General features: G+C 39.0%; 1 long non-coding RNA gene across 1 annotated transcript; it reads left to right on the top strand.

The window, feature by feature from the left end:
• Positions 1–8,549: 8,549 nt before the first annotated feature.
• LOC129438682 (uncharacterized) lies at positions 8,550–51,250 on the top strand. Its single transcript, XR_012367941.1, has 4 exons — positions 8,550–8,909; positions 8,993–9,101; positions 12,839–12,979; positions 50,394–51,250. It is a non-coding gene; the product is annotated as an uncharacterized lncRNA (long non-coding RNA).
• Positions 51,251–60,948: the final 9,698 nt, after the last annotated feature.

Here is a 60,948-nt window from a genome sequence, read left to right as displayed (position 1 = left end):
TGTGTTATTTTTAACACAAAACGACACATAATGTGTTAAGTAGCATAACACAAAATGAACACAGAGTGTGACTCTTTTTGGTTTTATTACGGCAATGGGTAGTCCATACAGTTTTATTAAATGTTTCCTGAGGTGAAGCGATTGGGTTTTTGTAAGGAAACATTAAAAGAGTGCCAATACAAAAGCTGCTAAACAAAGATATAAACAATATCGCCAAATCCTCTCGGTGCATATTATACGCTCATTCATCAAACAATATTATGTCAAATATGTTTAATCCCACCCTCAGGCTATTCAGAAATACAGTTTTTTAGGCAGAATCCATTAAAATTAACAAGAAATCATGCCAGACGCACTTAGGCCCTGTTTACACGAGAACGCTCGAGGGTGAAAACGTAAAAATATTTTATCAGATGTGCCTTTCGTTTACACAGCGACAGTGTATTTGGGGCTTAAAAACGCAAAAAAGTGAAACCACCCTCCAGAGTGGAAATCTTAAATATGCTCTACTGTCTGCTAGTTCCCGTCTAAAGGGTAAAAACGCAAAAGTCTGCTCATGGTGGCTCTCATCGCGAACGCATTTAAGTCACAGACATGTGTCAGTTTAGGAAAATAAAAACAAACATGTTGGATTATTCCCATACGTCGGACCTTCATTATTCCCATACGTGGACTTGGTGTTGTTGTGTGTCAGTGCTTCACATTGCCACCTGGAGTGCATACTAAATTGAATATCACATACGTGATAATGCAACTATAAATGCAATTATAAAACTGAAAGAGTCTAGCAGAACGAATGAAGTCATATACACCTATTGCTTAGGGCTGAGTAAAATATGGACTCATTTTTTTAAAATATATATATATATATATATATATTTGGGGGGGCATTTTTGTCTTTATTGATAGACAGTAGTTTAAGAGACGACAGGAAAGTAGAGGGTGGAGAGAGGGGTATGGGATCAGCAAAGGACCTTGAGCCGGGATTCGAACTCGGGTAACCGGAAGTGCATTTGCACCATATGTCAGAGCGCTGCCCACTACACCATCGGCTCCGACAAAATATGGCCTCATTTTCATTTTGGAGCGAACTAACCCTTTAACCATGATTTAACTAAAAATATGAACAAAAATGCATACTATAGTTACATTATAGTTAAACCATGGTGTTGCTAAAGTAACCATTGTTTAACCATTGCCCAATTCACACAGCACTTTGGTCCCAGAAAATATCCGTGAACACAAAAACATCCCGTAAATGTTCTGGGATCGCTTCTGTAAAGGAGACCTAGCAACATTTACGGAAAACATTCTGTGTGAACAAGATGTAGAAACAATGATGTCGCAACAAGAAGTTTTGGTTCAGCTCTTTGACACAGGGATTTAAACGCAAATCTAGGGATGGGACGATTACCGGTTTCACGATTAACCATGATAAAATGTCCTGACCGCAAGTATTATCGTTTAAAATTGAATTATCATTACAACTGTGTTTGATTACTGTGATTTTGAAAACTTGCTGTAAATCCTGTCCAGCCAGAATCAGTTTGACGCAGGCGTGCATATGCAACATAATTTTTTGCACAAGAAGGCATTTAAGGGATAATGTATTGTATTCATTCCCTTATTAGACAGATTTATTTATTTTTTACCACAGAAATAATTTCAGGGACATGAAATATTAAATTGTGACTTTCAAAAATAAAACAAAAATGTTTTAAGTGTATAAGTTCTTTTTGAACATTTCCAACTCATTTTAACAAAACCATGATAATATTGATAATCGTAATAACTTTGGTCACTATAATCATGATGATATGAAATTGTCATACCGTCCCATCCCTACGCAAATCAAAAACTCATTCACACAACACTTTGGTCCCAGAAAATACCCATAAAATTGGCATACAAGCTTCAGTGTGAACATAAACACGTCCCATACATTTTCTGGGATCGCTCCTGGAAAGAGGACCTAGTAACATTGCCGTAAGATACCCGGAAAGCCCTTTGTATGAAACAATGCCGTAAGGGGCGTGCCGTAGTGAGGACGTGCATGTCATCGCAACAAGAAGTTATGGTTCAGCTTTTTAAAACGAGGGATTTACATGCATATTAACATTCACGATAAGAAATGTCTGCAAACTGTACTGAAGGGAGCTTGTCACTATACATGCTGAAGCTGAGATCATTCACCAGCATAAAAGAACATCGCATCACATGCTCCTTATAATCTTGTTGTAAACAAAAATGCATGTGCGTGGTTTCTCGAGAGGAAATTAGCAACTTTAGTTTGCACACACAGATTCCAGAAATTCAGTGTGAATGAACCAACAATCTAACAATCCCACTTTCCATCTATTTTCCGTAATCTATGTGTGAAAACGGCTCATGATTTTACAAATGGTAATCAATTTGCCAAAAACCTTGGTGACTAGACTTTTACTACAATAAAACCACGATTAATTTTAATAAGGTAATTTTCATTTTATGTGGCATTGGACCGTGCCCCAGGTTTAAAGCCCCCCAAAAATTTAAATGACAATTCTGTATCCTGTTTCCTACGTTGGTAAATTTCTGGACTTAAAAAGACAATTCAGTTTGAATTCAGCTCTGAACGGCACACGATCATAATACAGACAGTATGAGATCTGGGATGCAGCCACGGACAGAGAGCTATCATCTGGTCCTGATTTGTAACGTTTGCCGACTTCTGTATTAAAGCATGTAGGGACGGATTCTTACACAGCTGTTAACACCCACAAACACACGCACACACACACTCATACATACACACACATATACACACACAGTGACAGGTCCAGGTGGATTTTATTGCTCTGTGGGAATCAGTTCCTACCGCGGTCCACTTGTTGAGCTAATAAGGAATTACTGTGTGTGTGTGCGCACTGCATTACAGCTTGTTTTATAGTGTGTGTGGAACAGATTTTAATCACTAACAGATATTTCCCATAAAACTCTGTGTCTTTGTTTCTGCTACTTTTTCTCCGTCACTGTGTTCTCAGGCCCGGCGCTCATTATAAGGTCATAGGCTGATCGGCTCGTCAATCACAGGCTCATTAGTGCAGTTTAATGACGGTGTGACCCGCCCACCCGCCTCTGGGAGTCCAACAGGGGAAGTAAAGGGGCCCGAGGGCAAACGTCTGTATTGTTTCTCCTCTTGGGTCTCCCCCTCTCAGAGGAGTCAATGGAGCTTCAGTGATTGTGTGTCAGCGGTCAGAGGTACAGCATTAAAGGTCTCAGTATAGAGGCCCTGAACACACACATACATGCATACACCGCATGAATACACACACACACACCCACATGTACATGCACACAAACACACATTTAAAAAATATTAGCCCTGAACATGCACACATTTGTACAGGCAATACACCAAATACACACAAAATAGCTGAATATAACCGTGATAAATGTTTTTTTGCAGTTGATACTCCTAATGTATGTGTATTTTCCAATAGTCACATATATCTTCTTGTTTAATATTTGCATGGATTACTACTTATTTACTGTACAGCTGCTTTGCAACAATGCAAAATTGTGAAAATTGTCTAACACGTTCACACACATGTAAATAAAGTGAATAAATCCTGCGTAGTTGTTAGGGCTCGGTATCAATTCAGATGTTCCAGATCGATTCGATTTCGATTCACAAGCTATATCAGGTCGATTCAAATTTTTTATTTCGATTCTCAGGACGATTTTTATACTCGATTCTCGATTCAACTCAATGAATATGAATTTAATACAAATACTATATTTATAAAAAAGAACAGTGAACATAAGTTTACAAGGCTAATTAAAGGCGGAGTCCACGATGTTTGAAAAACTCTTTGGAAAAGGAGACGGCCCGACTACCAATACACACTTATAGCCAATCAGCAGTAAGGAGCGTGTCTACTAACCGACATCCTTGCCGGGTTGCGTATGTGTGGGCCGGGTCTATCAACAGAAGGTCCAGATTCTATTGGGGTAGTGGCGTGTTTGTTTAGGTGATTTCAAATATCAACATTGGCTTTCAAACATCGTGGACTCCGCCTTTAATAAAAATAAATTAAGAGCCACAAACCTGTATATTAGGGGGTTGCACACCGGCCATGCAGCTCAGCGTCACGTCACGTGGGGGTATCGTAAACCGGAAGTGCACATTAAATAGCGCGAGCTTCGTCAGATAGCGTCTACTTCAAAATGCAAAATATACGTTAGCAGCCAATGTTAATCGTTAATGATTTGGGACAAATATAATGTTTTTAATGTTAAACTATGTGAGTAGTGCTCTGTGGCGCGGCAGGGATTTAAGCAACTTCCTGAGTCGTAGCTGGGCGGCGCGGACAGGCGCCACCTGTCGGCGCCGCTGTGCGTATACTCATAGAAAGCAATGTGTTTGATTTTTTTTAGAACGGCGCGGTGCTGTGCGTCCTGTGTCCGACCCCCTTGAAACTCTTTTATTTTAGGTACACTTGGGTACATTAAAACAGAACCTCTAATTTTCAAATGCATACAAATATGTTAAATACAATAAAATTTTGATGCAAGATAAAAAATGTATAACAGTCTAGTGGAGAAGACCAGTAATTAGATTAACGTTATTCTTACGTTCAATGTTTGCGGAAATAAATATGAAAAAAAAACGATTTGTGGCCTTTGAGAATCGATTTTGAATTGACCACGTAAACAAAACTAAAAACGATTAAACGAAAAATAGATTTTTTTGCCCAGCCCTTGAACACTTGAACACTTTGAGTTACCTCGCGTGAAATTCGCGCATTCAATTCAGATGCGAATCGACTCAATTTGCCAGCTTTAGCTAGATTGTACTCTCAATATGTACATAGATAGATATTTTTTACAACTTACCAGATTGTACGACCTCCTCACTCACTTTCTTTTAAGCAAGATCCTTTTTTTATTCTTATTTCTATAAAAGTACGAAGATGTGTTGTAGACATACATTGACAATGATTTTGTCCTTCTTTCTTGTTTCGTATTTCTGCCTCAGCTCACTACGTCATAATCACGTCACTACTAGAGCAAGTTCCTGATTGGTTAAAGCGTCGCGAATATTCGCCAAAGTTCAGATTTTTCATCTTGCGTGATTCGCGCAAATCCACACAATGTCGGTAACAAATGTCTGTAACGCTTAATTTAGGACGCATGATGACTATCGTGTCTTTTCATTGACTTAACATGTAAATAACTCAAGCTTAACGCTTCTTTCGCGTCTGGTGTCAACGCACCATTAGACAGTCTCTCCAGAAAAGCACGATTATGCAATTGCATGATTTAACGCATAATCAGCCAAAGTCTGCATATTTATTTTTCAAATATGCCGCACTTTCGCAGCATAAATTGCAGATTTCTGTGCGCAAAATATGCGCAGCGGGGCTTGCATGATTTCATAAACCCCGCATTTTCGTAGCAAAAATCACATATATCTTAGCAGAAAGTTGAAAAATGTTGCATTTACTTCACACAAGCGTCATGGGAAAGTTATGAAGTGATGTGATTATGTGACGTGAACATCACTGAAAAGCTGCAAAAGATGCTAACAGTGTATGCAAGTTCCCACAGTTTTTGCAATATCCTGCATATTCCATCGCATTTTATAAGAAAATGTGCCGCAAGATCAAGGATTTTTGCCCGCAAGGCCGCAACAATCACAAAAAACCTCAGCATTTTTCTGGAAGGACTGATTAGAAATATAAGCTGAATTGAATGCACTGTCAGACAAACACCCACATTTTTAAAGCTACATTAGTGAGGACACAATGTTTTTATACAGTACTTGGACAATGATATCAACTGTACTCCTACTTTTTTACACTTTTATCTACAACTTTCATGCAAACACATGAAATAGACCGACACACACACATGCACACAACAAGGACCGTGAAACATTCTGTAAAATCTTTCAAGAATTGTGCGATACTTTGGTCATCTATCAAGGTCACGGTTTTACGTCTCGAAGTCGAGTGTGTGTGAAACTGAGCTGTTCATTCAACTTCACCCTACGCACACACACACATACAGCTAACTAATTATAATGACTTGAGCCAGTAATAGGCCTGAAACTCTGGATATGAGAGAGTTCACAGGTCAAAGACCTTCAACCCCTGACGGCCCATTCGCTTCTCCCGCAAAGGTCACAGAAGAGCATGTCTTTCCCGCTGTGAGCCGATTGGCTCCTGGGGAATTCCTCCGAACGGAGGGAGTGTAGAAACATTCCAGCACGCGGAGGAGAGAGGCCGAGTGATGGATGATACAAACAGGCGAGAGGAAAGGAAGACAAATTGTTGCGTTCCCTGCAGCATCTCTGACCTAAGAACCGCTAATCGCTGTCTACGGTTTCACGCCGCAGCTGTTGTGTTAGCAGCTAAAGGCTAACAGATCGCTGTACTCACAGCGGAAAAGTCACGCAGAACAGCTGGCTGCTGAAAAACTGTGCATGTGTTAGAAATAGATCTGAATGAGTTATTCTGTTAAACGACAAGAAATATTTAAGACTCTTTACGCTACTTTTCTAGATCACAAATGTGAACAATTTGTTCTTTGTACAGAAGGTCTGATTTCTTTTCTCCGTTGAAGCACAGAAACATTCCCAAATCATGCCATATATTCTGGGATTACGTTTATACGTCTTCTGCCAACTCTATGGTCATGGGTTTGATTCGATAAAAACAAATGGATTAAGGAAATAGTCAAATGTACAAAATGTATCTTCCATGCACTTCCAAATGTGATATGTGATAAAAGCACCTGCCAAATGTGTTTCGATGTTACGTAACTTAAAAGTTAAGCAGCTTAATAGGTTTTAGGGGTGTGCGTGTGTGTGTGCGCATATCATTCATGTTTTAGGAGAGAGAGAAACTGAGTGGAGGAATTTGCTGAGAACAGATTACCCATAATTCCTCAGGAAACTTCTGTCTGTCTCGTACAGCCATAAGAGCAAACCGATCCAAACTGAACTGTGCAACTGTTGTGCTGGTTTGGTCAGGTCACCTGAGAACTGTAAAAACACAAATGCACGTACACACACACACACACACACACACACACACACACACACACACACACACACACACACACACACACACACAAGTACACATACTTGTCAGAGTCTTTGGCTGCGTCCGAAACCGCATACTGTATAGTAGGTACTGAATTAGATGAAGTACCTACTTACTTGGCGTTAAAACAGTAGGTACTGTATAGTATGAATCCTGGTAGTATGAATGAGATTCGGACGTACTACATCCGCCATGTTGCTACATCACGTGACATACGTCGTCATCACGTCGTGTCATTTCAGCGCGAAAACAGCCGCGTGCCTCTTCTTCTTCGTTGGATAACTCCTCGTCCGGGGCATCATGGGATAGTGTAGCGTCCATCGTATGCACACTGCAAAATCTAACCGGAAGTAGTAGGTCATCCGGGTACTTTTCGCATACTGTTTTTCGAATACTATGTATTCGGACATACTACTCGCCTCGCCTACTGCTTTTCGCGTACTATATAGTATGTAGTAGGCGGTTTCGGACGCAGCATTTGTGTTCTGCTCACACAGGTTTCACCTTTGACCTTTTTTATATCTGCAAATGTTGAAGTAAAATGTAAACACAGTCATTTGGAACAGCCGTGCAGGCCACCACTGGATCACACACACCCGTACACACCCTTATCCCTACACAAATGTACACACAGACCTACACAACCACACACTGAAACACACCGGTTTTCCTCTATAATAGCATATGTGTGATTACATTAGTTGTAATTATTTATTTCTAACATATATACAAAAATCTTTATATATATATATATATATATATATATATATATATATATATATATATATATATATATATATATATATATATATATATATATATATATATTTGTTATATTTGACAGTGTCATAAGTGTATTTTTATTAAGGGGCAACATTTGTTGTACATTTTTCTCAGCAATTTGTAAAAACTTGTAAGCCTTGTCTAGCCTAACTAAATCAGTTAGGTCAAATCAATTCCTATCATCTATATTATATTGTACAAACGAATAGCTAAGTTATCTAACGTTAATAACTATATGTCAATACCACAGTTTACCTTGATTGCCTGTTTTCAGTCAGAAAATCTCCTTATCCGATACCTCAGAGAAATACCAAAGTGAGGTGAGAAGAAGAGGTCACGGGAGCTGAGCTGCTTTTTAATACATTAAAAAAGGCACCAAAATATGTATTCCTTGTAGGAAAATTGTATTTGTTGAACAACAACTTGATTAATTTATATTTGCGCTGGCTGCTGTTAGTACGACGTATGTGAACGAACATACGGGTCACTCACGTGACGATAGGGTTGTTCGACTTCATTATGTGGGCTGCGCTGCGTATGACATCACGATACCGCGAGAGCGAATGAAAATTAGTTATTTTTGCTGCGATTTCAAATCGGGCTCGCGGTACTTTGACGTCATGTGTACATCCGGTCTGTGTCAAGCTACACGACGTAGAAAAATTCTGATGAAAACACGGCTGGTGTAGTTTGTCCTGTATCTTTGCATACCCACATATAACATAACGCTTTTTTAACTGTCAAGAAGTAGTACGTACTTTATTTAATCCAGTACGGACGGTCACAGCAAGCGATTCCAGTCACAGCTATGAGCGCGCGACCGTCTATCCAAAAATCCATCCAGCACGAGAGCGCGACGCTTGGCAGGGCTTCTGTAAAAATTAACGTCATTTGAAAACGATCGCGCACTTTTTCTTAAAACAAAGCGTCACCTTGCAGTGAAAAATAATGGAAGAATAGTTACAGACAGACTGTAACTTAGAGTGGAAAACATCGCAAATATACTATCAAATACAAACAAACATTGCACACCAAGTGAGTATTTTGTTCAAAATAATTGTACTTTTGTGAAATTACCCATTGGATAAATGTTTTAATTTGTACAATTGTATTTCCAGAGAGGAAATACAGAAGGATTGTTGCTGTAACCCACTAAGCTTCATTCGATATCTACTTCCCTAAGTTAACTTACTATGTAACGTTAGTAGGTGAAAATCAGTATGCAAGGTGAGTAGTATGTCCCAATTTATAGTATTGGAAAAACAGCAACGTTAAGTGAAAAGTACCAGGATGATCTAATACTTCCAGCTAGACTTTTTAAGTGTGCATTTGATGAACACTTTTACTATGCCGTGAAGCCACAATTTTAAAAAAGTGAATAAAATAAAAATACAAATGTATTTTTCGTCATTTAATTGTTCTTGTTAAACAACACAAGTTAATTAAAGCTACAGTTGTTCTGTTTACATCGTAGGTCAAAGGACATACAGGTCACATGACAATGAAATATTGGCGGATGCAGTAGGTGTTTCTCAATGTCAAGGATACTTTCTTGGCAGGACTGATCTTTCCAAGTGACTTCCTTCAGAGGCTTGGCGAGGCTTCTTTTTAGCATTTGGAGAACACGTAAATGGAACAGGCTAGCAAGGGCATGTCATTGCGTCATTAGGTCAGTAAAAATGTGTGCTTTCGGCGCTGCGCGCATAGAATTGTGGATGATTTGAGAGCGCGAAGGCTTCACATATGCATCCTTTCCTCTATGGGATAATTCTCCAACGAAGGACTCAGTCTTTGGCTGAAATTCCGAGGATCCTCGACATTGACGTAGCATCCTCGAAATTCTGGCTTCCGAGGATCCTACCTTGACATTGAGAAACACCTAGTATGTCTGAAATGTATTCATACTGCTCCCACAAATGCTATATAATGAGCTGATAAAGTTGTTACGTACTGTCACAGCTTTACTGTGCCTTATTTTATACTGTTTACTTGTTATATTTATATTTTAGTAGGCAGTGTTTACTACGTACTCTCTAGTATGCAGTGATCGGTCACTCTGGTTTTTATTATACGATTTTTTTTAGGAGTTTATCCAAGCTGGACTCATTTAATGTCAGATTTTGGCAGTGGTAACTTAACTCATGTCATTAATTTACTCTCATTTAATTCAGTCTCAGTCTAATCACGCTGACCGTTCACAGACCACTGGCTTTAAACAAACATGTTTATTCACTTATTTTATCTGGAGGACAAGCCGATAGAAAATCAATCATATTCTTCTGTCTCTTCTCTGTCTTCTCTCACTCTTGTCTCATTCTAACTCGGTGTTTAGTCATTCGTGTATATGAAGGAAGACTTTGATTTAAGCAATGAAATCTCAGCACACAAACAGGGCTTAAGGTTTTCTCCTGGTACTGATCTACTCTGTCTGACCCATTTCCTCTGGCTAATCACTTTTGGGAAGAAATCCCAAAGCATTCAAACTTTCTCTCTCACTCTGGAATCTTTGCATAGCCTATATTGTTCCATTACTTTGTTCCATTTGTAAGTTTTATTTACATTTTCATATACAGTCAGTTTGGTTTATGTCTTGTTTGTAAGATCCCTACTGGTTTTAGCTGGTTAAGCTGGTGTAATAGGCTAGTTTTAGAAGGGTTTTTGGGCCTTTTTAGCTGGTCAGGCTGGTTAGCTGGTTTAAGATTGAAGTAGCTGGTTTAAGCTGATCCTTCCAGTCTGGCAAAGCTGGTGGGTCAGCTGGTCTCCCAGCCTGACCAGGTAAAAAAGTGGCCAAAAACAGCTTGCTTAACCAGTGAAAACTAACCAACCAGCTTAGGCTGGTTTTAGCTGGTTAAGCAAGTTGGTTTTGGACGCTTTTTAGCTGTTCTTTTTTTTACTGCTCTTTTCAGTAAGGGTACTTTTATATTATTTCTAACTCCAAATTTAGTGTTAAAGAGCTTTTAGTGTTTTTCAACTTTTGCATTATAGACACAAAGGCTTTTCCAACTCCGTTTACAAGATAACTCGATCTTAGCATTGCGTGTATGCTTTGGGGAGAAAACAATCCCAGAATGCACTGTGGCAAGCACGATAAAAATAAGGTGCTGTTAAGTCAATAAAAACCTTTATTGCATCTACATTCAACGTTGACGTATTGATTAAACAATCCTGTCTAATGAATATCTGCTGTTTCAATTTGTTAGTGTTGTGTATTAGATTAGGATGCTGTCTTTTCTTTGAATGCTGTTTTTGAAGTAAAAATGTAGTTTTCTTCATGTTAAATCATGGCAATTAGCTAGCTTTGTGCTAAATCATGCTAGCTTTGTGTTAAATCATGCTAGCATAGTGTTAGCTTTGTGTTAAACAAAGACTGTAAAAAAAGATGGACGTAGTGTTCGTGACGTCACCCATAGGTTTCTAAAGATCGTTTTTGAAGCTTAAAGTAGGCGATGCCTACCGTCGCCACCTTGGCCGCGTGTCACCGCGCATCACTCGCAGATATCCGAAAATAGGTAAAAAAGCAGGATGTGGGTGAAGCTGAGGTGACTGGTTGCTGAAACCATGCCCGCCTAGCTCGACTCTAGTGACAGCAGTTCACCATCACTTAAGTGGCCACGCCCTTAATTATGCAGAACTTTAAGGCTTAATATAATTTTAATAGATGTCATGAAGGGCAAACTTAGCTATACAGACCAAAAACACTTTTTGTACCAGTCTGTAAACATATTATTTTCTACAGTAAAGTTGGGCATTTTAACATGGAGGTCTATGGGAATTGACTCCCTTTTGGAGCCAGTCTCTAGTAGTCGGTCGATGAATTGCAGTTTAAATCACTTGCGTATTGGCTTCATCAGAGAGATCGGAAGGTTGCCCCTCGGTGTTAAATCATGCTAGCTTTATGCTAACATCATGTTAAATCATGCTAAATCATGCTAGATTTGGTAAATCATGTTAGCATCATGCTAACTTCATGTTAAATCATGCTAACATCATGCAAGCTTTTAGTGTTTTTCAACTTTTGCATTATAGACACAAAGGCTTTTCTTACTTTGTTTACAAGATATTTGACTACAGCAAAAATAAGGTGCTGTTAAGTCAATAAAAACTTTAATTTCACATTCAACGTTAACGTATTGATTAAACAATCATGTCTGATAAATATTTGCAGTTTCACCCAACATTTGTTTGTGCTTTGTATTTTTATACATATGAGATTAGCATGCTCTTTTTTCTTTGAATGCTGTTTTTGAAGTGAATTTTTTGTATTAAATCATGTTAGCTTCATGTTAACGTCATGTTAGCATTATACTAAATCATGCTAGCATAATGTTTGCTTCATGTTAAATTATGTTAGCTTCATGCTAAATCATGTTAACATCATGTTAAATCATGCTAACTTCATGTTAAATCATGCTAACATCATGCAAGCTTTTAGTGTTTTTCAATTTTTGCATTATAGACACAAAGACTTTTCTTACTTTGTTTACAAGATATTTGACTACAGCATTGCGTGTATACTTTGTGGAGAAGGCAATCCCAGAATCCACTGTGGCAAACATGATAAAAAGGTGCTGTTAAGTCAATAAAAACCTTAATTTCACATTCAACGTTAACGTATTGATTAAACAATCATGTCTAATAAATATTTGCAGTTTCACCCAGCATTTGTTTGTGCTTTGTATTTTTATGCATATTAGATTAGCATGCTGTCTTTTCTTTAAATGCTGTTTTTTAAGTAAAAATGTAGTTTTCCAGTTGTCGGTCAGAAGTTAGTTTTGTTATAATATGTTGTAATGAAGCCATTTCTTAATCAGCCTACAGTGAAGTTAATTCAAGACAGATGAATCGCAGCTGTCTGTCTGTCTGTCGGTGTTTGAGGAGAATCATTTAACAGGATTTTCATAAAGTCCAAAGCAATGAAATCTCTCTTTATTCATCTAACACACTCTCTCTCTTTTTCTTTTTAGTCTGTACCAGATCACACCATGTCATGACTGTCTGAAAAACATCACTTGTACATAACCTTTGACCCTCTGCGTCTGTGTTGATAGTCATTCCTAACAGATTCGTCTCACATTGTACTCCTCTGTTTTAAATCTCTTTGACAGGTAAGAAACACACACATTCTTTCTCATCTGTCTATGAGTCACTTGTATTTGTTTGTATAACTGATAAAACGTACAGACATCTGTTTGTGTGTGTTTGTGTCAAACGATTGATTCATGGACACACAGGTTATGCTTTGTGTATATCACCACAGGTTATTTCAGATTGTTACTGTAAACATAAACTACAGCACACAAAGACATCGTTCAGATCTGATATTAACATCTGTCTCAGGTGTCTGATCCCAGCACTACATACAGGTGTGAACTGGTTCTAAAACCGGTTTTATAGATTTGGGATGAGTCTGTTCCTTCAAACTTGTCAAATTTGTATGTAAACAGCCACATAAAACCAGCTTTAACAAATTCCTAACCACCATATCTAACCTGTCTAACAATCAGTACAGAGCATTATATTTCACTATGTTAGGCATTCACAAATATATCTAAACCTGTACATAGTGAGTATGAGACGCACATAAACCGGTCCGAGATATTTGACGTGATGTTTCGTTTGTCAGTCATCTTTCAGAGTCTCAGTATTTACACAAACACAGTCCAGTGGGAGCGTTGTGGAATCCGTCCCATAATGCACCATGAGAAAAACACAACTGAGATCTGCTGCTTTAGAGAAGCACTGAATGCTCGCGCGTGCGCGTTTTCAGAAATTGCTGGAATGTCATTGGCCAGAAAAGATGTTGGGAAGTAAATAAGTGACAGGAGCCATCTACCACGATAGTATTTTAAGACATCTGCGGCAGGCTTCTGACGTATAAAGCAATATAACATTTTTCTTTACTGTCAAAATGGTCCCAAGCGGTCACTGGAGCAGTACTGCCAAATATGACCCATTGAGGCACAAATATGTTTACATTTGGACCAATATGTACCTTCTACGCACTTATATAGGGCCCTGTGAAATCCGTTTTACTTTTTCCAAAATTCCGTTTAATTCCATGTTTTCCGTTTTAATTTTTCTGGATTCTGCTTTTAATGGATAAATTAAATTTCAGTAATCAAAAAGCATATCTTATCAACTGAAAACATTTAATGAATACAATTTAATAAAATGTAGCAACGGTTTTCATTGTAGATCCATGTTACGTCCAACTATGTTTCCTTGCGTTTCTGTAATTTGCGGATAAATGAAACATAAAACAGCATTTGAAAATGAGTTATAATGGGTTTTAAAATAACTGAATGCTAAATTTGCAGAATTCCGTGACATTCCGCATTGTACAGCAAATTCAATTTTTATGCTTGAATTTCATGATTCTATCCACATTTTCCGCATCGCAGAAATCATAGAGGCTTACTAATACTCTTTGGTACCATTATGTACATTTAAGGTACTAATATGTGACCCTAAACCACAAAACCAGTCACATGGGTATATTTGTAGCAATAGCCAACAATACATTGTGTGGGTCAAAATTATTGCTCATTAGGATATTAAGTAAAAATTATGTGCCATGAAGATATTTTGTAAATTTTCTGCGGTAAATATATCAAAACTTTATTTTTGTGAGTGGATGCAGTTGCTAAAGACTTCTTTTGGGCCCAAATATTGTCCTATCCTAACATCGATGGAAATCTTATTTATTCAACTTTCAAATTATATATACAGGGTTCCCACACCTTTGTCAACTTTAAATTCAAGGACCTTTCAAGAACTTTCCAGGTTCAATACCCTCAAATTCAAGGACTAAATGTGGGGACACATTTCAAGGGACAGCAAGGTTACATTGTGTTACCTTGATTCATTGTTACAGTTCCCTTTCGAGGGAACTCGCGCTGCATCACTGAGGTGACACTTTGGGGACGCCTCCAGGGTTAAGTGCATCTGAATGTGTATATCAATTCAACCAATGGTGTGGCTTAACGACAAAGACAGGGTGACGCGGAAGCCAGGAAGTATACTGCTTTCTGAAATATTGCCAAAGACGGCGTTACAGGGATGCAGGAAGTATGGCAAGGGAGACGCAGCGTCTCGTTCCCTTCTCAGAAAACAACAGTTACATACGTAACCCGAGACATTTTCATGTGTCAATCACAACTATGCAAACACAACTACGTTAAATAATGGCACCATCTATTCTCTTTAAGGCAAGCCAAGTTATTTGTATAGCACAATTTATACACAGAAGTCATTCAAAGTGCTTTACATAGAAATGAGAAAACAATATATAAGAAAAAAAAGTTAAAATACAAGAATTAAAATCACAATAAAAACAAAAATACATATTCCCATATCATGTAATCCCTAAACATCCCTTATTTAGAAAGTTATATTTTTGTTTAATTTCTTCATAAATTCGTCTATTTAACTTACAACCTGTCTCTTGAAAATAATGGTTGGTTATTTAACCTCTTTATTATTTTTGTATCCTATACGGTGTGTGTAAAGTAAGTTAGTATTTGTAATAATTATAGAGATGATTCTTTACACTTGTGCACACACACCTATTAAATGATCCCCTTCTATTAAACATAATCATGACCCTTGACCTCTGACTCTGTCCCCACCTTTTCCTCTCTCGCTCCACATCCTGTGGCAAAAATAATCATTTCCTTTTTGGCACTGGCTGCCCTCGTCTCATATAACCGGACTTAAAGTCTTGTCCGCAGTGCAGAACCGCCATTTACTTTGGAAACAGACTGAATGACTGACGTGTGAAACTACCAAGCACACACTAGAAATTAAAGTTAGAAGTTGATTTATCTTAAATTGATTATAAATAAATAAATAATAAATAAATGTATGTAGTATGTATGTTTTTGTCCATTGTTTTACTTACAAATGAGTAAAAAAAACTCCAGTCACCTTTGACATAAATATTTTCATCCTCGTATGATTTGAGAAGCACCAACACTATTTAGGATGCATATTATGTGAATCGTGACGCCGTCTCGGAAGTGATGACAATTCATTGCATTTATCCTGGTTAACTGAGAGCTCAGGTCAACAATGAAAGAGAAATCAAATACTTCTCTAATCTGTCTAATCTACACCATCAGACACACACACACACACACACACACACACACACATTGAGAGCAGGATGTGTGGACAATGGTCTGCTCTCGAGGGCTTCTGTATTGTCTGAGTTTAATGTGGAAACTGATCCATCTTTCCCTTCCCACACCCCACCTGAGACAGAAAGTCCGCCTGTGTTTCTGTCACAATACACTGCTTCAGTATTGCTGTTGTTGTCCATCTTTATCTCGGTGGTAATATTATTTTTTACTATGGAAGTGAATGGTGCCCCTGAACTGCTTTGTTACAAACAAGTAAATGATGACAGAATTGAATTACTCTTTATACAATTGCTGTTGCTCATACTCAGGTTTGCTAACCCCTTAAAATTAAATTTTGTTTGTAACTCAATCCGCACCATCTCTTTTTGTTAGCATTTAGATCTGTGCGATGATTAAAAGTTGTCCACTGTAGTTTCTGTGAAATTCGTCTTGGCTCCTGAGGTCGCGGTGCGCGCCATGTGCTTTCGGCTGCTTGTGTTGTTCATTAACGCGGTTTAGGTTTGATATCTTGGGTGACTTAGGTAAGAAAGTGTCTGCTTATGACATAGATGAAATGTAATCTGTGCATGTGTTGGGACGAAATGTCCATTCGAAGTTGATCGACAGAATAAACACAACACATCTGACCATTTAATCCGGTACAAATTGAGCCCAGATGTAGCGGTTGAGTAGTGTCACACACACGCTCCCATTCCCACTTTCTTTCTGGAAGATCGAGATGTTTCTGCTGCCAGTACCAAATAGAGAGTAAATGCATAACAGTAAACCCTAAAGCTGGTCTTATCTAGCTTGACACTCCAATAATCTCATAGTTTGTGGACCGCCTGCTGTTTACTGACCATATAATGCATTAAGCATACAACAACCACGAGCGCTTTCTCAGTCTGCCCAGCTGAAATCTGATTGTTTGTGTAATTTCAGGGGTGCACAGGCTTTTGGGAGTCAATCAGGAACAATAGTCATGTCATAGTCTTGAGGTCAGGTGAAGTAATTCATCTACCATTATTTACATTAAGGCTACATTTACATGACAACATAGTCATTTTTTTACACATACACAAAAAGATTGTTGTCAAAAAGATTCACATTTATACAGATCCGCAAAAAAACGACTGGCAAAGTTTTATTATGCTGTGTTTCCCACAGAATTTAGTAAGACAATGGGGGCTCAATGTACTTTTACTTTAGGGGGGTCCGGGGGGTAACCCCCCATAAGAAAACTCTGAATAACTTAATGATAAATGATGCAGTCTGGTGCATTTTAAGAAAAAATGAAGTGACTGTACCTATAAAGAATACAATAGCAAACCTTCTAGTTTTCGGTTGAAAACGTTGTGTGTACACAAAAAGATTCACATTTACACAGATCTGTCAAAATGACTGAAAACATTTTATTATGCATTGTTTCCCACAGAATTTAGAGACAATGGTGCTCAACGTAGTTTTACTTAGGGGGTCTGGGGGGCATAACCCCCACCATAAGAAAATTTAGCATAATTTAACGTTAAATGCTGCAATCTTGTGCATTTTTAAGAGCAAAATAAAGTGACTCAACCTATAAAGAATACAATAGCAAACTTTCTAGTTTTCGATTGAAACATTGTTGTGTACACAAAAAGATTGTTGTCAAAAAGATTCACATTTACACAGATCTGCGAAAACCACTACAAACGTTTTATTATGAAGTGTTTCCCAAAGAATTTAGTGAGATGGTGGGGGCTCAATGTACTTTTACTTTAGGGGGTCTGGGGGGCATAACCCCCCACCATAAGAAAATCTAGTATATTTTAAAGGTAAATGCTGCAATCTGGTGCATTTTTAAAAGCAAAATGAAGTGACTCAACCTAAAAAGAATACAATAGCACACTTTCTAGTTTTCGGTTGAAAACATTGTTGTGTACACACAAAGATTGTTGTCAAATAGATTCACATTTACACAGATCCGCGAAAACGACTTATTATGCAACTTTCTTACAGAATTTTGTGAGACAAGGGGGGGTCAGGGGGCATAACCCCCCCATAAGACAATTTAGCATATTTTAAAGGTAAATGCTGCAGTCTGGTGCATTTTAAGAGCAAAATAAAGTGACTCAATCTATAAAGAATACAATAGCAAACTTTCTAGTTTTCGGTTGAAAACATTGTTGCGTACACAAAAAAGATTGTTGTCAAAAAGATTCACATTTACACAGATCCGGGAAAACGACTGAAAACGTTTTATTATGCAGTGTTTTCCACAGAATTTTGTGAGACAATGGGGGCTCAATGTACTTTTACTTTAGGGGGCACGGGGGGGGGGGGGGGGCATAACCCCCACCATAATTTGTTGTTGTTGCATATTTTAAAGGTAAATGCTGCAATCTGGTTTATTTTTAAGAGCAAAATGAAGTGACTCAATCTATAAAGAATACAATAGCAAACTTTCTAGTTTTCGGTTGAAAACGTTGTGTACACAATAAAATTGTTGTCAAAAAGATTCACATTTACACAGATCCGTCAAAATGACTAAAAGTTTTATGATGCAGTATTTCACACAGAATTTAGAGGCAATGGTGCTCAACGTACTTTTACTTTAGGGGGTCCGGGGGGCATAACCCCCCCCACCATAAGAATTTGTGCACATTTTAAAGGTAAATGCTGCAATCTGGTGCATTCTTTTAAGAGCAAAATGAAGTGACTATACCTATAAAGAATACAATAACAAACCTTCTAGTTTTCGGTTGAAACCGTTGTGTACACAAAAAGATTGTTGTCAAAAAGATTCACATTTACACAGATCCATCAAAATGACTGAAAATGTTTTATTATGCAGTGTTTCTCACAGAATTTTGTGAGACAATGGGGGCTCAGTGTACTCTTACTTTATAGGGGGTCAGGGGGCATAACCCCCCCCCCCATAAGAAAATTGTGCATATTTTAAAGGTAAATACTGCAGTCTGGTGCATTTTTAAGAGCAAAATAAAGTGACTATACCTATAAAGAATACAATAGCAAACTTTCTAGTTTTCAGTTGAAACATTGTTGTGTACACAAAAAGATTGTTGTCAAAAAGATTCACATTTACAAAGAATAGCGAAAACGACTGAAAAAGTATCTGCTAAATACTAAATTAACTAAATGTAAAAGTTTTATTATGCATTGTTTCCCACAGAATTTAAGTGAGACAATGGGGGCTCAATGTACTTTTACTTTAGGGGTCCGGGGGGCATAAACCCCCACCGTAAGAAAATGTAGCATATTTTAAAGGTAAATACTGTAATCTGGTGCATTTTTAAGAGCAAAATGAAGTGACTATACCTATAAAGAATACAATAGCAAACTTTCTAGTTTTCGGTTGAAAACATTGTTGTGTACACAAAAAGATTGTTGTCAAAAAGATTCACATTTACACAGATCCATCAAAATGACTGAAAATGTTTTATTATGCAGTGTTTCTCACAGAATTTTGTGAGACAATGGGGGCTCAGTGTACTCTTACTTTATAGGGGGTCAGGGGGCATAACCCCCCCCCATAAGAAAATTGTGCATATTTTAAAGGTAAATACTGCAGTCTGGTGCATTTTTAAGAGCAAAATAAAGTGACTCAACCTATAAAGAATACAATAGCAAACTTTCTAGTTTTCAGTTGAAACATTGTTGTGTACACAAAAAGATTGTTGTCAAAAAGATTCACATGTGAGACAATGGGGGCTCAATGTACTTTTACTTTAGGGGTCCGGGGGGCAAAAAACCCCACCATAAGAAAATGTAGCATATTTTAAAGGTAAATACTGTAATCTGGTGCATTTTTAAGAGTAAAATGAAGTGACTATACCTATAAAGAATACAATAGCAAAGTTTCTAGTTTTCGGTTGAAAACACTGTTGTGTACACAGAAAGATTGTTGTCAAAAAGATTCACATTTACACAGATGCGTGAAAAACGACTGAAAAAGCATCTACTAAATGCTAAATTGACTAAATGTAAAAGTTTTAGTATGCATTGTTTCCCACAGAATTTTGCGAGACAGTGGGGCTCAATGTACTCTTACTTATGGTGGGGGGTTATGCCCCTCGGACCCCCCCTAAAGAAAATCTAGCATGGTTTAATGGTAAATACTGCAGTCTAGTGCATTTTTAAATGCAAAATAAAGTGACTATACCTATAAAGAATACAATAGCAAACTTTCTAGTTTTCAGTTGAAAACATTGTTGTGTACAAAAAAAGATTGTTGTCAAAAAGATTCACATTTACACAGATTCGTGAAAACGACTGATAAAGCATCTGCTAAATGCTAAATTGACTAAATGTAAAAGTTTTATGCAGTGTTTCCCACAGAATTTTGTGAGACAATGGGGGCTCAATGTACTTTTAATTTAGGGGGTCAGGGGGGCATAACCCCCCACCATAAGAAAACTTTGAATATTTTAAAGGTAAATGCTGCAATCTGGCATATTTTTAAGAGCAAAATGAAGTGACTCAATCTATAAAGAATACAATAACAAACTTTCTAGTTTTCAGTTGAAAATATTGTTGTCTATACAAAAAGATTGTTGTCAAAAAGATTCACATTTACACAGATTCACAAAACGCCTAAAAACGTTTTATTATGCAGTGTTTCCCACAGAAGTTAGTGAGACAATGGGGGCTCAATGTACTTTTACTTTAGGGGGTCCGAGGGGGCATAACCCCCCACCATAAGAAAATTAAGCATATTTTAAAGGTAAATGCTGCAATCTGGTGAATTTCTTTTAAGAGCAAAATGAAGTGACTCAACCTATAAAGAATACAATAGCAAACTTTCTAGTTTTCGATTGGAAACATTGTTGTGTAAATGGCACCTAAGACTGGATGGGCAGGTGAAGCCATGAAATATTTGCTGTTTCAGTGGAAATCGTTTTCAAATATTTTGAACTGATTTATGGACTGCACGTGTACGTGTTTGTGTAGTTAGATAGTGGAGATAAAGTAAAGGATTTGTTGTTAGTCATTTACTAGCTATATGAAGCTTGACTGATGCTTATCAGTCCAGGAAATATAAATGTGTGTGTGTACTGTGTTGTGTAGTTGTTTATGTGTGTAGAAGAGTGTGTATTAGTGAAAGACTTCTAGAATTTCTCTCATTGTTTTATTGACAGCAGCTGTTGCTTTCTCTCTCTCTCTCTCTCTCTCTTTTAGTTTCTCTCTCTCTCTCTTAGTCTCTCTCCCTTTCTCTCTATCTTTTTTAGTATCTCTCTTTCTTTCTTTCTCCCTCCCTCTCTCTCTCTCTCTCTCTCTCTCTCTCTCTCTCTCTCTCTCTCTCTCTCTCTCTCTCTCTCTCTCTCTCTATGTCTGTCTGTCTGTCTCTAGGGGTCAGTCTGAGGCCAGTGTGTAGCCCACCTGTCAGCAGGTGGTGACACACAATGACACACCTGTCCCTGCAGAAACACACACACACATATACACACACACACACACACACACACGCACACACACACACATAATAAAATGCAAAACATTTATTGAAATTTAATACATTAAACATTAAATTATGCATTTTAACATTTTAGTATTTCTTTTTCATTTTTCATATTTGCCTCATATTTCTTTTATTTAATGCATTTCATTGTTTTTCAAATAATTAATTGAAACGTGACATATTTAAAGGAACAGTATGTAAGAAATGTATATCAACTAATCATAAAATGGCCCTGATATGTCACTAGACATTAAAGCAACACTATGTGTATGTTTTTTACCTTTAAATAATGTCTCTAAAATTATTTCAGTGATAGAACAACTTTTAACTGGACAAATTGTACTGTTGCTGCAACCTGAGCAGCCTCCTAGCTGCTACCAGCACACTCTGAAAGTGTCGGTGGAGGGTAGAGCACACAGCCCCGCCCCTCCCACTGCCTGCAGAAGAGTGTCTGATACCAGGCACTGTTGCGCTTTTCAACCACAGGAGGGAGCTATAAGTCATTTTTACATGGAAACTACATAGTGTTGCTTTAAGAAATCACTTTTTTTTCAAATACTTATATCACTGAACACAGTGGTCTGGCCAGGATATTGTCATTTAAAAAGTGGAGTTGCAGCCCTCAACTGATGTTTGTGTTGTCATTTTGTGTATTGGACACTAGTGGTGTGATTGCAGTACCAGTTTTAGCCACAAGTTTTGTGATTGCAATACCAGTTTTTGCCACAATCCTACATATTGTTCCTTTAAGTTTGTCTGTTATACCCCTTTGTACAGTTGTGCTGCCAAGTGTAAAGTCTGTCAACAAAATACAAATGCATCGCACAGCAGGAGCACAGGATATTCGGTGTGTCTGCCTGTCAAACTGTCTCACTCCTTTCCTCTTCTGTCTGTCTGCCCACTTTATTTCCCCAGTGTGCATTGCTGGAATGTGTGTGTGAGTGAACAGGAAATGAGGTCACAGTGGCAGGAAGTCGAGCCCTTACTGTGATTGTGTGGAAAAGAGCTTGACTTCCTAAGCATGATAAAAAGAGAGAGAATCGAAACTCAGCCAAAAAATACTGAAATCAGACCAAGATTGGGAAGCAGGTCAAACACTAAAATAACACAAACACAAAAAAAGTCACTCGTACTCAGAAATTATATAACTTTTAATATAATATTAATAATAATGTGTTTTAAAGGAATATTCAATTTTCTTAAAAGAAAAATCCAGATAATTTACTCACCACCATGTCATCCAAAATGTTGATGTCTTTCTTTGTTCAGTCGAAAAGAAATTATGTTTTTGAGGAAAACATTGCAGGATTTTTCCCACTCTAATGGACTCCAATAGACACCAACAACCAACACCCAACTCAACACGCAACAGTTTTTCAACGGAGCTTCAAAGGACCACAAACAATCCCAAACGAGGCACAAGGGTCCCATCCAGCAAAACGATTGTCATTTTTGGCAAGAAAGGTGACGAATGTACACTTTTAAAGCACAACTTCTCGTCTAGATCTGGTCATGATGCGCCAGCTGACCCCACGCAATACGTCATGACGTCAAGAGGTCACAGAAGACGAACGCGAAACTCCGCCCCAGTGTTTACAAGTGTGTTGAAAGAGGACCGTTCTGACGTTGTTGTATGTCAACTGATACTAATTAATGTCTTTGTGTCAGTTTATTGTTTACAATGGTCCGCAAATGTGCGTTTTATATATGTAACACGTGACCTCTCTACGTCACTGCGCATTTACGTTAGGTCGCGCTGGACCGGATCTAGACGAAAAGTTGTGGTTTAAAAGAGCATATTTTTTATTTTCTTGTCAAAAATGACAATAGTTTTGGGATCGTTTATAGTCCTTTGAAACTGCATTGAAAAAACTGTAACGTGTTGAGTTAAGTGTTAATTGTTGGTGTCTATTAAAGTCCATTAAAATAAGAAAAATCCTGCAATGTTTTCCTCAAAAAACATAATTTCTTCTCGACTGAACAAAGAAAGACATCAACATTTTGGATGACATGGTGGTGAGTAAATTATCTGGATTTTTCTTTTAAGAAAATGAAATATTCGTTTAAATGTGTTAATTTCTATTCATAAGAACAATCAAATTTGCAGTAATACAATTTTTTCTGTTTTTTATATATATCAAATAATTTTCTTGTTTTTCTGTGGTTTTAATTTTGTGTTGATGTTTTTTTGCAATGAAACATTGTAAAAAAGCATGAAACAAATAAAACAAAAGAAAACGATGCATCTAGAAAGGAGAGTGTCAAAACTAGAATCAAATTTATGATTTTTAAAACTACTTGTGTACTAATTAAGCATTGTTTGTTATTGTTGCATTTGTTTAAAGTTACAGTAAACTTTAGGATTGCTGTATAATCTACAGTAGTGTTTGCGCACACACACACACACACACACACACACACACACACACACACACACACACACACACACACACACAGAGTAACACACAGTGGTCCCCTCGCTGTCTGTGAGAAGTTCTTTGCAGGCAGAAATCCGAGCCGGCATAAAAGCTTGGGAAAAAACCCCACAGCTACTAAATGGATGATTAACATGACTTAGATGCCTGGATCTGAATGTGTGTGAATGATGTGTGATTGTGTGTGTGTGATTGTGTGTGTGTCGTCTCAGTCTTGTTCACTCTGTAGTGTATGATGACAGTGTGTGTCAGTGGTGTATTATTGTGGCTCCAGGTAAGTGCGATCTCATCTGGCTGTGTTTCTTTGTGCGTCCACGCTGTCTGCTGACATCACAGTCCATTACACCTATAACTCCACTGACATCTGAACCCACCATCATCTTAATACACAGAGAGACAGACCACTGACCGCAGATTAACGCTCAAAATCAAATGATATGCTTTATTTTCGCAAGTATTGTGTGAGTTTGAATGCAGAGAAATTATGCTGCCTTAAGATACTTAAATGTGAAGGACGAACATATGGCAATCCCAAATGCATTTCGGCATGCTGGGAAAACGTTCCTGGTGCAGGATGATAAAAAGTGGGTCAATTTGTAACGATTGAACTCAACATTTGCCTACAGAGACCTGATGAAGTTTCAGCTTCAGAGATGTTGAGACACAGAACTGCTGCTTGGCCAATGAGTCGTCTGGGTCACAACATTGTGATTTCAGCCCTGAAATACCAGACAGATTTCTCAAAAAAAACAAACTGACAAATTCTGAACCGTGTGAACAGTTGAGAAGTTTTAACCTTTAGACAGATATGCAATGACTTTATGGACAATTCCACTTGGGGCACACATTTGGCCAGCAGCGGCACTGGGGCCTCATTTATAAAGCGTGCGTATGCACAGATATGATCGTAAAGTGTTCATACGCAAAAGTCCATATTTATAAAAACTTTGATGTGGAAAAGTGCTTAGCGCCACGTCAGGGTCTGAACAGACGTACACACTTTTGCTTGTCTGATTGCTGCAGGTTTTTGGAAAAGGGTTCAAACATTGACAAGCGCTCTTTTATATGTCTGTGACATTAATTAGGCATTGTTTAAAGGCAGAGATCTGAAACTGCTCAGCGACGCACAATTCAATTCAATTTTATTTATATAGCACTTTTCACAATAGTTAATTGTTTCAAAGCAGCTTTACATTAATAAATGTATGAAAAGCATAGAAAAACGAGCATAGTAATAATGTAACGTATACAGTAAAGTAGTAAGTTAAGCCAAAGGTGGCGGACTCTCCAGGGGATGAAAACCCCCCCTAGGAGAAAAACCCTCCTGGCTAGTCCAGTAAGAAAACTCCTAGGAGGGAAAAAACCCTTGACAGAGATACATATATTTATATAAATACTACGGGGTATGTGAACAGGTAAGCGAATTAAACTGGTTCCGCCGGTGGTCGCTGGTCAGGCACCAGCTGGGCATCTCGTAGAAGGACAGTCAGTAGATCAACGGTGTGATCACCTTCACGGTGTCACGGTGATCCGTGTCATGTTTTGTTTGTGTCTCCGATTACGTCACCTGGACAATTCACGGACTGATTCATCACACCTGTTCCCTGTTAAGTGCTGTGTATTTATACTGCTGTCTGTTTCTCACCTGTCGCCGGATCATTGTCATTGTCGTCGTTCCACGTCAGTTCCTGTTGTTCTCTCTATTGGATGTTCCTGTGTTGCTGTTTTACTCCTCGTGTTTTATTTCTGTTCGTTTTATATTAAATGTTATTTATTTCATGTGAACCCTGCGAGTGCGTCCTGATTCCTGTTCCCAGTCATGACAGAATGATCCGGCCAGACTGGACGCAGCGGGTTCACGGAGGGCGGCTCCCCCAGGAGTTTCGTCGAGGGGGAGTAGTGACATCGGGGTTCATTCCCCATCAGCCCCGATGTCTCTTGGGGACCACCGTGAGCGATCGCTCGCTCCTGCGAGCATGCGGGAGGAGGATCGGCCCAGGCGGTCCCCCAACGGTTGAGTCGTCGTCGACGGTCCCTCGGAGGACCACCATCCTGCTCGCAGGGGGATCCGGAACGGACCACGCCCGATCATTTCCCCGGGGTGGCTACCGAGAGAGGGTCTCCGTTTCCGCGAGGGGATGGGAGATGACTTCCGGGGGCAGCTGATCGTCGGCGATTCCCAGGAGGGGGGTAATTCGTCTGCCTCGGTTCTCGGAGCGATCGCTCCGGTTCTCCTGGCGCAGTCCGGCCTACCGTTCCTGTTGGTCTCATCCCGGCGGCTGCCGGCTTCGCCAGGGTCCCCAAGCCCTCCACCCCTCCCTTGGACTCTCGCTACCAGACTTTGTTTTTGTTTTTTGTTTATGTGAGTGTCTGGTAGCCACTCGTAGAGGGGAGGGTTATGTCACGGTGATCCGTGTCATGTTTTGTTTGTGTCTCCGATTACGTCACCTGGACAATTCACGGACTGATTCATCACACCTGTTCCCTGTTAAGTGTTGTGTATTTATACTGCTGTCTGTTTCTCACCTGTCGCCGGATCATTGTCATTGTCGTCGTTCCATGTCAGTTCCTGTTGTTCTCTCTATTGGATGTTCCTGTGTTGCTGTTTTACTCCTCGTGTTTTATTTCTGTTCGTTTTATATTAAATGTTATTTATTTCATGTGAACCCTGCGAGTGCGTCCTGATTCCTGTTCCCAGTCATGACACACGGTTGCAGGAACTGGGTCTGTTTGTCTCATTGTCCTCAGGGTCGAGGAGGAGACAGGGAGAGAGAAACAGAATTCTATTAGCGTAAGGGCTGTTCACATGTAATGCAAGTGTCATACAGTATAGTGGTTAAGTCAGCTCGGTTCCAGACAGGCTAACTATTGCGGCATAAGTATATTACCCAGTATGAGGTATGTGAGTGCTTTGTTCTAGACAAACTAACTATTGCGGAATATGTATATTTACTGTACATTTTATGTGAATGCTTTGTTAAAGAAAGAATGTCTTAAGTTTAGTTTTAAATTGATCGACTGTCTATAAATTCAAGATCATTTGCAATTTATAGATTTCGCAACTGAAAGAAAGGGGTACCCGCGTTTTCTGCGCATATGAATCACACATATGCATTTTTGATAAATGATCAAGTGTAGGATGGTTTCTATGCAGCATTTTATAAATGAGGCCCCTGATGTTGAGACTCAGAACTGCTGCTTGGCCAATGAGTCGTCTGGGTCACAACATTGTGATTTCAGCCCTGAAATACCAGACAGATTTCTCAAGAAGAAACAGACACATTTTGAGTCATGTGAAGTGTTGTGAAGTTTTAACCTTAAGATAGATATGGAATGACTTTAAGAAGGCTGGTTTAATGAAATAATGAAGTAATTAAGGAATCGTTAAAGGAATGAAAATCATTGTTTTTTTAAGGTGCACTTTAATGTGTTCATGTTTCCTTTATTCTACACCACTGTTTCCATTTTCCTAAAAACGGACAGTTAAGTTCTTGGTTCTATGAAGCCCCTCCCTCAGAAATACACAATATGCTCTGATTGGTTAGCTGGCCCAGTGTGTTGCGAATCGCTAACCACCTAGCGCACATTGTCCTTAAACGTCACGCCACTCACGAGTAGTTGCATGTGTTCCGGTGTTTTGAAAAGTATAAATTTGAAGCACCCAAAATCCTCTTCGGGACGTGTCCGGGGGAACTGGCATGGATGGCCACCCTACCATAACTATGAGCCCATTACAAAAACAAACCATGGCTTTACTACAATGGCCAACAAAACACAGAACCGTATTTAGCATGCTTGTACCTATGGTACCTATAAATGCTTTCAGGCTAAATGCTTTCAAAAGCGGCCTATAAACCTACCTTTTTAAAAGGGCCTTTGATTTACATTGTATTATGCATATATGTATATATGTGTATTCATTTTCAATTTTACTATATACCTTTTAATTTTCTCTTTGTTGATTTGTTTTAAAATTGTAGCTTGACTAAACATGTAAAGTGCGCTATAAATAAAATGTATTATTAGTATTATGGGAGCATATGATTAAACACTACAAAAAATCAAAGAATAATACACAGATTAAACAGTTACACAAACACCAACATCTGAAATGGGATTAAAAAGAACTTTGCAAGTGCTTGTAGGCATTTTTCAGATAAGTATGAATTAGCATTTAGCTAACTGGCTAGCGGAGTAGGGTGGCCATTCATGCCAGTTCCGCCGGACAGGTCCCGAACATGTTTTCTGGTTCGTTCGTTCTCCAGAAGTCGCGTTGGTCGAACGCATACATCATCAATGTTTAATATTTTGTGTTCAATTTCAGAAAAGCAAACGTTACATTTCAAGGGAAGAATGAAACTACAATGGTTGTATGTCTTAAAAGAAATAAATATTAATTTTCTAATGTATTTTAACAGAACTGTGAGAACCTCGATGACGTATGCGAATGAGCAACGTGACTTCTGGAGAACGCACCCGAAAACATGTTCGGGACGTGTCTGGTGGAACTGGTGCGAATGGCCACCCTATAGCAAAGCCAAACCGTGTTGACCTCTGTTTACATCCTTGCTACAAATATTTGTTATGTGTTTTTGGGTTTGTGATGTCACTAACCCAGGAAGAAGTCCATTTGTAGTCTATCCAGCCTTTCGTTTGTAGTTTAAAATATCTCACTTTGCGTTTTAACTTTGCAGATGTTGTTTATGCTAAAACAGCGACATTACACATTAATTGAAGTTAAAAAAGTAAAATCATAATCAAGGACCCCTTTAGGGGCGATTCACATTAGGTGTCTTGCATGCTCAAATTTGTTATTTCAAATGTAGGCGTGCGGTATGCATGGAAGCGACATGGTTGTTTTTTCCAGGTGCGTCCACAACGTATCGAGTTAAAAGCATTTCAACTTTCTAGGATGCCACCAGCGCACCTCAGATCATGAGTTTTCTGTGCGGATTTAGACGTGAAATGTGAACCGCCCCTTAAAGGAAATGTAATACAAAGTCAAACTTTTGTTTATGACAGTAAACCGGATAAGTTTAGGTTAGGTGAGCAGGCTAACATTATGCTCAACAAGATTGTATTGTTCATCTACAGTAGTTGAGCTCATAGAGAATATTGACCATTGAAGAAGACTTTGTGTTTCTGGCCACCATATGAACCCTGTTATTGGTTATCTATTATAGGAGGTATATCAGATAATACAAGCTGCGCACTTTTGTGGTTTCCTCCTGTTTATATTTGTATTAAAATTTGCCAATTTGAATAACTTACATAAGTTCAAGAATATCTGTCGACGTGTTTCCTGTGGTTGGATTGGTGATTCATTATTGCATAGCTATCTCTCTACCCGTCACTCAGGATTTGGTGAGAGTGTTTACTCTATGTGTGTGTTTGTGTGCGTGTCACGACCTCTCTTTGTTTCCCTGTCATTCTTTCAGTGGGTAGCAGAGGGTCAAAGGTCAAAAGTCAAAATGTGTGTCACCAAAGAGCACCATGGCATTTCAGAAACTATGTTTTTAGGTTTTCTGAAGAAAAAGGTCACCATTACAATGCTGAGATGTTTTGGGTGGTTTCTAGGTCTGTTTCTAGGAGCCGTCCATGAGTCTATATGATATTCCGGGTTCGGTTACAAGAAAGCCATTCAGTTTTAAGGAGGGGCTGCGGTAGCCTAGCAGTAAGAGAGTTGGGCTCGTAACCCAAAGGTCGCCAATTGAGCAAGTCACATTTTGTAATTATAAGAGTATTATTACTCACGCCGGTCATGTTACGCACCAAAGTTTGGCACTTAGGGGTTGTTTCGATAAAACAATATGTGCAATAGTCAGAAAAATATTTATCATGCTATTTGGCACTATTCAAAGATTTTGCTATGCCCTAAATTATCACTAATACGATCACTGTACCACAGTACCAATACTGTAATTTGTGCATGTTTGCCAGCAGCTATGTGTGTGTGTACAGTACACACATTTTTTCCACAACCTCCATGGAAGTTTCCACCTCCATCATAAAGGAAAAAAGTTTCCTGGGACCGGAGTGTGCTGGTTGTCATGGTGGCTAATCCCTTTCGGTCACCGTGGAAACCCACAATGGGACTGGGACAGCTGGAGCCGCGTGTATGTGTTCAGGGGCGAGCTTGTCTTTATTTGTGAAGCGTAATATCCGAGAGTCTCCCGGTGACTGAAGGAAAAGAGTCGTGTGGTGTGCGATCTGTGTGTGTGTGTTTAAACGCATCTAATCTCCTGAAGCTCATCATTTAACATGATACTAACACACATCAAAGCACTGCTGCGGGCCACACACTCTTCAGTAGCGTGACTCTGTGTCTGATTATGTCATTACATTTCCTTTCTTTCCTTTCTCTGTCTTTTTATTCATGTGATGTCATCACCTTAAGTCTTTCTTTCATGTCATCTCCGTGTCTATGTCGGGTGGTAACAGTAGATGAGGTCTCTGGTCCGCTCGTATGTTTACGAACTATAGTGTGTTTATATCTACACGCGCATGTCTTTAAACGCTCCACTGAATTTTTTTAAACCTCCTCTTCAAACTTCAATCATCATTTGCTTTTTTCCACTAAACACTAAAATACTTTGTGCGGAAAACTGTTCGCTGTTGAGCTCGACATAAACACACCATTATAGTGTCGTGTAACAAAAAACATTACATTTGTGCGATGCATTCCTGCATTTTTATTATCTGAAGTCATGCATGAGCTCGGGTAAAAACGTACCTTCCCTGAATGCAGTTGTGTTGACTTTAATCGTTTTATTGGAGTTTTTGTCCTTTCGATCTTGCCAGCCCCTGTGTTTTATTGTTCAGAAACAAGCAGTCAGATTCTTCCAAACATCTCATTGTATGTACACGACTGCCAAGAGTGAAAATGAAAGTCACGTGTGTTTAACAAGACGTATTTTTAGATACTATTTACAAGTAACATCTTAAATATTGCATTAGTCAATGTGAGCTGGTTGATAAACACGATCGCTTGTTAGAAGCCTTGAAACATGTTCCAGCAACAGCCAGAAAAACGCACACGTACACGCACATACAATCAAAAAAGCCAGAGAAACATACGTACACACATACAGTCACGACAGCCAGGGAAACACACTTTCACAAATATACACACATGCAGTCACGACAGCATGAAAACCTCACTGCTAAGGAAACTCAAGACGGCCGGAAAACACACACACACATGTAGCCTGAGGTGCGTGTGTGCCCCCACAGTGATGTCATCGCCCACTGTTGTGTAGCTTTTTTAAAGCCCGAGGGATGTTTTGGCCTAAAACTCTGTCCCGTGTGAGACTTTAAAACCGAGTAATGAAAGCAGGCCCTGAGCGCTGGCAGCGACTCTTATGAGGTACAAGAGTAACATTAGGAAAATTGTAGTTTCGTAATTTCGCTTTATGAAATAACGCGAACCATCCGTTCGCACAGTCACTTCTGTGTAAGAGAAAAGTGGGGGAAAGTCTCACAAGGTTTTGTTGGACCTGCAGAGACGGTTGCTAAAGCAAACACTGTAGTTGAAATGTGTTTGAATGATCCATTGTAGTTTAAAGTGCGCCTATTTAATTGCTTAAAACAACGTTATTTTGTGTATTTGGTATAATACAATGTGTTCGTGTAGTTTATGCATTGTTTTCAACATACGGTAGATTATTGTAGCTCCAGGTATCCTGGCTTTCTCAAATGCATTGATTTTGTACAAAACTCATCGATCTGAAAAGCGTTGTGTCCCTGATTGGCCAGCTAATCTGTACGTTGTGATTGGCCTGAATACCTCTGACGTCAGCAGGAAATGTGACGCTCCTTACCATGTTTGAAGGATTCGCTCACAATTCAATGCTAACAGGAGTTAACTTACAGGCTGGGAGGAATTAGGATAATGACGTTTTTGTCTACATCACCAATACCAGGAAGTAAACTGTTGCCTACAATCTGTGTGTTTGTTGTAGTCCAAGAAACAAGATTTACGTTTGAGACAATAAATCGCGTCATCGTTTACTTTGGGGTTTGTACCTTTTGCATATCGTTAACATGTACTAATACACCAGTCCTTCCAGAAAAAAACGCAGAGTTTTTTTGTGATTGATCTCGCTGCACGTTTTCTTAAAAAATGCGGGATATTTATGCAGTTTTATGCGATGAAATTGCGTGAATTTGCAAAAATTGCAGGAACTTGAGCTTTTCAATTATGTTCTCATTACATAATCACGTCCCTTTATAACGTTCCCATGGCAACAGGGGACATGGCTGCGCTTAAGTGAAGCAAATGCAAAATTTTTCAACTTTCTGCTAAGATATATGTGATTTTTGCTACGAAAATGCGAGGATTATGAATAGAGGTGGGGGAAAATCGATTCTTAGATGCATCGTGATCCGGGAGGTGGACGATTCTGAATCGATTCACAAATGTCAAAAATTGATTTTCTGAAAAAAAATTCTAATAAAGTAATATTGACGAAATACAAAAGGCGGAACTCTGAAGCGCGGAAGTGCAGCGCCCGGACAACCTGTAGCGTGCACATAAAAGACAGAGATCCAATCCGAAGCAATGGCTGAGCGCGAAATATGAACACCCTTTTCGTTAAAACCTGACGTGTGGAAATATTTTGGCTTCTAGGAAGTTGAAGGCGGAAATGAGCTGGACAAAAGCCACACTATTTGTAGGTTATGTCAAACAAAACTAAAATATTTCAGAAACACAACAAACAATATTACAATATTATAGAAACCATATTACACGTTTCCACTCAGAGGAGGCCTGCAAGTTCAGATACACATTTATTTTTTTTGTTGGTTCTTTGCAATGTTAAAGGATTAGTCAATTTTCTTAAAAGAAAAATCCAGATAATTTACTCGCCACCATGTCATCCAGGGTGTTGATGTCTTTGTTCAGTCGAGAGGAAGTTGTGTTTTTTGTGGAGAACATTGTAGGATTTTTCTCGTTTTAATGGACTTTAATAGAGCCCAACATTTTAATACTTAATTCAACACGTAACAGTTTTTTTCAAACGGAGTTTCAAAGGACTATAAACGATCCCAAATGAGGCATAAGGGTCTTATCTAGCAAAACGATTGTCATTTTTGACAAGAAAAATAAAAAATATGTACTTTTAAACCACAACTTTTCATCTAGGTCCGGTCCAGCGCGACCTAACGTAAATGCGTAGTGACGTAGGGAGGTCACGTGTTACATATATAAAACGCACATTTACGGACCATTTTAAATATACAATAAACTGACACAAAGACATTAATTAGTATCAGTTGACATACAACAGGAACGGACCTCTTTCAACACACTTGTAAACACTGGGGCGGAGTTTCGCGTTCGTCCTCTGTGACCTCTTGACGTCATGACGTATTGCGTGGGGTCAGCTGGCGATCACGACCGGATCTACATGACGAGAAGTTGTGCTTTAAAAGTGTATATTTTTTATTTTTCTTGTCAAAAATGACAATTTATTTTTCTTGTCAAAAATGACAATCGTTTTGCTTGATAAGACCCTTATACCTCGTTTGGGATCGTTTAGAGTCCTTTGAAACTTCGTTGAAAAAACTGTTAAGTGTTGAGTTAAGTATTAAATGTTGGGCTCTATTAAAGTCCATTAAAATTAGAGAAATCCTGCAATGTTTTCCTCAAAAACATAATTTCTTCTCGACTGAACAAAGAAAGACATCAACATTTTGAATGACATGGTGGTGAGTAAATTATCTGGATTTTTCTTTTAAGAAAATGGACTATTCCTTTAATAAAATATATTGGAAGTAAATTCTTCATGGGTCATTACTTAGTACTTTTAAAGCAAAGTATCTATAGTCAAAAACAAAAAAAGATTCAGATAATCTAAAATCGTTTTTAGCATCGCATCGCCGCCCTCTGAATCGTAATCAAATCGTGAGGTGCCTAGAGGTTCCCGCCCCTAATTATGAAATCGTGCAAGCCCCGCATAGTTTGCACACAGAAATCTGCAATTTATGCGGTGAAAGTGCGGCGTATTTTAAAAAATGTGACCCCCGCATAGATCTATGCGGACTTTGGCTGATTATGCGATCGCATAATCATGTTTTTCTGGAGGGACCGATACACACCAAAGGGAATGTAAAAACGTGTATCGGACGATAGGTGCTCTTTAAATGTGATTGAGGATTAAGTAACTGTAGTTGAAATGCATTTATGGTTTATAATCTAAAGTTGTTTGAAAGGAAACTACAATAGTACTGAACATTAAGGGTGTCTAATTTAAATATTATTGCCATGTGGTATGATATGAACATGCATTTACAATATTAAATATGATTAAATATAATTATTGTAGTTTGGATATGACTGTATTATTGTTTGGTGTGTACTTGTATCCTGAGTTACACGCGCACACACACACACACACGCACGCACGCACGCACGCACGCACACACACACACACACACACACACACACACACACACACACACACACACACACACACACACACCGGTAGTCAACCACTTACAATCCAGGAGCCTTGAGATGTTATCTGAATGTACTGTACTTAACATAACACTTACCTGAAACATGAACCTGAGAGCGAGCGAGCGATAGAGAGAGTGAGAGAGGGACGTAGAGAGTAATGCCAATGTCATGATATCATCATCATCATCTGCAGGTGAGTGAATGGAAGATTTGGGTGAAAGGTGTGTCTACCAGGTGAAACTAGAGAGGCTTTTAAAGTTTCCTGTTACCGCGGTAACTAAGCAGAAAAATAGAGCGAGACATCGACTGCTTCCTTTTATCTCTTTAAAGCAGACGGGCAGATAAGAGGGTGATGAGGGAGGGATGGACAGATGTTAAATTCACATGGCAGCGGTGAAGTTGTGTCGATCAGAGAAGACATTTACTACGGTATTTACTGTATAGATATCATAGTAAATCCACCAAAGTTACTGTGTCTTAAAGAGCACCTATTTCATTGTAGAAACAATGTTATTTTGTGTATTTGATATAATACAATGTGTTTGCATAGTTTATGGTTAAAAAACACATTATTTTTCACATACCGTACATTTTTGTAGCTCTTGTAGATATCCCGGCCTTCCTAATATATAGTTTTGATAATGATCAACAGGCAAGTAAACCATTTGGATTCTAAAATCTGGGAGACCCCAGAAGGGGGTGGGGGTTGGGGTCTGGGGGATTAGTAAAGAGTGACAATCTGCATTCGATTTTATAGAGCTAAAAATTGCTAAATTACTTCTACTTTCGGCAACCTCTCCATGCCTCCTAATATGTTTCACTTTAGGAAACCCTAACAACCCAAACAAACGTTTCTCCCACCATGTCCGATACTAAAATCAGTGCAAAATACTTTGCAAAAAGCATGGGAATTGCCGATGTCACAGTAAAAAATTAAACTCCCCTGTGTCGCTGTTGCGAAATTTGCAGGTGTATACTGCCCTACAAAGGCAAAAGACCTTAACTCCTTAGAGTGTAGAACTGAGAAAAATGACTTTAAAGTTTAGAGTTTTCATTGACTTTAGTTGTCAGTTATTTTCTTGATTTTTATTTCCTCGAAAAAACAACAAAATTGATTTAAGATACTTATCCACATATATATATATATATATATATATATACTAGAGCCCGACCGATTTATCGTTTTGCCGATTTTATCGGCCGATATGAGCATGTCGCAGATATATCTGTATCGGCGTATAAGCCGCAGATATGAAGCCGATATGAACGTTCCTTACAGAACACATTAAATGCTTTTGAAAGATGTAAGTACTTGTTTGTCCAGCAGAGTGCGCCCTATTGGTTGCTAATGGCGACTCAGGTCACTCACTGTAGTGACATCAGCCAATCCCCCACCCCCTTCACTTCAGTCAGTCTCTCAGTTCAGGTGGCGGGCGCGGCAGTCACGCGGTTTCTTCAAAACATTTTACACCTGGTATTAAGACGCGCTTTGGTCGATTGGATTATAAGCGGACGAGAGAGACACATTCCTGTTTACATTTGGTGGTTTTAATCAGTCTTTTTTGTCCACTTGCGAGTTGTTTCAAACGCAAGCGGAAGAAATGACGCGAGGCGGAGAAAGGACGCGCTTAAACTGATGCGCAGTCTGTGGGAGTACAGCTGCTTGTGCTGTTACACGCTCATTTCAAAGCAATTGATTAAATAAGCTCGCGCAACTTTACACCCTTTCTTAAATAAAAGAGGCGGAGAGCAGACGCTTTAGTTTTATAAAAGTTTAAAGTCCCGGCAGAACACTGTGGGTTCGTGTTATAAAAAAGTTGTGCAGTAGCCTACATTAAACATTAGCCTACATCAGTATGTTGTCAGTAATTCAAGCATTGTCGTCTTAACGGTAAGTTTTTAATTAATTTGTGAAGTCTATAACTTACTGCTAAGCCCAATATAACAATGACTTTATAAGTTTCCATTTTTTAAAATAAGCCCAATATAACATTATTCTGGTTAAAACGGACAATGGTTTAAGTTATATGTATTTTGTTTTGTTTGTGTTTTAAAGTTATTTATAATAAGTCAAATTTTCTGTTTTGTGCACTTATATCAGAATCATTTTGGATAATAAAGTTTATTGTTAACTTGTAAAACACACCTGCCTATATTACATATCTTTGTCACGTCATTTTAAGTGTTTGATCACCACATTTGTGGTGTGATCATAGAGTGATCATTGCAAAAAGTATTTATATATAGTATATTCTGTTAATGTATATAGTGTATTCTATGTACGGTACTGTAGTAGTATAATATACTGTAGTATATGTGTACTGTACTATAATATGCACATAATGAATATCGGCCGATATATCGTTATCGGTCTTTTTTTACTCTCTAATATCTGTATCGGCATCGGCCCCAAAAAATGCATATCGGTCGGGCTCTAATATATATATATATATATATATATATATATATATATATATATATTTTTTTTTTTTTTTTTTTTTTGCCGTAGCATTGCCTAAGCTTTCTAATGTCATTTTTAAAAGTGATGTTTGATTCAACTTCCCCTGTTTACCTGCGCAAAAATCAACAGCGCAACCGAGTTGTAGGTTACCAGGTTGCTGTCAAAAATGGGTTCAAATTTGTATGATGTGTTGATTGTGTGAGTAGGATGCATTTCATACAAGATTGGCCAACTGGACAACCTTGGAATAATATATTTGTGATTATTTATATAATGAAGTAGGACCGTTTAAAATATGTGAGTTTTCTGTGAGAAAAAACAAAACGGGAGGAGAGCGGTAGATGGGTGTGAAATACAGGAGACTCCCGGGAAAAACGGGAGTACAGGTATGAAATAAACTGTTGCCTACAATCCGTGTGTTTGTTGTTGTCCAAGAAAAGAGATTTACATTGAAAATGATAACTCGCGTCATCGTTTACTTTGGGATTTGTACCTTTATATATCGTTAAGAGGTACTAATACACACACCAAAGAGTGTGTAAAATACAATGAATACTGTGATGTGATTTTAAAACGTTAAAATCTTTTTTTTTAATCTTTGTAACGCGCTTCTTGAATGTTTAATTCAATTTTAGCGATTTTCATAATTGTTAATTGTTTCAAAGCATCTTTACATGAATAGATGTACAGGAAAACACAGAATAATCGATAAATAATATAAAAAGTAGATTACAGCTGCTAAGAATAAACCGTACAAGCGAGCGTAGTAATAATGTAACGTATACAACAAAGTGCTAAGTTAAGCCAATGTTGGCTGACTTTCCCGGGGATGAAAAAACCCCTTAGGAGAAAAAGCCTGTGGGAAAAGTCCTAGGAGGAGAAAAATCCTTTATAGGCTAAATGTTAGTATTTAGCCTAGCCCCATTTATTCCTATGGCTACAAACAAAAGTTTTATTTTGTGCATCCATACTTACTCATGTAACTAAATAGGGAAAACATGGAAGTGTTTGGTGGCTTCTAAATTCATCCCTGTTTGGAGCCATAGAAATGAATGGGACTAGGCTAAATGCTAACACTTTGATGAGGTGCTGTACAACGATTAAAAGTGCACGCATTAAAAAAATATATGTATGTATTAATTAATCTAAGTTGAGGTAAGAACATAGTAAAAATTTGAAAAACTGTGGTGTTTTCCTTTAACTACAGTTACACAGTCTGTATTCTTAATAATGTTTTAAAACTTTTTTATTTGAATATGTACATATTACGTACATGTACGTATGTATAAATGAAACTGGAATCTAAAATGACACTTTGTACTATAGATTATTGTTAGGGCAGACAGATGTTTAATCCTGCACAAATGAAAGTGAGGCTGTGATGGAGGAGTATTATACGGTAAGTTACTGTTTTAACTTCTGTCTCACTACCAACATTCTTAACATGTTTGGTCACCGGGAGTTTTAATGGAGAGACGTGTTTTCAATATTACATCAGCAGAACAGTCAACTGGACTGTATTTGAATTTTTTTATTAGTAGCCTACTTCATTCCCAGCGGCATTATTTTCATTCATAAAAAATTCGATCAATCATTCATCAGCTTCTGTTGCTCGGTGTGTTCATGATTGTGTTTAATAAACAGTGCAGTCGATTCTAATTAAGAAGAAATGTGTGTGATGAAAGTGTTGGGACAGAGTTGCCACTGCAGAATTTTAACACATGCTTGTGTATGTGTGTGTGCGTGTGTGTGTGTGCATTTGCAGCTGTTTAGTTTGGCATCTCTTCAGAGACATTAATACTGTTGCATCTTTCCTTCAGATGAGTTTCATGAGCATCAAGTTTCTGTAACACACACGCACACATTTGCTAACGTAGATAAAAACCCATTTGTACACAATTAATTACCAGGATTTTTTTAAATGTCAAAAGCATGCAAAGAACATAAAATATTATATTTAGGATTAAAGAAAATTGGCCTATTTTAGTGTCTCTATGATTTATTGGTATGTGACACAACGATTAAGTATTGCCACATAAATTCTCAAGTGCAATTTTTAGTCGTGCGTAGGTTTTATTACGTAGGCTGTACGTAGCCTGACGCGCACATTTGCCAAAATTTTAACAACGCGTCCATTCTGTGCAGACCGCGAGTGCTGTGATTGGTCCACTAGAACCCCTCCCATCAGGTAAAACAAATGTGCGTCGCATTTCTTCATAGGCATTTTTGCTTGCGACGGTAAGAACAATCTGAGTGATAACTGAAACTGCAACAAAAGTCGCTGTCTAGTTACCTCCATCACTGCTAGTCTTCTCAAATCATACACAACAAGCTGCTGCTTCTTCTTCTTTGTAGGTTTACTGGCCAAGCTGCTTCTTCTTCGGCTGCTGCGCTGCTATTGTGGGTTACAAACGTGGATACTGTCTACTAGTGGTCTGCATGTGTAATTGCATGTCAGCGCGGACAACAAAGCACAATTTGGTGCTTTTCCATTTCATAGTACCACATGGTTTGGTTTGGGTCAGGTCGGGTAGCTCACCTCACTTTGGCTTGGTTAGCTTTTCCATCGAGTTTAGTAACACTTCGGACTGGGAGGGATTATAGGCGTGTCGTTATATTTGCGCTGCCTACGCTTTGACATTATACAAGTGAGAGCGTCGTTATATATTCCCATACATTTATTTATTTCTCAGTCTGCCGACAAAATCAAAATTGATCACCACAAATTGATGTTTGCACATTGCGTTTATCACTACCTCTGTGTCACATGACAGTTTCAGCACAAACACCCGTGGCGTCGGATGACGTGCTCCGCTGAGCCTCATTTCAGTTGCATTTAAGCATTATGCAGACGTGCGCGTTGCGAATATGCTGTCACAAACGGCAAGTCTGGAAAAAACCTCGTATGGTGTTCCTGATTCTTAACCTGTGGATGTTTTTCATTACTAAAAGGGAGTTTGGGAACTTATAGCAGGGCACAGATAACAACATGTTTACTCAAGACAGCGCAAGCTAGCATGAAGGTAAAGCTAATCTTTTACATTATAGCGATGACGCTAGTAGTGACGATTCTCTCAGATCAATCAGTGATCTACAGTGTTCCCGTCACGTTTTGGTTTCAGCTCGGGTCGCTTGGAACCCCGACCGAAGTGGTACTAAAAAAGTATCGGGTACTACGTGCTGCATCCAGTGGAAAATTAAGCTGACCCGACCTGACCCAAACCAAACCGTGGGGTACTATGCAATGGAAAAGCGTCAGTTGAAAAGTGACACGTTGAGGCTACACCGTAGGACCAATAATGACGTATTCCTTTTTTTTAAACTATTTAAATAGTAAAGTATATGTATATTTTTGGCATTACTGTATGATAGTGTGATTTTTCATTCACATTACAGCATGATACTTGTGGCAATATGATACTGTGACATACCCGAATAATGGCATACTGTAAGCGGTTTTTATGTTTAACGCAAAATATTTCTTATTTATTTTGTTTTCATTTTGGAGTAAACCTGATCCTGTTCCTAACAAGTTTGGTGAGATTTACTAAATGTAACTGTCTCTTGTTAATGTAAATGTGACTCTTTCTAGACGTTTATTTCACCACCAGCTGTTACTGTATAACCCAAAACACACACACATACACATACGGGAGGCTTGATTCCAAAATACTGCGAGGAATTACATCCAATAACAGATTCTGATCATAACTGCTGAGAAATGCCATCTAAACCCCGCCTCCTTTCAAGCCCCACCCATTGTTTAACATCTGTGCTTGTAACCAAAGCTTTTCACTGATACTTGGGCAAATCTATCAAATAGTTTAATGAATGACAACTACTGTACAGCGAACAAAGATCTGAGGGCCAACACACCTCCAAGGGTTTCAAGATGGCATAAAATTAAGCACATTTTTACCTATTGCTTATTTATAACAAATATGCATTTTTAGTCAAGCCAAGCTCTGAGGGAAACCGAGGGTGTGGGGCTTCAAAAGTTGTGGACAAATTGGACAATTGTGGGGCCTTGAAGTCCAAAAGGCTGTGCTCCACCGAATATAAACAAGTCAAGATGATTTAGGCTCAACCAACAGACTCTGTTATGATTCATTGTCTGTGTTTAGACCATATGTGAGATTATATGATTTAGTGAGTTTCAGGCATGTATGTTGTCATGGCCTCTTTAGTCCGAAATGAAGGACAGACCACCAAGCATATGTAGCAAACACATACACAGCAACTTACTGAGTTTAATGGTTTAGAAAGTCAATCAGAGCGTGAAATTGATGCGATTTCGCAAAGCGCAGTAAATCCTCAGGTACACACGTCCAGATCACAAGTTTGGCAGCTTTTAAAAAATGTCATTAGGAAAAAATAAAGTTAACATACCATTTTAAGAGAATTAATAGTTTGCAGTTTACTGTATTGTAATCAGAGGCATCGGGCCCATGCACGTGCCCCCTCAGTTTTTTGAGGAAAATGGATTTTGCATGCAACCTCCAAATCAAAGAAGCAGCCATTAAAGGCGGGGTGCATGATCTCTGAAAGCCAGTGATGACATTTGATGTCACCTAAACAAACACGCTTCATTTTTTTGAAAGACCCACCCCACACATACGCAATCCAGGCAACGATGTCGGTTAGTAGACACGCCTCTTACTGCTGATTGGCTACAAGTGTGTTGTGGTAGTGGGCCTGACTCCCTTTTTTTTTTTAAATCACGCTCCCCACCTTTAATCTGTATTATGACAATACTTGTCTTTTATCTGTTTAATATTCACAATATTATAAATTCTGTAATGCATCACTTTTCAGTCCCTCCAGAAAAACGCGATTGTGCGATCAGCCAAAGTCTACATATTTATGCGGGGCTGCATTTTTTTTTAAATACGACGCACTTTCGCCCGCATTAATTACAGATTTCCACGCACAAAATATGCGGGGCTTGCATGATTTCATAATCCACGCATTTTCGTAGCAAAAAGTCACATATATATATATATATATATATATATATATATATATATATATATATATATATATATATATATATATATATATATATATATATATATTAGCAGAAAGTTGAAAAATGTTGCATTTACTTCACACAAGCACAGCCGTGTCCTCTGTTGCCATGGGAACGTTATGAAGTGACGTGATTATGTGACGTGAACATCATTGCAGCTTTTTGCAAGTTCCACAATTTTCGCAAATTCCCGCAATTCCATCGCATAAATTGCATAAATTTCCCGCATATTCCATCGCATTTTTAAAGAAAACGTGCCGCAAAATCGAGGATTTTTGCCCGCAACAATCACAAAAAAACTTTTTTCTAGAAGGACTGACTTTTCAGAGATTTCCTCTGTTTTGATAAGGTTTGATCGTGTTACATGTAACGGGGGTTCACACCAGCCGCGTTTGTGGCGTCAAATTCGCGTCTAGTTTGCCGCTTGAACGTTTTGAGTTTACTCGCTTCATTCGCGCGTGAAAGCTGCACGTGAAATTCTAGTCATCGAGGGGAGGGGCTTCTGCGACTCCGCTCACTTCCTGTAATCATGTCACTACTAGAGCAAACTCCTAATTAGTTAACACGGCACGTTTTTCCGGCAAAGTTAACATTTTTAAACTCGCGCGTTTCCAGCGGAAACACTCAATTCATGCCATTTGCGTGAACTAGACGCGTGAATAAGGCGGAATCGCATCTACCGCGCTGCGCTACACGCCTCATTCGCGCCAACGCTTCTTTACATTGACTTAACATTGAAATCACTCGCGCTTGACGCCTCTACCGCGGCTGGTCTGAATGCAGCATTATATGCAAGAAGAATTCCTATTATTCCCTGTGTAGTGTAGGATCATAAAAATTCTAGACTTTTTAAACACACATGCTAAACTGTTCGCTTTAAATGCTTATATCTTCTGTATGCAAATGTTGATTCATACCAAAATGCTTTTTTGCATATAGTTGTGTTTAACACATGAAAACGTCTCAAGTTACGTATGTAACTGTTGTTCCTTGAGAAGGGAACGAGACGCTGTGTCTCCCTTGTCATACTTCCTGCGTCCCTTTAACGCCGTCTTTGGCAATATTTCAGATAGCGATATACTTCCTGGCTCCCGCGTCACCCTGTCTTTGTTGTTAAGCCTCACCATTGGTTGAATTTGATATACACATTCAGACGCACTAACCCTTGGAGGCGTCCCCAAAGTGTCACAACAGTGACGCAGTACGAGTTCCCTTGAAAGGGAACTGTAACAATGTATCTTAAAACGTAACACGATGTAACATTGCTCTCACTTGAAATGTGTCCCCACATTTAGTCCTTGAATTTGAAGGTATTGGACCTGGACAGTCCTTGAAAGGTCCTTGAATTTGAGGTGTGGGAACGCTCCTTCTGGTGCATTTTGCTATCTGAAAAATGTAAACGTCTTCAAAAACGCTCATAACATTTCCGAAACTTTTTTTTACTTGAAGGCAAGGGGGCTCAGATTGTTAGAAATGTAAGTGGGAGTGCTACGGATAAAAAAACTGGTGCATGACGCCCCTGCTTGTATTGTATTTTACTCAACACTGTAGTCTATATAATAATAACAATGTGTGTTTATGCTATGCCTGAGAGGAGGTGATATCAGACATTATTACAGTATTTTCCCTCAGATTGTCAATGCATATGTAGACAACAGACAGACCATGAGCTTATAGCACAGAGTTCATGTAAGACACATAAGTGTCAATGCACAATCTGGGTTTAATGTGCTTCTCGAACATCTGACCAATAAAAACAACATTTAACACACATCAGGAAAGAGAGGTCACATCTGTCTCTCTCTCTCTGTGTGTGTTTTATTCATACAAAGTGTGCAGAGATCAGAATGTATAGACATGAAATGATAATGGCAAATGAGACATGAAAGGTCTTTCCTGAAACCTGTAAAACTGCTGACATAGACAACATACAGAAACATCCAACATAATAAAAATCTACAACAGCGTTGCATGTATCCTTTATGTAGAAAGCAATCCCATAATGCATTGCAAGCTCAGCAAAACAGTCCATCTAATAGTAGGTCGTTTAAAATTTGTATAAAGATGCTACAGTCGAATGCAGAGCGATTGAGAAAGAGACAGTGGAGAGGAAATATAAATCATTTATGAGTGAATTAGTTTGAGAAGTTTCTCACATACACGCAGTCACACAGTCATAGCTGAACATCTGTACTGTGTGTCATATCGAACAATACTGTTACTATTCACAATACAGCACAGCCTTGTCTCTTATTGCTTTATTGTACAGTATACCAAATCCAAACCCTATAACTCTTATAACAAACCCTACAACCCCAAACTTCATGCCAGACTTTTCTTATAAAACGTTCTGTTAAAGTAATATAAGCATATAAACGAGTTAACAAAGCGCTTTCAAACATGCATACTACACACTGTACAGTACATAGTGTGTGTGAGGTTTATTGCCAACAAAAATTACTCGGACCATCTCTCCGGTGAGACACACGGAATTCTGTTTTCTGCCAGATTCCCAGAAATAAAGAACGTGCACACACTCATTCAGGGAGTATCAAACTAAATAAGGCAGACATATATGACTGACTTTTATAGAAAGCACTGTAAAGCATTTTGTGTGACACAAAAGCACTATTAAAGTAATAAAAGATGACAGCTTTGTGTGGAAAACAGACACAAATTTCAGTCCCCGGGGGGGGAGATGCATTCTAACTTATTAACACAATTAAAGGCAGGGTGCATGATCTTCGAAAGCCAATGCTGACATTTGAAATCACCTAAACAAACACACCCCTACCCCAATAAAATCTGGACCTTCTTTTGATAGACCCGCATACGCAACACATACGCAACTCAGGCAACGATGTCAGTTAGTAGACACGCCCCTTACTGCTGATTGGCTACAAGTGTGTTTTGGTAGTCGGGCCGACTCCCTTTTCCAAAGTGTTTTTCAAAAATCATGCACTCTGCTTTTAAAGAGTTGTAATCCTCATGCTAAACAAATGCAAAGTGTCAAAAAAGCAGTTAAGGATGTGACAGAGTATTGGCCAAATCACGCCTCTTCCTTTCCTAAGTTTTGAAAAGTTTTTTTCAAACATGGGTATCCGTTACATATCAGTGACCCCATATTCCTTTTATGGGCACTTCCCCTGGAAAAGCACGCCCACATGTCAATCAGAGTGAGAAGGGCAAGGACGCTTATTAGCATTGTACCTTCGAGTAGAAGTCACAGGCATCACTTCACGCGATACCTTTTGTTTTATATCAAGACTCAACAATGGCACGAAAGAAGAAGTGTGTTTTTGGATGTAAGGAGATGAAAGCCTTGTTCAGATTTTCAAGTAAGCAGCCTTATGGAAACAAATTGATATAGTTTGTTTATCCGAGCTAGCAGTGGAGTTTTGCGTGTGTGTTTGATTAATATTGGATTTTGTTGAAATGGGGCGGTCCAAACCGGGACATCAGTTGCAGGCGGTAAGTAAAACTGCATCAAATGTATGTGTTTTGTTGCCAATCGACACGTAAGGGCATATAATGTAAACGACACAAACATGTTGTGAATCATAAGTTATCCAGAGATAGTGGCATATTGTTTTGTGTGTGTTGCTTGCTGTGACTCACTCCTCCCGCTGGACGCCTCTGGGATTTCGTACAATCCCTAGAGGTGATCTGTCTATATAACCTCATTCACACAGCACTTTGGTCCAGGAAAATATGCGTAAAATTGGCAGAGGCTTCTGTGTGAACACAAACACGTCCCGTAAATGCAAAGACATCCGTAAACAGTGTGGGGGTAAACGTCGGTCTGACGTCGTCCGTTCTAAATGCCGGTAATCTATATTTTTTGTTCACACAAAGAGCTTACCGGTAAATTACTGGTAATCTTACAACCTCTCTTACTGGTAAATTGGCAGCACTGATTTACCAGAAAGGTTCTGTTCACAAATGACCTGTTAACTGCAATTTACCAGTAAATTACCAGTAAAGAACAGTGTTGGGGAAAGTTACTTTTAAAAGTAATGCATTACAATATTAAGTTACTTCCCAAAGAATAACTATAAGCCACTCCGGAGTATAAGCCACATCATTCAAAATTGCATCAAGACGAAATAACATATATAAGTCACAGTGGACTATACGACGCGTTTATTTAGAAAAATATTTCACAAAATCCAAGCCGGAGAACAGACATTTAATCTGGAAAGGCAAGTTATTCAACTAGACAAAAGCAGACAGAACAGCAGGCTGAATAGATGTCTGTACGTTAAAGTAATATTATCAGTTATTTAAACGACAAAACCATGACATACAGAACTTACCTGGAAGGTTGAATAGACTAAATTAACCAAACAAGCCAACTAGCGTGAAGTTCGCAGACTCGTCATTCCACATTACTGAATTAATTAAATTACATAAATACAGAAACAGCATATGGCGGACTCTCGCGGCTGTAGACGGTAATGTTGTCGCTTGCCTCATAAATGTCAAAATTTATTCATACTGACTTACAAGGCGCACCTGACTATAAGACGCAGCACCAGCCAAGTTATGAAAAAAAACGCGACTTATAGACCGAAAAATACAGTAATTGCTTTACTTAGTTACTTTTCATGAAAAGAAATGCTTATGTTACTTTTAAGTGACTTTTGCGTTACTTTTTCTTCCTTGGCTGAGGCTTGATCTCTTTCAGGCATTGCACGTGTTTTTATGATCGCAAAAATGTCAAGCTCTGGCCTGACATCTCCGTTTCTGACTCAAACTGTTCCCGCTCAGGCACACAGAATGCGCAATTCTAAGTTAATATGTTCAGTTTAATTCAGTACATTATTTTATTTTTTATTTGAATTAATTAAACTGAAAAGTAACTCACATTACTTTTTAAAAAAGTAACTTAAATATTAATGTGTGCATTTATAAAGTAATGCGTTACTTTACTCGTTACTTCAGAAAAGTAATATTATTACGTAATGCGTGTTACTTGTAATGCTTTACCCCAAACACTGGTAAAGACTATTGTCACTGGTGGTGTGCACATAGCATTACAGTGCTGAAAAGTGCCCATTTATGTACAGTGTGTGATAAAGAACTATGTAAATGTTTTCATCTTTTGTGTTCCACGGCAGTAAGAAAGTTGTACATATCGACACAACGACACCAAACAACGCATGAACAATGAGCCGAAGGTATTCAAAGAGCATAAACATCTTCTGACAGCACAGGAAATATTGAAACTCTCAGACAGCCAAGATTTCCTCGCGAGAGGGGCAGGGCGGCTTAACTTCTCTGCGTTTAGTCTGGAGAAATCACCACAGAGGATACTGAGTTACAAATGTGAAATACCTTCAGCGTGTGTGCTTCATGCAGGACGAAACTTCATCTTTAATGTCCTGAAACCCGGAGAGTTTATTTTTCCCCAGGTGACTCTCTTTGTCCTCGAGCCATTAAGTTCCAAAATGACTTTAACAGTCCGAAAGTTCACGAGGAATCGTGTGTTTATGTGTTTTACGCGTAGTTTCACAAACACCAGCAGTGTGTTGTTGAAACATTATCCTTAGAAACGTGCGATAAACCATTAGGGTTCACACACCCCACATTCATATTGTTGTGTGTGAGTGTGTTTCGTGTGCGTCTGTGTATTGTAAACTTTACACACTTACTGTTTTGACATCTCACAATCTAGCAGACAAATGTATGCTGGTGTTGACTCATCAAACTCCCGTGTGTGTGTAATTTAATGTGTGTGGTTTGGTCTTTATCACTTCTCCCCCGATACAGTTACAGGGTCAGACATTCTCCCTTCCTCTCACCCCCGCCATGGTGCTAAATGTCCCCCTAAACGCCCCGTGGAGGGGTAACTCAGTCCCTGCAGGGTTCGGGGCAGCTGCTTGGTATCTGAAAGAAAAGGCGAGGGACCTGTTATCATGTTGCCATGGGCAATAAAGAGCATAAACACACATGGGAAGGTTTAAGTTTCCCTTCAGGGGCAGCACACCACTGAAAATAACAAAATCAAACATTTAACATAAACCCATGAGAGTTAAGGGTCTGTCGGTAATCCACTGCATAACCACTCCACGGGGTGGACTCAATTTACACATCTGTGTTTCCAGAGCCACAAATGTTTTTGCGGTTCGTCTGGATGTTTTCTTCTGTTTTCTTTACTTGAAGTTGACGTGAAAATGAAATAGACCAATTTGATTTAATTGTGTCTTTATTTATCACTTCTATTTTCTAATTTTACAATCATTTTGGCAGAAAAATCTGATTACATATGTGAAGTTTTAGCTCAAAATATTATATAGATAATTTATAGACGGTTTCCGCAGTAACAACATAAGCTGCTTTCGTGGTCCACACGTAATGTCCGGTAAACTCCGCTAAGAATAAATAACAACAAAGTACTTTAAACTTAGTTTATTTATATAACATGCAAAATAAACAACACGTATATTACCCAGGAAAACAAAACATTTGTTATTTTCGACGAGGTATTTGTTCAAGACTAGTCAGACCATTAAACAAACTCAAATCGGAAGTTCGGACCAGACGCGTATCGCACGTGAGTCTGATGAAACTGTCTATAATAGCACATTAAAATTTTTGGGTGCCATTTTTGTGTATGTCCCCTAAAATGCAAATGAGCTAATCTCTGCACTAAATGGCAGTGCCGTGGTTGGATAGTGCAGATTAAGGGGGCGGTATTATCACCTTCTGACATCACAAAGGGAGCAACATTTCAATGTGCTATGCTTGCAGAGAATGATTTACCAAAACTAAGTTACTGCGTTAATTTTATTCACATGGCAGTGCCGTGGTTGGATAGTGCAGATTAAGGGGCGGCATTATGCCCTTCTGACATCACAAGGGGAGCCACATTTCAATTACCTATTTTTTCACGTTTGCAGAGAATGGTTTACCAAAACTAAGTTACTGGGTTAATCACATTTTCTAGGGTGCACTAAATGGCAGCGCCGTGGTTGGATAGTGCAGATTAAGGCGGCGGTATTATCCCCTTCTGACATCACAAGGGGAGCAAAATTTCTATGAGCTATGTTTGCAGAGAATGATTTACCAAAACTAAGTTACTGGGTTAATTTTATTCACATGGCAGTGCCGTGGTTGGATAGTGCAGATTAAGGGGCAGTATTATCCCCTTCTGACATCACAGGGGGAGCCAAATTTCAATCACCTATTTTTTCACGTTTGCAGAGAATGGTTTACCAAAACTAAGTAATTGGGTTGATCTTATTCAGATTTTCTAGGTTGCACTAAATAGCAGCGCTGTGGTTGGATAGTGCAGATTAAGGGGCGGTATTATCCCCTTCTGACATCACAAGGAGAGCAAAATTTCAATTAGCTATTTTTTCCCATGCTTGCAGAGAATGGTTTTCCAAAACTAAGTTACTGGGTTGATTTTATTCACATGGCAGTGCCGTGGTTGGATAGTGCAGATTAAGGGGCAGTATTATCCCCTTCTGACATCACAAGGGGAGCCAAATTTCAATTACCTATTTTTTCACGTTTGCAGAGAGTGGTTTACCAAAACTAAGTTACTGGGTTGATCTTATTCACATTTTCTAGGTTGCACTAAATGGCAGCGCCGTGGTTGGATAGTGCAGATTAAGGGGCGGCATTATCCCCTTCTGACATCACAGGGGGAGCCAAATTTCAATTACCTATTTTTTCACGTTTGCAGAGAATGGTTTACCAAAACTAAGTTACTGGGTTAATTTTATTCACATGGCAGTGCCGTGGTTGGATAGTGCAGATTAAGGGGTGGTATTATCCCCTTCTGACATCACAGGTGGAGCCAAATTTCAATTACCTATTTTTTCACATTTGCAGTGAATGGTTTACCAAAACTAAGTTACTGGGTTGATCTTATTTACATTTTCTAGGTTGCACTAAATGGCAGCGCCGTGGTTGGATAGTGCAGATTAAGGGGCGGCATTATCCCCTTCTGACATCACAAAGGCAGACACATTTCAATTAGCTCTTTTTTTACATGCTTGCAGAGAATGGTGCCAAACTAAGTTACTGGGTTGATCTTATTCACATTTTCTAGGTTGCACTAAATGGCAGTGCTGTGGTTGTATAGTGCAGATTAAGGGGCGGTATTATCCCCTTCTGACATCACAAGGGCAGACAAATTTCAATGACCTATTTTTCACATTTGCAGAGAGTGGTTTACCAAAACTAAGTTACTAGGTTGATCTTATTCACATTTTCTAGGTTGCACTAAATGGCAGTGCCGTGGTTGGATAGTGCAGATTAAGGGGTGGCATTATCCCCTTCTGACATCACAAGGGGAGCCAAATTTCAATTATCTATTTTTTCCCATGCTTGCAGAGAATGGAAAGTTACTGGGTTGATCTTATTCACATTTTCTAGGTTGCTACAAGCACTTGGGACCCAATTATAGCACTTAAACATGGAAAAATGTTTATGATATGTCCCCTTTAAATAAATGTCTCCATGTTTACTCTCCTGTTGCAATGGATATATATTTGTGCCGTGTGTTTGTGTGTTTCTCATTACACTGAGATCTCCTCCGCAGTGATCAGATGGAGTGCCATGCGGACCTGGCAGAGAGATCAAAGCTAACACTATTACCCGATCTGTTATATGGACGTCTCAGAGTTAAAGACCACGCAGAGCGAAGCTTCTCAGCTATGCCAGGCGGCGTCTCAAGTTAACCCTACCAGTTTAAAGTGTCTTCTCCGGAGAAAGGTCGAGTCTTAAGCACTTCTATAAATACACCTGCGTATTTCAAGACAGACACACATTATGACACAGAAAAAGCACTGCAATAGGTGATTACACAATACTGTACAACCTACAGTAAACATTAACAATGAAAACTTTTCCTTGGGAAAATTAACCATGTTTTTTGGTGTATTGAGTACTATTAACAAAACCATGGTTTTACTACAGTAGCCATTAGTGATGTACTGGATTGCAGTTGATCCAATCCGTACCTCAAAAACCGTAATGTGATCCGTCACACCTCTAAGGGATGAATTTACCAGATAGACATACTAATGGAAAGATGACTGTGGTTGAATGAAGCATATAACGTGTGCCTAATTGTGCCTGTGCGTGTGTGTAAAGGGTTAAATTCCTCGCTCCTCTCGTTGGTCTAGCGCAATGGTTCTGTTTAATGTAAACACAGAGAAAGACACAAACGACAGAATGATTAATGACACGGGAGGGAGTCGAAAAAATGTGATGTGGAACAGAGGGAGAAAAGGTTATACATCACATGAAACGGACGAAAGACAAGCGGTGTTATATAGTGAATTACAATCTGTGTGTGAGAGAGTTTATTTAAACATTAAAGCATGTGAAACACACACAGTCAGGTATCGTAAACATAGACATCAGATCTTTAAAACTGAAATACACACCAGCATACATCAGTCAGAGAGAGAGAGAGAGAGAGAGAGAGAGAGAGAGAGAGAGAGAACAGCTAGGAGTGTTTAATAGAAATTTATAAGAAATTTGTTGGGTATGAAGAGGCATTTATGAATCTATTACATGATTATGAACTACTATAGTAGTATACTTTTTTACTTATTTTATTTATTATTTTACTTATTCAATTATCACATATTTACTCTAATATACTACATTTCATAATACATTTCATTTACTTAAAGCTGCAATCTGTAAATCTGTAACATTTTACAAACAGTTATTAAGCAGGTACATAAACAGTCTGTCTCCTTTACCACAATTCAATGGTAAGCTTATAATAATGATTTATATGCTGAATTGTCAAGTCAAATTTCACAGGAAATGTCTGTTGTTTCTCAGCAAATTATTAATTATTACATTCAAAGTCAAGTACTTTTTTACATCAACTTAGATTAAAGTAACAATGGGGCAGTTTCCTATAGGGCTTATCCTATACTCCCAGACCAAAATGAATTACTTCAAAAACAATTTTACTGACATATCTCAACATCAGTGCCGTGGTTTTGTGCACACCAGTATTGTTTTTTTATGGTTTGTTTGTAAAAATGATTTAAGGTGTAGTCATGGATTAATATAAACCCTGTCTGGGAAACCACCCCTAAATTTTTAAAGAGAAGTAGGGGAGAGCGCGGGCGAAAGTAAAATGCATTTTAAAAGATATTATTTTATATTATATTATTTTTATTATATTTGATTTCGATTCTGTGGTCAGTAACTCACAAGTGTGGTCTATCAGTACCAGCACTGGTCACTGCTCATCTGTGGGGCGCAAATATAAAATAAGTGTTTGGAGTGTCATGTGTGTTGCTCGTGTTTTCAAAATGTGTGTTTGTCGCGTCATGTGAGGCATGTGCATCACGTGTTTTGTCAAGGTGGGTGCCTGCTGCACACGCGTCAAAACCATTTATGATAAAAGAGACGCTCACGTTCACAAAATACACGCAAGACACTTCCTTAACAGTAAATGTGATTACACATGAGATTATGCGAGTATCTGGCAAACGCGAGCATCTCTTTTATCATAAACCCTTTAGACGCGTCTGCAGCAGGCACTTATTTTGACAAATGTGATGCACATACACGCGACGCGCCGAACACATATTTTGAAATGACGAATCACACACATGACTGGCTACATACATAACAAACTTCGCATCGTGCGCCCTCGGAAAAAGAAGTCACTGGCTCCCACTGAGTACAAGGTATTATTTTTGTACGAATGTAGAACGACTTTCACTTAAAAAAGTGAAAAAAAACTTGGTGTGTGAGTATTAGTACATGTTAAGATACAAACTCCAAAGTAAACGATGACGCGAGTTATTGTCTCCAACGCAAATCTCTTTTCTTGGACTACATCAAACACGCGGATTGTAGACAAGTTTACTTCCTGGGCCTGTTGACGTGGACACGACTGTCATTATCATAATTCCTCCCGCTTCGGAGGTTAGCATTGCATTGTGACCGAATCTTTCAAACATGGTAAGGAGCGCCACGTTTCCTAGAGACGTCAGAGGTATTCAGGCCAATCACAACTTACAGATTAGCTGGCCAATCAGGGACACAGAGCTTTGTCTGTTTCAGGAAGAGAGTGAAATCTGGACAAAAATGCACGGTATGTGGAAAATAATGTGTTTTTTAACCATAAACCACACGAACACATTGTATTATACCAAATACACAAAATAAAGTTGTTTTTTAGCAATGAAATAGGTGCTCTTTAAACATAAGTTGCACATTGTTACCTTTAACCCCATTGGTTGTGACAAATCTAATACAACAATACAAGCTAGATTTTTAGTGGTGCTTGCATTTATGCAAAGCATCACTATTACTATTCCTCAGGGATATTATTAGTGGTGCTTGCATTTATGCAAGGCATCACTATTACTATTGCTCATACTTATTATGTTGGCTTGAAAAAGCCAACATACTGTTATTCATCTTAATCTTATTATTATTCTTCTTCTGATCCCCACTTTTTCTGACTGTAACTCCTCCTAGAGCTTTCAAGCTACACCCACAAAACTTTACAAAACTTTTAAGACTGGTACGTAGATTTATGCTATGACTTTTCTAACTGATGGGACCTACCGAATTCCTAAACGGGGGGCTCAAACACCCCAAAATTTCCATTGACTTAACATTACGACCAACTTTGACGGGTCATAGCTGCGAACGAAAAATTTGTAGAAACTTGTAGCTTATCACAGTTGAAGAGGCTGGCAGGCTCTGTAAGAACATGCATCACATAGGGGTGTAAGCTGTACCCCTGGGGTGTAAGAGGCCCCCAAATTTCCCCATTGACTTATAATGGGGCAGGAAACACGCCCATATAAGGGAAATAAAAACATCCCAGAAGGAATATCTTCATTCTAGAGTGTCGTAGAGACATGGGGGTGGGCTCATTTTACTCAGGCATCCAATCAGTCTTTCAGGATCTCTCCAAAGCTATTAAGCCACGCCCCTAGCAACCATTTTGGGCACCCTAGCAACATCTCCCATAGACTGCCATTATAAAATGCCCAGATGGATATCTTTGCATCACACTGTCATAGAGACATGGGGGTGGGCTCATTTTACTCAGGCATCCAATCAGTCTCTCAGGATTCTTACAGAGTTATTAAGCCACGCCCCTAGCAACCACTTTTTAGCACCCTAGCAACATAAAATTCAAACAGTTATATCTCGGCATCCGAACATCGTAGAGACACGGGGGTTGGACCGTTTGACTTGTGGCTTGAAGGGTGATCATTATGGGATGCACATTTTCTCCCTAGCAACCAAACTTAGTACCCTAGCAACGGAATAAACAAAGCCTTATATCTCCGCTTCAGAACATCATAGAGACACGGGGGTTGGACCGTTTTACTTGTGGCTTGAAGGGTGATCATTATGGGATGCCAATTTTCTCCCTAGCAACCAAACTTAGTACCCTAGCAACGGAATAAACAAAGCCTTATATCTCCGCTTCAGAACATCTTAGAGACACGGGGGTTGGACCGTTTTACTTGTGGCTTGAAGGGTGATCATTATGGGATGCCAATTTTCTCCCTAGCAACCAAACTTAGTACCCTAGCAACGGAATAAACAAAGCCTTATATCTCCGCTTCAGAACATCATAGAGACACGGGGGTTGGACCGTTTTACTTTTGACTTGAAGTGTGATCATTATGGGATGCCAATTTTCTCCCTAGCAACCAAACTTAGTACCCTAGCAACGGAATAAACAAAGCCTTATATCTCCGCATCAGAACATCATAGAGACACGGGGGTTGGACCGTTTTACTTGTGGCTTGAAGGGTGATCATTATGGGATGCCAATTTTCTCCCTAGCAACCAAACTTAGTACCCTAGCAACGGAATAAACAAAGCCTTATATCTCCGCTTCAGAACATCTTAGAGACACGGGGGTTGGACCGTTTTACTTGTGGCTTGAAGGGTGATCATTATGGGATGCCAATTTTCTCCCTAGCAACCAAACTTAGTACCCTAGCAACGGAATAAACAAAGCCTTATATCTCTGCTTCAGAACATCATAGAGACACGAGGGTTGGACCGTTTTACTTGTGGCTTGAAGGGTGATCATTATGGGATGCCAATTTTCTCCCTAGCAACCAAACTTAGTACCCTAGCAACAGAATAAACAAAGCCTTATATCTTCGCTTCAGAACATCTTAGAGACACGGGGGTGGGACCGTTTTTCTTGTGGCTTGAAGGGTGATCATTATGGGATACCAATTTTCTCCTTAGCAACCAAACTTAGTACCCTAGCAACGGAATAAACAAAGCCTTATATCTCCGCTTCAGAACATCTTAGAGACACGGGGGTTGGACCGTTTTACTTGTGGCTTGAAGGTTAATCATTATGGGATGCCAATTTTCTCCCTAGCAACCAAACTTAGTACCCTAGCAACAGAATAAATGTTAGCTTCATGCTAATCATGTTAGCTTCATGCTAGCTTTGTGCTAATCATGCTAACATCATGCTAATCATGCTAACATCATGCTAGCTTTATGCTAATCATGCTAGCATCATGCTAGCTTCATGCTAATCATGCTTACATCATGCTAGCTTCATGCTAATCATGCTAACATCATACTTAAACATACTAACAGCCGGATAGCCTACTAAACTAAACTTCTGTCAAACCGTTTTAAACGTTCCGGCTACACTTTTTCAAGCCAACATAAAGTTTGTCCTCAAACTTTAATATCTAGTTATTATTATATCTTATTCTTATGTCTGCACACTTTTTCGGCGCGTAACTCGTCCCGCACGCTTTGCCGTAGTCCCATGAAAGCGGGCTCAAATCGACCGGTTTATTGAGGAGAGGTGTGCTATGACTTTTATAAGCGATCGGGTGCAGGATTTCCGATAGGGGGGCGAAAAACCACCCGAAAAATCCCATTGACTTAACATTGCGCCCAACTTTGACGAGTCATAGCTCAGCTCGAGGATTTTGTAGAAACATGTGGGTTACAACATTTGAAGAGGGTGGTAGGCTCTGTAAAAACATACATCACATTGGGGTGTAAGTTGTACCCCTGGGGTGTAAGAGGCACCCAAAAGTGCCCCATTGACTTATAATGGGGCAGGAAACATGCCCATATAAGGAAATAAAAAAGTTTCAGCTGGGATATCTTCGCTTTACAATGTCCTACAGACAAGTGGGTGGGCTCATTTCACTCGGGCGTCCAATCAGTCTCTCAGGATCATCTCAGAGCTATTAAGCCACGCCCCTAGCAACAATTTTGGGCACCCTAGCAACATCTCCCATAGACTGCCATTATAAAATGCCCAGATGGATATCTTTGCACCAGAGTGTCATAGAGACATGGGGGTGGGCTCATTTTACTCAGGCATCCAATCAGTCTCTCAGGATCCTTAAAGACTTACTAAGCCACGCCCCTAGCAACCACTTTTCAGCACCCTAGCAACATAAAATTCAAACAGTTATATCTCAGCATCCGAACATCGTAGAGACACGGGGGTTGGACCGTTTGACTCGTGACTCAAAGTGTAATCATTATGGGATGCCATTTTTTCCCCTAGCAACCAAATACAGTACCCTAGCAACAGAGTAAACAAAGCCTTATATCTCCGCATCAGAACATCGTAGAGACACGGGGGTTGGACCGTTTGACTCGTGACTCGGCGTGTAATCATTATGGGATGCCAATTTTTTCCCTAGCAACCAAATACAGTACCCTAGCAACAGAGTAAACAAAGCCTTATATCTCCGCATCAGAACATCGTAGAGACACGGGGGTTGGACCGTTTGACTCGTGACTCAAAGTGTAATCATTATGGGATGCCAATTTTTTCCCGAGCAACCAAATACAGTACCCTAGCAACAGAGTAAACAAAGCCTTATATCTCCGCATCAGAACATCGTAGAGACACGGGGGTTGGACCATTTGACTCGTGACTCAGCTTGTAATCACTATGGGATGTCAAATTTTTCCCTAGCAACCAAATACATTACCCTAGCAACAGAGTAAACAAAGCCTTATATCTCCGCATCAGAACATCGTAGAGACACGGGGGTTGGACCATTTGACTCGTAACTCGGCTTGTAATCACTATGGGATGTCAAATTTTTCCGTAGCAACCAAATACATTACCCTAGCAACAGAGTAAACAAAGCCTTATATCTCCGCATCAGAACATCGTAGAGACACGGGGGTTGGACCGTTTGACTCGTGACTCTGAGTGTAATCATTATGGGATGCCAATTTTTTCCCTAGCAACCAAATACAGTACCCTAGCAACAGAGTAAACAAAGCCTTATATCTCCGCATCAGAACATCGTAGAGACACGGGGGTTGGACCGTTTGACTCGTGACTCGGCGGGTAATCACTATGGGATGTCAAATTTTTCCCTAGCAACCAAATACAGTACCCTAGCAACAGAGTAAACAAAGCCTTATATCTCCGCATCAGAACATTGTACAGACATGGGGGTTGGACCGTTTTACTCGTGACTCGGCATGTAATCACTAGTGGATGCCAATTTTTTACCTAGCAACCAAATACAGTACCCTAGCAACAGTGTAAACAAAGCCTTATATCTCCGCATCAGAACATCGTAGAGACACGGGGGTTGGACCGCTTTACTCGTGACTCGGCGTGTAATCACTAGTGGATGTCATTTTTTTCCCTAGCAACCAAATACAGTACCCTAGCAACAGTGTAAACAAAGCCTTATATCTCCGCATCAGAACATCGTAGAGACACAGGGGTTGGACCGTTTTACTCGTGACTTGGCATGTAATCACTAGTGGATGCCAATATTTTCCCTAGCAACCAAATACAGTACCCTAGCAACAGAGTAAACAAACCCTTATATCTCCGCATCAGAACATCGTAGAGACACGGGGGTTGGACCGTTTGACTTATGACTCGGAGAGTAATCACTAGTGGATGCCATTTTTTCCCCTAGCAACCAAATACAGTACCCTAGCAACAGAGTAAACAAAGCCTTATATCGCTGCATCAGAACATTGTAGAGACACAGGGTTGGACCTTTTGACTCGTGACTCGGAGTGTCATTAATGGATGCCATTTTTTCCCCTAGCAACCAAATACAGTACCCTAGCAACAGAGTAAACAAAGCCTTATAACTCCGTATCAGAACATCGTAAAGACACGGGGGTTGGATTGTTTTACTTGTGGTATGGAGTATAAACATATACTGTCCCCCAAAATTTGCCACGGCAAGCACCACTTCACATTTTCTTCAGGAAATGTACCTATCTAGTTATTAGTGGTGCTTGCATTTATGCAAGGCATCACTATTACTATTCCTCAGGGATATTATTATTATTATTATGTTGGCTTTGAAAAAGCCAATATATTGTTATTGCTATTAAACTTATTATTATTCTTTTTCTCCCCCCAAAATTTCGGCAACTAACTCGTCCTAGGGCTTTCAAGCTACATGCACCAAATTTTCCACAGACCTTCAGACTGGTCTGACTTAGTGTGCTATATCTTTTCTAACTGATGGGACCTTCCGAATTCCTAAACGGGGGTCTCGAACACCCCAAAATTTCCATTGACTTAACATTGAGACAAACTTTGACAGGTCATAGCTGTGAGTGAGAAACTTGTAGAAACTTGTGGCTTACCACATTTAAGGAGGCTGACAGGCTCTGTAAGAACATACATCACAATGGGGTGTAAGCTGTACCCCTGGGGTGTAAGAGGCCCCCAAAATTTCCCATTGACTTATAATGGGGAAGGAAACATGCCCATATAAGGGAATAAACGCGTCCCAGATGGAATATCTTTACTTTAGAGTGTCGTAGAGACATGGGGGTGGGCTCATTTTACTCAGTCATCCAATCAGTCTTAATAGGATTCTTATTGAGGCATTAAGCCACGCCCCTAGCAACCAAATTTGAGCACCCTAGCAACATAATAAACAAAGCCTTATATCTCTTGGTCTGAACATCATAGAGACATGGGGGTTGGGTCTTTGGGTCATGCTAGCTTCATGCTAGCTCCATGCTAAGTCATACTAGCTTCATGCTAGTTTCATGCTAGCTTTATGCTAATTTCATAATAAATCTTGCTAACTTCATGCTAAATCATGCTAACTTCATGTTAAATCTTGTTAGCTGCACGCTAAATAGTGCTAGCGTCATGCTAATCATGTAAGCATCATGCTAATCATGCTAGCTTCACGTTAAATCATGCTAGCTTCATGCTAATCATGCTAACCTTATGCTTACTTCATGTTAATCATGGTAGCCTCATGCTAGCTTCATGCTAATCATGCTAGCATCATGCTAGCTTCATGCTAATCATGCTAGAATCATGCTAGCTTCATGCTAATCATGCTAGCTTCATGCTAATCATGCTAGAATCATGCTAGTTTCATGCTAACATCATGCTAGCTTCATGCTAATCATATTAACATCATGCTAGCTTCATGATAATCATGCTAGCATCATGCTAGCTTCATGCTAATCATGCTAGCATCATGCTAGCTTCATGCTAATCATGCTAACATCATGCTAGCTTCATGCTAATCATGCTAACATCATGCTAGCTTCATGCTAATCATACTAGCATCATGCTAGCTTCATGCTAATCATGCTAGCATCATGTTAGCTTCATGCTAATCATGCTAGCATCATGGTAGCTTCAGGCTAATCATGCTAGCATCATGCTAGCTTCATGCTAATCATGCTAACATCATGCTAGCTTCATGCTAATCATGCTAGCATCATGCTAGCTTCATGCTAATCATGCTAACATCATGCTAGCTTCATGCTAATCATACTAGCATCATGCTAGCTTCATGCTAATCATGCTAACATCATGCTAGCTTTATGCTAACCATGCTAGCATCATGCTAGCTTCATGCTAATCATGCTAGAATCATGCTAGCTTCATGCTAATCATGCTAGCTTCATGCTAATCATGCTAGAATCATGCTAGTTTCATGCTAACATCATGCTAGCTTCATGCTAATCATATTAACATCATGCTAGCTTCATGCTAATCATGCTAACATCATGCTAGCTTCATGCTAATCATTCTAGCATCATGTTAGCTTCATGCTAATCATATTTACATCATGCTAGCTTCATGCTAATCATGCTAGCATCATGATAGCTTCATGTTAATCATTCTAGCATCATCCTAGCTTCATGCTAATCATGCTAGCATCATGCTAGCTTCATGCTAATCATGTTAGCATCATGCTAGCTTCATGCTAATCATGCTAGCATCATGCTAGCTTCATGCTAATCATGCTAGCATCATGCTAGCTTCATGCTAATCATGCTAGCATCATGCTAGCTTCATGCTAATCATGCTAGCATCATGCTAGCTTCATGCTAATCATGCTAGCATAATGCTAGCTTCATGCTAATCATGTTAGCATCATGCTAGCTTCATGCTAATCATGCTAACATCATGCTAGCTTCATGCTAATCATGCTAGCATCATGCTAGCTTCATGCTAATCATGCTAGCATCATGCTATCTTCATGCTAATCATGCTAGCATCATGCTAGCTTCATGCTAATCATGCTAGCATCATGCTAGCTTCATGCTAATCATGCTAGCATCATGCTAGCTTCATGCTAATCATGTTAGCATCATGCTAGCTTCATGCTAACATCAGGCTAACTTCATGCTAATCATGCTACCTTCATACTTAAACATTCTAACAGCCAGATAGCCTACTAAACTAAACTTCTGTCAAACCGTTTTAAACGTTCAAGCTACGCTTTTACAAGCCAACATAAAGTTTGTCTTCAAACTTTAATATCTAGTTATTATGTTGGCTTTGAAAAAGCCAATATATTGTTATTGCTATTAAACTTATTTTTAGTGGTGCTTGCATTTATGCAAAGCATCACTATTACTATTCCTCAGGGATATTATTCTTATTAGTGGTGCTTGCATTTATGCAAGGCATCACTATTATTATTGCTCAAAGATATTATTAGTGGTGCTTGCATTTATGCAAAGCATCACTATTATTATTCGTCATACTTATTATTTATAATTATTCTTCTTTTTCTGGACACTTTTTCGGCGCGTAACTCGTCCCGCACGGTTTAACGTAGTCCCACGAAAGAGGGCTCAAATCGACCGGATTATTGAGGAGAGGTGTG

The sequence above is a fragment of the Misgurnus anguillicaudatus genome, chromosome 24, assembly GCF_027580225.2.
Source record: "Misgurnus anguillicaudatus chromosome 24, ASM2758022v2, whole genome shotgun sequence".
Taxonomy (NCBI): domain Eukaryota; kingdom Metazoa; phylum Chordata; class Actinopteri; order Cypriniformes; family Cobitidae; genus Misgurnus; species Misgurnus anguillicaudatus.
This window is presented reverse-complemented; position numbering and strand designations above follow the sequence as displayed.